This window comes from Benincasa hispida, chromosome 12 (genome assembly GCF_027475165.1).
Source record: "Benincasa hispida cultivar pf3 chromosome 12, pf3_genome.v1.1, whole genome shotgun sequence".
In the NCBI taxonomy this organism is placed as follows: Eukaryota; Viridiplantae; Streptophyta; class Magnoliopsida; order Cucurbitales; family Cucurbitaceae; genus Benincasa; species Benincasa hispida.
This window is the reverse complement of record NC_143489.1, coordinates 34,307,361-34,379,449: the sequence shown is the minus strand read 5'-3', so window position 1 is coordinate 34,379,449 and position 72,089 is coordinate 34,307,361. Positions and strand designations below refer to the sequence as shown.

Below are 72,089 nucleotides of genomic sequence, written 5' to 3'. Positions count from 1 at the left end.
TGGATTGATACTTTACTAACTATTCCCACTGCATAACATATGTCAAGTCATGTACATAACATGACATATTAGACTACCAATTGTTGATGCATAAGGAATCGGTCTCATATCCTCAACTTCTTGGGAGTCTTAGTGTTGAGGTTGATGCCCTAAATCTCAGTTGGTTCTGTACTTTGTAATTGTAATGTACAAACAATTTATATATTTAATAAATTTTGAGGTATTTTATTCGACATTAACCCACAAAACTAATAAACTAAGATCCAAGGTTGTCGTCTGTAACTTGAGCATGTATGTGGAGACATACAGATGGATCATGTTTAAGCAATAATCTAAATGGTTTGTAGTAGATGGATAAGGCAAGGTACCTTATCCTGGTGACACTAATAATATGCTCGCTTTCTAGTTGTTACAATTGTTGTAAAGTGTTACAAATGATTTGATCCTGATCATTCATGTGGAGACATGTGAGTGAGGGTGTTCGATACAAAGTATTTGTATAAGATTGGACCAAGAAATGAATAGTCTTGAAGAGGCTTACATTTCACCAGGATGACCATAGGTGACTTAACCTGAATCTTGAGTGAGTTGTGAACTTCCCATGAAGGCGGTTTTTTTATTTGAATAGGTGAGAGTGGTCAATTCGCCGACTCAATGTGCCTACCATTTTGGGGTTTCGTCTGATTGGGGAGCTAGGAACGCAGTTACAGAAGAAGGAATTCACACCTTTATAGTTAATGAAAGTAAAGAAATTTCTCCTTTAAGGGCTGATTCTGAGGCTTGAACAATGTAGCACCATACCCTCTCCTGGCTTGAGAAGGGTTTGGTCATAGTTGAACTATGACTTATTGTTCATTAGAGGGATCAGAGGTAATTAAAGAGTTAGATGTAACTACAGGAGTAAAACGATAATTTTGGCCCAACTGTACTTACGAGTAATTTTTTAAGGATCCTTATACCGTTGATTGGTTATATCCAATGGACACAGAATTATATCTGTCGTGTGAAGAGTGCAACTGTCGGTCTTTAGTGGAGTGATCGACAGTTAATGGAAATTGAGTAATTTAATTAAAGAGCTTAATTAATTAGCTAAGTACTATTGGAGCTTCAATCTATAGGTCCATAAGGTTCCCTCATTAGCTCAACTAGGATTATTGAGAATCAAAATGTTTTTGGATTAATTTGAATTTTTCAAATTAATTAAGGGAATTAATTATATATGATATAATTAATATAAAGTATTTGATACATTATAATATAAAGTTTATTTTGAGAGAAAATAAATATTTGAATATGATTCAAATATTAATTATATAAATTAGATTTATATAACTATTTAATATTAATTTGATTTATATTAAATACCATAGATTATTGAGAGAATTTCAAACTATAAGTTATATTATATTTGATATAACATAAACTATAGGTTATGTGTTATATTTGATATAACATATAATTATATGTATAATAAGTTAGTTATTGTATATATTTATTATTATTATTCTTATTTATTAAATTAAAATTTGATTTTAATTTGAATTAATGGGAGGGAATTATGAAAATAACTTCCTTCCCATAATATCTCTCAATAAAGTGGGATGTGGGGAGTTGAAGGCAAGGAGTACCATCTTCTTCCCAAAATACACAGTGTCTGTGAGTTGATTAGGGTCTCTCCAAGAAATCACTCTACAAAATAAATAAAAATATCTCATAAATACTATTGTCTCCTTCTCCTAAAAATATTTTACAAAGTTCACAAACTCATGTTGATTCCCAACCCCTCAAGAGAATACCAAGGTTTCTTTTTGGTGGTGTCCAAGTAATTGGGATACTGTTTGGCGTTTTCATGATCCTAAGAGAGACTGAAGAGTTCAATTGAGAGGATTCGTGAAGTCTTTTTTTTTTTTTTTTTTTGTGGCTTCAAGGGTTAGCATTCTAAACCTTATTTTCTCTGCTTCTCTATTTTTTCGAAAGTATGTTGTACATTAATTGTTAGAATGCATATTTCATCTCTGTAATTTTAATATACTGTGAAAATCGAATTTGGGACACGATATCACTTCTGCATCAGTTTTCACAAACCTTCACTTAGGACACTGTTCCTTTGACAAATGAACTCCATGCCTGAAAGGTTACAAACCCCTCTTTGAATTCTGCATCTTATATGTAGACAAGATCCTGTTTATATACGATGCTTGAGACAAGGCTAACATTCTTTTCTTGCGATTTGGATTCCAAGAACATACTAAACCTCTCCCAAATCTTTCATTTAAAATTAGGTTGCTAGTCATTACTTAACGTCAGTCATGAATCCTATATCATTCCCAATGAGTAGAATGTCATCAACATACAACACTAGAAATGCTATAGTGGTTTTGACAATTTTCTCGTAGACACAAGGTTCATCAATATTTTGTTCAAAGCTATAAGATTTGATCGCGGTGTCAAATCTTATATTCCAACATCTAAATGCTTGTTTTAACCCATAAATGGATCGTTTAAGCATGCAAATATTTTTCTCTTGACCCTGTTCAATGAACCCTTCTGGTTGAGCCATATAGATACTCTCTTCAAGATTTTCATTCAAAAAGGTTGTCTGGACATCCATTTGCCAAATTTCATAATCATAAAATGTTGCAATGGACAAGAGTATTATTCTAATCGACTTTAGCATGGCAACTCTTTTTCACTAGTTAAGCCTTAAAGGTCTGTACATTACTGACTTCATCTTGTTTCCTTTTGTAGATCCATTTACAACCAATAGATTTTACCCTATCTATCTGATCTACAAGTTCCCAAATAGAATTAAAGTACATAAACTCCATTTCATTGTCCGTGGCTTTGATCCACTAGTCTCGGTCTACATCATTCATTGCCTGTTCATAGGCCAAAGGATCCTCTATGCCATCATCAGATATGAAGACCTGAGTTTTTGTTAAACCCATGTAATGGTCGGACTGATCTACAACCCTCCCACTACGTCGAGGCACTCTCAACTCTTGACAAGGATGTGACTGACCATATTTACCAGCTTCATCAATAATTCTTGTAGAAGGACCAAACTTATCGACAACTCCTACTGGTTTATCTGTAGCTTCTTTTGAAATTTCACTCAACACTATTTTACTGTAAGGTTGATGATCTCTCATTTGGTCTTGCTCTAAAAATGTATTGTTTATGGACACAAACACTTTTTTATCTTAAGGATCATAAAAGAGACCACTTTTCGTTTCTTTGGGGTATCTTACGAATAGACACAAATTTTGAACAATGATCCAATTTCTTTGGGTTTTGCATTAACACTTATGCAAGGCATCCCCAAATTCTAAAGTGGCGTAAACTACCATTACACCCTCTCCACAACTCATATGGTGTTTCAGAAACACTGTTGGAAGAAATCGTGTTCAAAATGTAAACAACAGTATCTACTCTATACCCCCAAAACGAATCAAGAAATTGAGCGTAACTGACATTGAACGAACCATGTCCAATAGGATTCTATTTCTCCTTTCTGATACACCATTCCGTTGAGGCATACTAGGTATTGAAAGCTAAGATTGGATTCCATTTTCTATCAACTCTTCACTTCAATTTGATCAAAGTGTTTTAATTGTTTTACCTAACAAGTTCTCAACCTCTGCCTTATACTCCTTGATTTTTTCAAGAGCTTCGGACTTATGATGCATTAGGTAAACATAACCATGCCTTGAATAATCATCAATAAAACTGATGAAATATTCATACTCACCTCATGTTTTGACATTAATCGAACCATAAAGATTTGAATGCACGAATTCTAAAGATTTTTTGGCTCTAAGACATTTTCTTGTAAAAGATTTTTTGGTCATCTTACCCTCTAGACATGACTCACATGGAGGTAAAGAGTTGTCTCCTAACTGACTTAGGAGTCCACTTTTGGCAAATTTCCCAATCTTATTGAGATTAATATGGCCAAGTCTCAAGTGTCAAAGATAGGTACTAGGAGAAATTTTTTACCTTTTATTTTGAGTTTCAGCTATTTTAAACATCTCAGTATTTAAAATAGCTTTTGCCTCAGTTGGTCTTAATACATATAAGTTGTTTTCAAGTTTTGCATAATAAATGTGAACACCTCTGGAGCTAACAAACACTTTGTTAACTTCAAAAGATACTTTGTACATTTGTTCTAACAAACAAGAGATAGATATTAGATTCATTCTCATATTAGGAACTAAAAGTACATTTTCTAGTAAAAAAAAGATGTATCTCCAAAAAAACAACTTCAAGTCTCTCACTGCTTTAGATGAGACAACGTCTCACGTTCCAACTTTGAGAATCGTCTCGCCTTCTTCAAGCTGCCGCCAGGAGCTAGTTTCCTGAAAAGAAATATAAATATGGTTAGTGGCCCCCGAATCTAGTATCGAAGTAGAGTTATCATTCTCAACTAAACATGTTTCTTAAATATAATTTTTGTTCAAATTAAATGTGAAAGAATGTGTAAATTGTGATACATTTATGAATTTTTCAGATTTAAATTGATATATTAATGAGTAAATCATATTTACCTTGTTTTGTTTTCTCAGCTTTCTTCTCGGCAAGGTATTTTGGGCAGTTTCGTTTCCAGTGCACATCTTCATTGCAGTGGAAACACTTTCCTTTGTCTGCAACCTTTCCCTTGCTTTTGCAGGTTGAAAGAGCCTTACCTTTCCCTTTTTCCTTCTTTTTCATTTGAATACTCTTATTCTTTGAAGTGGAAGACCCAAATTTAGTTCTTGAGGATGATCCTTTTTGGAACTTCTTTGAGGTAGCAACATTTACTTCCCCTTTTTTGTCCCTTAGACTTCATAAGAGACTGTGTCTAAAGCTCGTTCAAGAGAGTAGTCAGATTGTACTCAATCTTGTTCATCATCACATTTTTGCAGAACTGTAGGAAACTCTTCGGAAGAGATTCCATAATGAAACTAACCTTACTTTTCTTATCAATGACAATATTGCTTACCTCTACTATATTGAAGTGGACCATCATATCTAGAATATTTTCTCTAATATAGATTCATTCCTTCATACGGGTGTTGTAAACATATTTGAGAGCATCATGCCTGCCAGATGAGGACAGTTGTCCATGTTGGGTTTTATGTCCTAAAACTCATGGTTTGTAAACAATAAATTCATTCTGTAAATCAATAAAGTTATTATTGAATATATGAATTGCTTATTTCGTTTTAGAAATAAATACAATAGACTAAAAGATCATGACTATTATAGGAGTACTTGAATATTATGTGGAGACATAAGAGTGGATCAGGTTCAAGTAAATAGTTAAAATGATCTATAGTATACGAATAAGGTTGGGTGTCTTATTCTGGTAACACTATCGGATGCGGCCCACTCTGTAGTTGTTATAAACAGTTGTAAAGTGCTACAAACAAAGTGATCCTGATTTATTCATGTGGTGACATGAAGAGTGGGAGCATCCTATGCAATGAGTTTGCATAAGATCGGACCAAGAAATAAGTCACTCTTACTTTATTACTTTGTTTACTATTTAAGACGGACTATTTCAAAACGATGACCTAGGTAACTTGACATTAATCCTAAGCTAACTATGAACTCCTGTTTATTCGGGATTATCCTTAGATTTGCATGAGTGAGGGTTGGCTCAACAGTGTCGGCTAATAAACCTCCCATTTCAGGGGTAAAACCAGGTAGATAGCTGGGGACATAGGGTGCAAGATGGAATTCCCTCCTACCCGTTTTTAGGGATAGTAGAGAGGTTGTTCCCTTAAGTACTGATTTTGGGTCTTGAACAAGGGGCTCCACCCTCTCATTGGCCCAAGAGGGACTCGGTTTAATGATCGTATCACAAACCAATTGTTCATTAGAGTATCAATGGGACTTAAGGAACAAGAGGTAATCTCGGGGGTAAAACAAAATTTTGAACCAGTAGTTATTACGAACAACTTATGAAAGGTTAACTTACTAATTGTGGTTATATCGAGTGAACACAATATATCTATAGTGAAGGGAGTGCAACTACTGGACTTTAGTGGAGTGACCCAGTAGTCAATGGATGGGGGTTAATTCTATGTAAAAAATTAGCCAATTAATCTTGGATCGGAGCCCATGATCTGTAGGTCCATTAGGTCCCTACTAGCTCACAAACATATTAGCCTTAGAATAGCTTGATAAGTTGATTTGAAATGTTCATATTCGAATTAAGGGAATTAGTAACTATATGTGATATATTTACACATTTAATTTTGGGATTAAACGTAATTGGAAAATTGATTATATATAAATATGATTAAAATATTAACTTCATGAATAAGGATTCATGGTAATGGAATAGGTAAAAAATTAATTTAATATTTGATATTAAATTAATAAAATTAATTAAACTATTTAATTAATTATTAATTTTATTAGAAAATTTGATTATTGAATTAACTTTTGTAAAATTAATAAAATTTCAATTTTAATTAAAGAATTAAAATTGGAAAAAAGTTTTGATATTGAAAATTTATTTTCAAAATCAAAAGGGAATTTGAAAAAAGAGAAAATTCCCAATGTGGGATTTTCCCACTTTCAAGCAAGAAGGTTAGTCACCTTCTTACACACAATTCTACTACCAAATTCAAGGAGTAGCTGGAATCACTTCAAGTGATCAGTTTGCATGAGAGTCATGTAATAAAACCACTCTTTATTGAGTGAAAAATCTGATACAATTATTGAATTGCTGAGTTTTTAAAGCTGAAGAAGCTATTCTTCAACAAGTTGAAAAACCAGAAAACCTCTCCTCCAATTTTCCTAAGTTCAAGCTTGTTTTGAGTCCCATAACCCAATCTAAGACTCCTAAAGAAGAGGAAGCTCTAGTGATGGTCCACAGTAAGAATTGGAGAAGATTGCAAGGATCTTCAAAGGTATGTAATGAAACCCTCTTGATATCTTATGTACATGCTTATTTTGATGTCAAAATTAAGGAATTATAATGCTTAATGATCTTGTTTTCTTCAGCTGCATGTTTATGCATTTCAATAATTGATATCAGAGCATCATTTAAGCATCCAATTGGAGTTAATTTTGGCTTCATGGGTGTTTTTCATAAGTTGTATGAAAATGGTGAACTTATATGGTTTTTCTAAGTGTTGGCATTGTTTTCTCTTTAATTATGTTGTAATTCTTGTAATTGACTCTTAATTGATGGGCCTTAAGGTGTGATTAAGTGTCTATGATTTGATTAAATTCATTAGAGTTACAATTAGGTTGTAATTGAAGAAATAAGTGAAGAAGGTCGAGCAGCAGAAACTGGTTTTTTCAGCCACTGCCAAATACTCGATGATACTTGATGGCATTTAATCGATGGTATTTTGGTAAATACTCGATGCACGATGTCATACTCGATGGTACTCGATAATATTTTGATAAATACTAAATGCACGATGTTATACTCGATGCATGATTCCATACTTGATGCTCATACTCGATGCTCGATGTCATACTCAATGTTCAATGGCATACTTGATGCTCATGCTCGATGGTATACTCGATGCACGATGCCATACTTGATGCTCATACTCGATGCATGATGCCATACTCGATGCTCAATGGCATATTTGATGCTCATTCTCAATGGCATACTCGATGCTCGATGGCATACTTGATGCTTGATGGCATGCTCAATGGTACTCAATGGTTTTTTGCCCGATGCATCCATTTTTTTTAGCATTGGAGGTCCAGATCAAGAGGTTCAAGACCAGTTCAAGATGGTTCGAGCGGTCCAGAAGTGTTTTGGAGCTAGTTTTTGGTTATTATTGTAATAATTAGACCTTTGTTTGCTTGAGAATGCCAAAACTAAACCATATCAGTTTGTGTTTAATTATTTATGCATGTGATGTATGTTATAATTAAATAAATCTTGTATGTGCATATAGTATGCCATGTAGATTTAAAATCCCACCATGGGAAGTATGTTACATGCATTAAAAGTATGTTATAAGATGTTTTAATATATAATATGCATGTTTAGGATTTCGAATGTTTCAATATAAGTGCTATATTAAATCATGAGATATCTAATGTATGTTATGGATGTATACCACGTGTAAAGTTTTATAAGTTGTTATAAAATTGGATTAGACATTAAAATCCGTAACAAAGATAAGTTGCATACTCACATAGGTTAACCACTTGTTTTAATAGTTAAAATAGGTCGTTATCTTATAAAACTTGGGTTACAAACTCAACCGATATATAATCCTGTCTAAGGTTGGAGGTATGTAAGTTGACGGTCTACAGAACACCTCCTACCTGGGGATTATGACTGAATAATTGAGCATTGTTAACTAGTTTTATGAGCAATATGTGAGCGGTTTGAGGTTTTAAAACCGGTTTATCACCTAGACATCATAGGTTAAATCAAAATATAAACATTATACTTGGATAAACACCTAGACTTAGATTGTTTAATTAGCCAGAACATTCCTAAGTAAAGATATACCCAAACAAATGTTAGGACACTTCAGTGGGAGTTTAATAGCATATATGATATGTTATTAGAACACTTCAATGGGAATTTAATAAGGATTCAAGAAGAGATTAATAACATATGTGATATGTTATTTTTAGCTCTCACGTCCCTAAGAGTTCATAATCAAGATTCATGTTTTGTTTCATGTCACCCTGGGAGTGACCTCCATTCGGAAAGTGTTTACATAAATCAAGATTATGGTGAATAGTGGAAGTTGTCCACAGTAAAATCAAAAGTGATGTTTTGATTTTAAATCTCACATCCTAAGATGTTCATATCGTGAGATTCGTGCAACACTTTGTGTCGATTATACCTCGACTGCTCCATTCAAAAAGTGTTTGCATGGGATCAAGATCAAGGTGAATGAAGGGAAGTTGTTCAATGTAAAATCAAATATACGATATATTGATTTCAACTCTCACATCCCTAGAAAATTCACACCGTGAGATTCATACGACGCTATGTGTCACCTTGGGAGTGACCTCCATCTGGAAAGTGTTTGTATGGGTCAAGATCAAGGTGAATGGGGAAAGTAGTTTATAGTAAGTGGGTGAAGAATATATGTCAACACATCCTGCGGTCTCTTCTATTGGTTTGGACCATGAGATTCCTATGTTGCACCCGCTGGTTAGATTTAGGCGGCCCTTGCTAGTCGTTTAAAACGGCTATCCCCTTGGAGGGTTGTAACATAGAATTCAGAACAACTAAAACTCCAAAAAATTTTCCAACTTTGACTTTCCAATTCGATAGCATCGTTGGGGCCGACCTCTGAGGTTTAAAAATGGAAGGTTACACATACAGAATTACTAAATGTTCGTAAGTTCTTAACCGAAAACGATAGCTAAATAACTATCGGAATATGAGTTATTCTAGAGATAGTATTTAGTCAAGAATGTCTTGCTTTAATGAAGAAGTATTTGAATTCCCCTGGGTAGCACTTATTCTGACTCACTATAATATCGTTGCAAAAATAATGAAATTTAGGTACATTATTACTTTGCTAAAACATGATTGGGTTTAAAAGAAATTCACTAATAAAGAATTTGTTTATATTTTTCAGAATGACTAGTTCATTAGTACAATTGTTGGCTTCGGATAAATTAATTAGTGACAATTATGCTACATGGAAATCAAATTTGAACACAATACTGATGATAGATGATTTGAGGTTCATTTTGACAAAGGAGTGTCCTCCCATCTCAAGCTCAAATTCAAACCGAACTATTTGGGAAGCATACGACAGATGGATGAAGGTGAATGAGAAAGCCTGTGCCTACATTCTTGCCTACATTCTTGCCAACATATCTGATGTTCTAGCTTAGAAACACGAAAGCATGTATACTGTCAAAGAGATTATGGAATCTCTACGTCGATGTTTGGACAACCGTCCTTCTCCCTGAGGCATGATGCTATCAAATATGTTTACAATTGTCGAATGAAAGAAGGGACCTCTATTAGAGAACATGTCCTGGACATGATGGTCCATTTCAATGTGGTCGAGGTAAACAGAGCTATCGTAGATGAGAGAAGTCAAGTCGGTTTTATTCTAGAGTCTCTTCCGAAGAGTTCTTGCAATTTAGCACTAATGCGTTAATGAACAAGATAGAATACAACCTGACTACAATTCTCAATGAGCTGTAGGCTTTTCCGTCCATTTTGAAAACAAAAGGACAAGAAGCAGCGGTAAATGTTGTCACTGCTGAGAAAAGAGGATTAGAAAGGAGCTCAATTTACAACTTGTTTTAATAGTTAAAATAGGTCGTTATCTTATAAAATTGTGGTTACAAACTCAACTAGTCTACAATCCTACCTAAGGCTAGAGGTATTTAAGTTGACCGTTTATGGAACACCTCCTACCTGGAGATTATAGCTGAATAACTGAGTGTTTTTAACCTAATTTTATGAGCATGCACGAGCAATATGAGGTTTTAAAACTGGTTTATTACTTAGAGGAGAACCAGGTTGTATCGATAAGTGCAACATTCCTAGAGGAGAACCACATAAAAAATCATCAACCTCATAATAAGCTAGTATTAAGTGAGATGCCTAGAGAAACTACAGATAGGTCAACAAGAGTTATTGATCAAGTTGGTCTTTCAACAAGAGTTGTTAATGAAACTGATACTTCACATCCTTCTCAAGAGTTAAGAATGTCTTGACGTAGTGGGAAGATTGTTCAACAGCATGATCGTTACATGGGTTTAACGGGAACTCAAGTCGTCATACCTAATGATGGCTTAGAGGATCCATTGACTTTTAACCAGGTAATGGAAGATGTGGATAAAGACTAGTGGATAAAATTCATGGATCTCGAAAGGGAGTCAATGTACTTCAATTCAATCTGGGAACTTGTAGATCAACCAAAAGGGGTAAAAGCCTTTTGAAGTTATTGCTAATGCAGTATGATTTGTCTGAGCTACTTCATCAATATTCAGCTCAATATTCTTTTCACGAGCTAACTTTAGAATCAGATCCTTCATCATAAAGCACATTTCAATTGGGTGACTAACGACCCGATGATACTTGCAGTAATTAGGATCGTCTACTCTTCCTACTTGTTTCGGCCGTTTGCATTCCGGCAGCTTAATAACTTGCTTCTCCAGCAGTTATTCTAGCATATCTGCAATATCATAATCAGTAAATGGATAAACCTTCTCATGTCTTTCTTTAAAAGTTGGGCAACGCTTTTTTCTACCATCATGATTTCTTTCAAATTTTGTTTCTCTTCTTTTGGAGGAAAAATTTGACGTGGTCGTATTGACAACCAAAGATTTTGTTATGGCACTATTCACAATCTTTTCAGTGTCTTTTATTTCATTCTTAACTTTCCTCCCTTCAGGGATTAGGAAATCTTTTGTTCCCCTGCTGGCGATGCTCAGCTCCATGTCATGAGTGCGTGTCGCTAACTCATCATATGTACGAGGTTTTATCCCTTGCAGAATATAGAGAAGTTCTCAATGCATGCCTTGGGTGCACATTCCATTGTAAATAATTTAGTGAGTCTACCTTTACGATCCAGACTTAGAGCTTTCCATCGGTTGATGCAGTCGATGACTGGCTCTCCCTTTCATGCTTGGTGCTTGTCAGCTCCATCATGCTGACGATGCGCCTAGTGCTATAAAAGCAGTTGAGGAACTCTCTTTCCAATTGTTCCCAGCTATCAATCACTTCCAGCTCTAGATCAGTACAGCAATCGAATACATTTTCTTTCAAGGTACGAATAAACTGCTTGACTAGCAAGTCTCCTCTAGTCCTTGCATTTTCACAAGTTTCAATGAAGTGAACAACATGTTGTTTCAAATTGCCCTTTCCATCAAACTACTGGAACTTTGGAGGTTGATACCTAGCTAGCATTCTCAAGTTATCGATTTTCTTGGTGTACAGATTGGAATACATAAAAGAATATTGTAACGATCCTCCATGCTAAGCCCTTATGGAGCTTACAATCATATCCTACACCTGTTGAATCAAAAGAGAAGCGACAGAGGTGAATTGTTATGACTGATTTTCCTGTAAGACAATTTTTCCTTTTTCATTGGCTTTGGTAACTGGAGCTTGACTTGTCTCAACAGCTTCTCGAGCCTACATTTGACCTCTTAAGGAAGCAATTTCATGATCTCGCTCCTCAATAGCTTTCATTAGGAGATTTATTTTCATCTCCATATCTACCATTACCTACTCAGTTGTTAGTCAGCCATCATGACAGACACTATAACAAAGTGTGATTCTTTCTCTGATCAATAAGAAGTAGGAGCATAGTTGTCGAACAAGGGATTTTCTTTAATGATGATCCCGCCTTTAGGAAATTCCATCAGTTGTTCCTGGATTTTCTCCGCGATGACAGAGTCTTGTTTTTGCTCATGCAGAAATCCCTTTGAGTGACTCTGGGTGAAAGTCTCGTATAGGAGCCGCTTGTAGCAGTTGCTTTTGATGCAGCTTTCTTAGTGTCATTTGTTAATTTGTTGATAGATGATAAGAGAGAGATGAGAGGTAGAGATATCCCACCGGACGTGCCAATTTTTTTGCACGAGGTTTTCAAAGAACTTGTTTCGTAGAATTGAACTTGATTTTTTGTATTAATTTCAATATAGCAAATACAATATCTAACTTTGATGCTTTCAAAATAAATTTTAATCTTTAAGTTGGTTAATCTTCTTGAATGATTGACCTTTGGACTTGTTGATCTTTTTATATGATTGACTTTTAAGCTTGATGATCTTCTTAGATGATCGGTCTTTGGACTTGATGATCTTTTTGGATAATCGGCCTTTGGACTTGATGATCTTCTTGGAGGATTAGCTTTTAGGCTTGTTGATCTTTTTGGATAATTGATCTTTGGGTTTGATGATCTTCTTGGATGATCGGCTTTTGGGCTTGTTGATCTTTTTGGATGATTGACTTTTGGTCTTGATGATCTTCTTGGTTGATCAGCCTTTGGACTTATTGTCTCTTTGAATGATTGGCTATTGAACTTGATGAACTTCTTGGATGATTGACCCTTAGACTTGATGATCTTCTTGGAGGATCAGTGTTCGCATGAGGCTTCTGGAGAAATATATTTCATGGAGTTGAGCTTGTATTGATGTAGATTTGATGCGGATGTGGTTCAATCTCTAGTACTTGATCCTCTGATTCTCTCTCGATTGAATATGTATGTTTGATGTATGGAAGCGAAACATATGGATGATCTTAAAGTTGGAGTCTTGAAAGAGTGTTTATATCTCCAAAAGACTTCAGTTTTCAAGTATGGTCAGCTTTAGGAGTCAAGGAGTCTTCTGATGGTAGAGAATTCCCTCTAGGCTATCTGGAGTGTGGACTTATTGACCGTATAAATCAGGAAAGCTTTTCTATTTATGGAATTCTCAGGTGAGCTTCGTGGGTTTGGACTTGGTTAGTTCATGGACCTGACCCTTAGGCCCAACTAACTAGATTTGTGCCTTATTTGACATTTGGGTCAAATTAAGCTTTTTTTTTTTTTTGGCTCAGTTGGACTTTTAGCCCAAATAATATAATATCAAACTGGACCGAATTAATTTTATTCAATTCAACGACTATGAAGGAAACATGTGGCATCATCGGAATTCGCCAATTTATGTCTTCAACTTCAATTTAATATGAATTTTATTCACATTAACTTGTAACCTATAGTTTTGATATGAATCTTGAATCATATTCAAATACATCACATCTCCCACATTAGAATTACCTATATATTATAATGTATCTAAATATATTACATTGAGGGCTTCTTGCAGATTGGCAAAATAAGTTTTAAAAATTAGGCTCATAACCCAGACTTATTACTTTTGCAAAAATGAGGGGAAAAAAAAAGTCTAACCCACGAGATACACTTGATACACTTGATATCCTTGATATCTTTGATACACTGCTCATATACAATTGATATCCTTGATACCCTTAATATCCTTGATACACTTGATACACTACTAATATACACTTATACACTACTGATATTCACTATGATACACTTAATACACTAGTGATATACGCTTGATACACCTAATACCCTCCTAATAGATACTTGGTACACTTGATATACCACTGATACACACATTTTATAGTTGATACCATTGATACCATTGATGCACTACTGATGTATTGTTAAAAATGTCAAGATATTTAAGTGTTTTTAATAAGATGACAATTAAGTAAATATGTACAATGGCATTTAAGTAAATAATGAGAATGGAAATTTTGCAATTAAGTTGATCTTCTCAATTCTAGGGCTCCCATCATGAAAGACTTAAGTGTGGGAAACGGAGGGTTCTCGTATAGTGTACAAACACACACATCTAGAGAAAGAGAAAGAGAAATTTGGGTCGTGAGAGAAAGGAAATTAGAACCCATAAGAAAACACTTGCTAGAGTATTAAATGAATAGAAAGTATGAAAAAATGCGATAGGATGACTCGTCACTCAAAATATGAATGTTAAATGGAAAGCACTGATAAGCACTCTAACAAACAAAATACCAACAACAAGAAAATAAGTAAAAGCAACCAGAATTGGTAACCTAGTTCAGCAATAAACCACCTATGTCTAGGGGGCAATATGCCCAAGAAAGATAATCCACTAATATTAAAGAGCCCACCTCACAAGTCACCTAAACTCCCCCTTGATGTGAGACTCCCTCTCAAAAGAACTTAGGCTCCCCTAAGTATGATAATATTAGTGTTGAATACTTCGGCCTCCGACAGTGTGTGAGACCACTTTCCCCTTGATTATCTTCCTTACAACTCAGTGAACTCCTTTCACTAATGAATCTTAGGTTCCCTCTAAAACAAAAAATATTTTCTCTTCAGTGATGCCTTCGACTCCCCCTAAGACAAGTAGTATCTTCAAGTTCTTTAAATGATTTATCCAAAGGATACACACAGCGAAATAAAATAGGCAAAGATCGATAAAACTTACGATGATAAAAACGACCGTCAAGAACAAATCAGTTGCCAAGACAAATCACATTGATGCACTGTTTGATCACAAAGAATTACAATCTTCTGATAATCAATAAATGTGACAACCCTCGAAGAAGATTAGAATTTACATTAAAAAGACCGTGGCCAATTGAGGAAAGAATATCCAAAAAATATTTTTTCCCTTTTTTAAAAGATAAAATGCACCATAAAAAGGAAATTTTCGACCAATAGATTTCTACAGAGATTTCCAGAATTAGGAAAAAAAATATTCTGCCTATAAATTCCAAGTTAGGAAAATAAAAAAACTTGCAGTAATTAGACATGTCTGAGGTAAATGTTTAAGACATCATTTATAACAAGTGCAAAAACCGTCAGAAGTTGCCTTAGAAAAATATAGAGATAATCAGTATATCTCCGACAAAATAGATAAATTCGAGTTATGTAAACAAACATCCAATTTACTATTCAAGTTCTCTAGAGTTTAGAGAGACAAATTGAAGGAAGAAAACATATATCTACAGGGAAAATTCATTGATGGTTGTATCCATAGCAGAAAGAAGAAGAAGACATAGGGAAAAAATAAGGAAATTAGAGAAAAAAAATAGAATTTAGGAAAGAAACACACGATAGCTAGGAAAATATTTTTAAAAAAAGTCATATCTACAAATTGGAAAAGTGTTGACACATCTGCCATATCCTATTCTTAAATAGCCACCCATTACAATTACTCTTATATTAATTGTATCATATGCAATAAACATATATTTCTCTAAATTAATTTGAACATTTAAAATTATTCTTTCAAAACTTTTAGTCCTTGTTAATCTATTGTGAGCTCGCAAGGGGACCTAATGGACATATAAATTATAAGTTCCAATGATCCGAAATTAATTAATTAAACTCTTTAATTGAATTAATCAACATTCATTAAGGACAAACCACTATAGATCCATAGTTGCACTCCTATGCACGATAAGACATGTTGCGTCTATGGATATTATCATTACTCGTAGGTCGATTCTTCACAAGTTGTTCGTAATTACATTTAGATCAAATGTCTGTTTTACTTCTATAATTACCTCTATATCCTTGAGTTCATCCATTAATGAACAATTCTTTTATGGTCATACCATAAACCAAGTCCTTCTGAGCCAATGAGAGGGTGGGACCCTATTGTTCAAATCCCAAAGTCAGCACTTAAGGGAACTACTCATCTACTGACCTAAAACGGGAAGAAGTAAATTTCTTCTTATGAAATTAGGTTCCCAGATCCCTATTCGGCTAAGTTCGTCCTCAAAATGGTAGGCTTATTGAGTCAGTGACTCGGGCCACTCTCACTCATGCAAATCAAAGGATGAGTCTTAATAGGCAGGAGTTCATAACTCACTCAAGATTCAAATCGAGCTACATATGATCATCCAATAAAATATTAATTTATTCAATTAACGAAGTTACAAAGATTGATTAATTATTTTGCAGTCCAGTCTTATACACACTCTTTATATAGGATACCTCACATACATGTCTCCACATTCCACATGAATGATTTGGATCAAATCGTTTGTAACACTTATAAGGTGAGTTGTGTCCATAGTGTCACCAAGATAAGCCACCCAACCTTATCCATATACGATACACCATTTAGGTTATTACTTGAACATGATGGATAATTCAAGCTTCTTATAAATATCTATATGGATAATTCGGTTAAATATCTATATGTCAACTACGTACTATTCAAGTTTCTTATAAATAATGTTGGATTTTTGCTGTAATAGATAATTCATTATTGTATATTTAATAAATAAATTAAATACTATATTAAATAACTAATTAACTACAAAGTTTTATGACATAAATCCCAACAACTAGGTATACAATTGACAGTGTTAGGAAGAAATTATCGGTATACAATGTATAATAATGCAACTATGTGTACAATTGATTGAAAGAATAATTTTGAACTATTTCATGAATTCAAAATGGGAAGATGAAGAGAAGAAAAATTTTATGCGAACTAAGGGAAAATGAAAGGTATAAATTTAAAAATCAAAAAACAAAAAAACAAAAAAAAAGGGGAAATCAAAACCTTGAAACGTGGGGGAAACGTTGAAAAGTGAAAAAATCCAAAAACTAAGGAAAAAAAAGTATAAACGTTTTTTTAAAAAAAAAAAAAGAAAAGAAAAAAGAAAAGAAAAGAAAGAGAAAGAGAATGCAAAACCTTGAAAAGTGGGTGGCGATTGTTAATTATTTTTTTAACTCGTAAGAGACGTCAACTCTAACAAAAAGTATGTTATTAAAAAAATAATAATACATAGACCAATAAATGTGTGACACGTGGTTAGACTGCAAAAATAGCATAGGTGATATTATTAAACAAGGGGATCCACAGCCCGGGATCAAGGCATCAAAGCAACAAGCACAAGCAAAGACAATGCAACAAAACCAAAACAAAACCAACAAGATAAGATCAGAACAAAACCAACATAAAAATGCAAACTCGCAAACCACCATGGAGAAAGCTAGAGAAAAGAACCTAAAACCCCACAAACAAAGGACAATAGCAAAACAAAGAACCACGAAAAGTTTAAAAAGAAAAAACATCCGTAAACACACTAGATAAGAAGATCAACCCGCCAGGAAGCAGCACGAGCACGAACCATAGACACCATAAGGTGAACCGAGCAGACACCGACCTCGGTTGACCTCCATGTAGCCGCCGATTACGCTCCTGCTAGATGTAGTATATGGAAGCACACCAAAACACAAAACAACTTACTGCACACCCTTTTACCCAGCCCCACTCAGCACAACCAACTCAACTCTATATCCCAACCCGCCACCCGATGCGAAGAACCCAACTAACGCAACACACCAAACCACACCTCTCTCCCAAACCCATACTTAAAAAATAAATGATCCCGTGACTCCATACCTCCCCACATAGAAGACAACACACCCCAACTCCTCAACCAATCCTGCCACCCGCGCCCACAAAATACCAGCCTAAGATACCCTAGGACGACGATGACGCAAACTCTCCTACGCACTAGCGATAGAAAACCGACCACTAGCATCTGGTACCCAAACCCAATAATCCTCCCCCCTCACCCTAGGCCCCATCGCCTAATAAGGCCCAGATCTCAAACAGCTCCCAAGATACTATAAGCCACCTCCAACCTCCCTCACCATCCATGAACTCCGACAACTGCGCCTCCAAACTACTCCCTGCATTAGCATCCACCATAGACCCGTATGAATCCAGAATCACGCCCCCCGGCAACCAAGGATCACACCAGACAAAACGAGACCATCTATCACCGATCATCAAACAAACTAGATGCTTGAATCTATATCTATTTCGCAAGATAGCGTTCAAGCACCAAGACCTCCCAACCTCACTCGAAAAAGCCAACAAAGACCGCCCACGCAAAATATACGCCTCCACCCACGCCACTTATAATGATCCTGATTTAATTAAGAGAAGCCAGAACAGCTTCATAATAGCAGCCTGATTCCAAGAGGCCACATATATACTACGTTATATATATTAATTACATGTGGGATTTGATAAAAATATCCTAAATATAAATAATATATTAATATAATTCAATCACATGTATGTCTTGGATCTAAAGTAAAAATGATTGAATGCAAAAAAGAAAAGCTTTCTTTGGGTGCAAAGCCTTTAGTTAATAAACTAGAGTACTAAGCACTCACCTAAAAAAATCAATATCAAAATTACAGACACTTCATTTTTATTATTATAATTTTATACCAGGATTCTTAATATAGAAAGCAAAAAGTATTGACCAAAATATAAAAATCAAAGTTAGTAAAGAAGTTAGTCAATCAATAATGCAAAATAAATAAATAAAATGAAGACTATCTATAATGAAGAGAGAAAATGTCATTATGGAAAAATACCTTTGCTTTGTTTCTCTTGAATTGAGCTCTGTCTATCATATTATTTGGAATAGTTTTCTTTTTCTTTTTCTCTTTTCAGAAGGATCTCCCAAATCTTCATGTTCTTTAGTTTTCTCAGGCCATATATGAGTGGGTCCCCAGGTATCTGCTAACATATAAACATATGGATGAAAGAATTACAGGTAGACATGGCAGCAAGTTGAAGATTTCAACACTTCACAAATCCATACATACAAGCACAAGCAAGGCAAGGGAGAATTTAATCCAAAAATAACAAAAATTTGATGGCCAACAGTAACACAAAATACCATTTTGGATTTACATAATTGAACTTTGAGAACTTCAAATTCACTGCATATTTTAGAAAAGCAAAATGAACCAAGCATATGATAAGGAAACATAACTTTTTAAGGTAAGAAACCGAGCTTTCATTGAATAAAAAGGTCCCAAAACAGAAACTACAAGAAGGAACTCCAAACCAACAAAATCAAACCAATATCACAATTGCAAAAAGGCATAGTGACCGATGCCCACAAGGAGACATTTAACTTCACCACTTCCCAAACCTCATCACACGGCATCTCCGCCCCACTAAAGATTCTATTGTACCCCTCGAGCCAAACAGCCCACAAAATAGCCAAAAAAGAAAAGACATGAAAGAAAAGAAAAGAAAAAAAATGGCATGCCACAAAACTCTTCTCCATTTTATTTTATGAACTATTTATAAACAGTAGGGTTACATATAATAAGAAAGCAGAAATTAGAAACATTGTGTGTATAAGTTGCAACTGTGAAATAATCATAAGTTGCAATTATGAAATAATTATAAGAAAGCAGAAATTATAAACTAGGTCAGAAATGATCATAAGTTGCAATTGTGAAATAATCAAAGTTGAAGCAAACGAAAAGAGTATAAGTGTAATGGAAAACTAACATTTGTGTGTATAAGTTCATGAAATACACTAACCTGTAGAAGCTGCTTCCTAAAATTAGCATCTTGAGTGGCAACAAAGAAATGCCACTTTTTCTTTGCACATGGTTGCATCTAAAACCACAAACCACAGTGTAATTTCAATTTTCAACTCAGAAAAGATTAAAGACAGAATTGAGAAACTATTCAAGTTCAAGGATGGCAAAAAGACATATGTGGCTGACCTCGCAGTGAACAACTAATGAGCTGCTTCAAACGATCGAGAGTATGATTGGCCAAGGACCCTCAATTCTAAGCGTATACACCTGCAAACCAAAACCAAAACCACGAGATAATGACACTAACGAACAAATCAATAAACAGAACAAACCTAGTGGCTAAAAGCGTAACTCTATCTCCAACAATTTCAGCAAAGGCATCATCAGCGGGCATCATCCGATTGGAGATGAGGTAGTGGATAAAATTACCATCACATAATATCTTGAATGGAGGCTGGAATCCACATCAAGTGGTGTAGAAAGTCACAGCTCTCCGTTCACGCTTTTGTTTTTCGATTCCTTTCTACAAGAATCAACAAATAAAACAAAGAACAAAGAAACTTTGAAATTTGAATAAATTTGATTTTAAATCGTGTTTCATTAGAACTTTTTTCCAAATCTTCTTGTTTCATTAAATCTTGCATTTGATTCCTTACTTACTTGCACTGGTATTGGTTCCACAGACTCGATTTGCATTCCCAAATTATCCAACATCGCATGGATATCGGCGATGCTTTTCTTCACTTCTCCCATGGAACCTTCCAGTGCAAGCAACCGACCAGCCAGAGAAAATACTTCAGCCGCGAGATTCTCAGCCATCGAAGATCTTGCTCGATTAGGAAAGAAGTTCTAATATTAACAGAGATAGGTAACTTCGATTGCTCGGAGAGGCGAGAGAGAGTGTGAAAGGGAGGGCGCGATTTGCAATTACCCCGTCGGCGGTAGTCGTCACGATTTCCTTTTCCAAGCTGCGACCCCTAACTGATACTTGACTTGCACATCTCGTAGCCACCTTGGCGCTTACTCATATCCACACAACAGCCCTGTCATTACGGGCTGTTTGGGGGTCTAATAATCTCAATATTTGGAAGTTCATTATCCTATCTCACCAATTTTAATTATTTATGGGCCCATTTTCGAAATATATTTCGTATCTCATCGTCATTTTTCCGTATATCATATGTCACCGTTTCTCTCAATTACACTCGATCATACTCAATTATGCTTGAACATTCTCGATCATACTCGATTATGGTTGATCATACTCGATCGTTCATACTTGATTATGTTTGAATATACTCGATCATACGCGATCATACTCGCGTATTTTGCACGTTTTCAATATTATGCATTATTAGTTACCTCATTTATTAAACTATCCACCAACTTTAGTAATGATTGTTCTGATTGTTTGCTGATTTTATTCCACTTGTGTATTTCCACTATCCATTCAACCACTTTATTAATGACTCAACCAATTTATTAATTGGATTTGAGTTCATTCATGATGTAAACCTGGTCACACTTTATTTTTTAATATATGTTGGGTTGTTATTAATGTTCAACAATCACCCTTGTCCCTTCACTTTTCCTATATAAGTCCTTCTCTATTTGCTGAGAGCCTCACTATCTAAGATTTATTTTGTCAATCCAGTGAGTTGTTTAACTTCGGTTTCTCCTTTTCTACTTTCAAATGTTTAGTTCTGTTATTTTCATATTATTAAGTTTCGAACTTTTGGTTGTTTGGTGGGTAGTAGGATGTCTCCTTGTGCTTTGATCCGGCAACCCGTGGACTCAATCCATATCGTACTTCATAGAAGTAACATAGGTACTTCTCTATTCAAACTAGTTCTCTTCCTACCTTATAAGTATTTCTAGATTTGTTATAACTTCTTTTTATTGTTTTGTTATGCAGCCCAAACTAATACGGACTATTCAATTAGTTTGAGGTTGGTGTATTACTTTTTTTTTTTTGTATTCCCATATATTCCATTTCAGTTGCATTTTTTTTTTATTAATTTTGGTGTGCTACTTATACAATTGATATATTACACAGATTGTTTGACACTTTTTGGTGTTATTAATTTTTAAAAATTTTTTTATGAGTATTTGCATTGTCTTTATTTATTTTTAATGTTTACATGCTTCTTAATATTGAAGTTACCTAAGTTACCTTGCAAAAGTGTGAGTTTTTTATTTTTGGAAGATTGAACAATAAAAATATAACTTAATAATTAATAAATATAAATATATTACTTAGACTTAATAAATTTCAATATTTAATATAATCATTTTTAATTATTTTAATATAAATTATCAATGTAACTATTTTTAATTATTTTAATATAAAATTGAACTGTATACCATATATTGAGATTGGAAAGAATTAAAAAAAATGTAATCAATGTCTTATTCCAAATAGGATGAATACAATAATTTGATTATAAGATTTTTTAAAAAAATAGTGTTCATACAGGCAAATTATTATAGAGTACAAAAACTGAACCAGATAATACTCACATAACAACTCTGCACAGACATATGAACTCAGACATAACAACTCTGCACATCTAAATACAGACATTAGAACTTTCCACATCCTATATCATCTTAGTGTCCCAAACAGTCTCTACATGTCATGAAAATGAAATTGAATCAATATATTAAAAGGAAAAAGAAACATGTCAAATCTATTTGATATATAAGAAACTATCTATCTTGGGAGACTTCTGCATATGAACAGGTAAAGTGAGACTAGTCGTTTGCATATGAATTGTCTCCTGATCTTTTTAAACTTAAAACTTTTGCATGTGTGCAGAACTTTCTTCTTTCTTTACTTCATCTGCATTTGACTTTTGAAGGAGGCAGTGGCGACAAAGAGCCCCCAACAAACCCATCTCGACCTTTAGGTTTTGTTGATGCTCTGCTCCAATTCATTTATGCAGTTCCCCATCTCATCGAGTATATTCAAGTTAAAGAAAGCTTATTTATTATAAGTTATTACAGTAAAGCTATCCTACAAACTACTTATTTTCCAATGAATCTGAAGCCCAAAGTTGTATTAAAAATGGTCTGTAACCTATCTTGTTGCATAAAGAAGATTTTGTTAGACATAAATTTTTCTGTCAGAAACTTGCACTAATTGAAATTATTTTACACTTGGAAAAAAAAGTTAATACCAATTTAAGGATAAACAGTTGTGAAACAATTAAGAAGGTCTTACGAGTCAAATTTTAGACAGAATGAAGTATTCATCAAAACGAAAATGATAGACTTCATTGAATCAACCTTTCAATAAATTAGAGCTGACTATCAAATAGGGAAAAACAAAGAGAATAAACTAAAGAAAATGAACTCGCAAAAATGGTCAGATAAACCTTTCACTTCTCTAATATCACATCATACATAAATCTAAGGATTGTGTAGAAGATGAGGAATGAAAATGAGTTCTATAAAATCTAAAGAACCATTTTAAAATATAGAGTAATTACATACAATTACAAGATAAAAACAACCAAACATATAGTTAAACCCATATTTTTAATAGAATCATATCAATGAAATGAAGCAAAAACAAGACAAAAGAAAATGGCATACCATTAGCAAGAGATCCAACAAAAAAATCTAAAGGGTTCATAAGCATTGGATAATGTAATATAAATTTTTTGTGAGAAAAATTTGGAGCAAGCATTAATACACTAGTATTATGAAAAAAGCAATACAAAACTGCATATGTTTCCAAAAGATTCTAGTAAATGTTTAAATATGTCTAACCAAAGAAGCCTAATCCACGTTCAAATTAGTAATCACGTCAGGCCTAAAAATCATTATGATGCATTTTTACAAATAAGGACTTCTAATTAAAACCTATTTAGCTAGGATAAGATGGTTAATTTTACAAATTAGCCTCACAAATCAATTATAAACCTACATAAACTCCTATCTCTTAATCAAAATTCAAACACAACATATACAAGTCCACGGCTTCCTATTGCATAGACTTCACTAAAATAAAGTGAATTTAAAATTTGTGTTTAGTATGTTTATATCGTAGAAATTTGTTGTGTTTTAAGATTAGGAAAAAAAAATAAAGCATTTTTTAGTGTTAAAAACTTTAGGAAAATATGTGTATAAACTCAAGACAAAATCAATTTCGTTTAGAAAAACTGCACTAGATATCTCAACTCAACTTAATTCATGTATCCCAAATATAGATTTTCTGACTCAACTCAATTCAACTTAGCACCCAAAAACGAACATTTCAACTCAACTTTGCACCTCATACACAAACAATCTAACTCTATAGATAATCTAACTTCCACTATATTAATCACCAACTCAACACTGTGTGCAAACATCCCCTAAATGTTGTTACAATCTGTTGATACCAACTCATCTAATGGATATTATTGATGCAATTACAAAGAAATATTTATCTGATGGACTCCCTCTTCAGTGACTTACAAACAACTTAATTACTCTTCAATTTCAACTTAGACTCCTACTAAAATTGAGCTCACATCACTTCTACAATAAATCTTATCCAAGCTTTGTATGAGATCCTTTTAATACAACATACTTAGACTCTCCCTAAGTCTGATATCCCCTCACCTTCATAAGCAAGACGAGGATGCTGCTACAAAGTTGTCGGGGGGTGCGAACGTCGTGGGTGTTGGTCAGAGCTCGTGGTCACAACATCTGATTCGCATTCAAGGTGGTCGTCTTTGTTATGGTCGTAGTTGTCGAAGGAGGGAAGCGTCATTGTCGCTAGAACTTCAAGTTCGCATGGTAGATGAAGAAGCACGTAGATGAAGACAAGAATGGTATGCCGAAGGGACTAACTGCTTGCTCATGAGTAGCTACTGTCGTCACCAGAAGAGGATGATTTGGCTAAGTTAAGATGCTAAACATAAAATTCTAATTTTTTGAATTAGAAATAGTACCTGAGAAGTCCCAAAAAATTTAAAATTTATAGATTGAAAGAAATTTAACGGCATAATTTATACCAAAATTAGGCTAATTTTATTACGCAAAGTGTTACATTCTATATAGGGCACTCCACTTAAAATATGAAAAAAAGTAGGAAAGATATTAAAAAAAAGGAAAATTACCATAAATAACATATGGAAGTTTTTATCTTACAAAACTAGCACCACTTTTTAAAACTCATTTAAATAATTTTTCAGTCTATCTTGGGCGACCACATACATTTAGATAAAAAATAAAAATAAAATAAAATAAATCTAACTTATTAATTGTTTTGGGTCATCTCGACTAGATTACACCGAGATTCTACTAATTTTTTCAAATATCTCTAATCTTCCCAAATCTTATATATTTTCAAATTTTCTCCAGATTCGTAAATGTTCGCACAGAATATTATTTCGTGGACTTAAACTTTTATTTGTATTAATTTTGTGGAAAGTGAGTTCAATCTGTAATATATAATATTTTGACGCTTTCAAAATAAATTATAATCTTTAAGTTGATATCAATCTTTGGGCTTGTTGATCTTTTTGAACGATCGGTCTTTGGGCTTGTTGATCTTCTTAAACGATCGGTCTTTGGGCTTGTTGATCTTCTTAAACGTTCGGCCTCTGAGCTTATTGATCTTCTTGAATGATCGGCCTTTGGGCTTGTTGATCTTCTTGAACAATCGGCATTTGGGCTTGTTGATCTTGGATACCGGCCTTGATCTTCTTAGATATCGGCCTTTGGGCTTGATGATCTTCTTAGATATCAGCCTTTGAGCTTGTTGATCTTCTTGGACGATCGTTCTTTGGGCTTGATGATCTTCTTGGAGGATTAGTGTTTGCGAGGCTTCCGAAGAAACTTGTTTCGTGAAGTTGAACTTGAGTTGATGTTGATGTTGATTTAACGTGATGTGGTTCGATCTCTAGTACTTGATTCTCTTATTCTCTCCCAATCGAATGTGTACGCTTGATTTGAAGAAGCGAAACGCGTGATGATCTTGGAGTTGAAGTCTTTGAAGAATGCCTAAATCTCCGAAGGACTTCAGTCTTTAGGTGTGGTCAGTTTTAGGAGTCAGGGAATCCTCTAGTTGTTGGGAGAATTCTCTCTATGCTCTCTAGAATGTAGAATTCCTAACCTCTCCAGATGGGGAGAGCTTCTCTATTTATAGAGTTCACAAGTGGACTTAGGCTTGGCCCTGAAGATATAGTCAGTTTGTTGAGCTTCAAATAGTTGTTCTTCTGAATTTGAGAACTTCAATCTTCAAAGCTTAAGAAGCTTCGGTCTTCAGCATTTGAGAGCTCGAGTCTTTGATCTTGGGAGCTTAAATCTTCAAAGCTTTAATATGTATTATGATCTTCAGAGCTTTGATATCATCTGATCTTCAAAACTTTGATATGTCTTCTGATCTTTAGAGCTTTAGTGACTTCTGATCTTCAAATCTTTGGAGGAGTTATGTTCTTCAGATCCTTGCTTCAGAGAGCTTTTGCCTTCAATTCTTCCAACCTCTTCCCAAATAGAGAGATAATGCCTCTATTTATAGAGGTTTCTCATAGGTCTTACATGGGCTTGGGCCTAATTAATTTACTGGATCAAAATTGGGTTTGGGCTAAAGTTGAGTGTGGGCCCATTTGTTGTTGGGCCGAAATACTGGACTTGAACTTAATCTTTAGTTTAGCCCAAAATTTCACAATGGTTTGAATTGGTTTGGGCCCGAGCGACTTTAATTACTCGGCCCAATCCAACTTATAACTTTTTCAATAGGCTCGGGTTTTCATTGATGATGTGGCAACTTGTGATTCGCCGAAATTTCCCATTCAACAATAAGTATTATATCAAAATATTACGTAATTTTTCAAATCTTTAGCCCAATTTCTAACTTCTAAATCAATTTTCCCATTATCCAAATCTTTAGCCAAATTTCTAATTTTCAAATCAATTTACCAATTATCCAAATTATTCTTTTAAGTGATTGCATTTTATTTGTTCAATTTTTTAGAAATATTAAATTTCCCAAAATATATATATATATATATATATATATTAATCTCGAATAGATTAACACCGAGATTGGTGAATTCTCTAGCAGATTAATATAGAGATTTTATATATTTTCTACATCTTACTTCTTTTGACAAAATTTAATATTTTCCAAAATTTAAAAACCAAAATGCAATCATCATCGGAAGGAATCTATTTGGTGAATTCATTTGGAATTTTACCAATTAGTCAAAAAAGACGTCCTTCTAACTTGATAGCCATAAAGGATATCATTGATAGCTAATATCTTTCTGTTGCTATTAATGTCTTATGTAATGTAGTATTTGAGATGAAATGACTCCTCGAGATTGTTTGATTGTGCATAAAAGTTTTAATTGATAGCATAATATCACAGTGTATAAAAATTTTGATACAATAATCAAATTTGATGATTAGCTTGTTGGTGTTAAGTCACATGAGTTAGGCAATCCCATACTTGTAAATATTTTAAAAAGGTACTATACTTTTTTGTTTTTTTTTCTTTATTGTTCTATCTATTACAAATATCTGAAGACAAAAATGTTGCGTCAACCCATTTCTATATTTTCTATAATGTTCGAAAAAATTGTATCTCGACTTCAAATGACTCAAGTAAATATTCTGCCAAATTCAACCCTACAACATTTATCGATTTGGCAATAAGCATTAGAATCTTTATTCTTTACCAATTTCTCCCATTTTTATAATTTATTTCATAAAAGATATTTTAAAAATCTCTCTAAATTTAGTAAATGATCAGTTATCCAAAAATAACAAATAAAAAAAATCATTTGGCCAAAATTGGTCAATTTATGATCCCTTTCAAAGTTTGATCTCCCAACCTAAGGGCCTATTTTGTTGGTGTCTGGTTTTTTTCTATAAATTTCTTTGTTTTATTATTTCAAAATTCTTGATAATTTTGAAAAATAAATAAAATAATTTTAAAAATTTTATTCTTATTTTTAGAATTTGATTAAGAATTCTAGTGTTTCTTCAAAAAAAAATGTCAAAACCATATTATGAAATTTAGGAAAAAATAAGCAAATAAATCTAAGTTATTCTTTAGACCTAGATGATTTTGATCATCATTCTATACTTTCGTTTATTTAAATCGATACATTTGCAAGTTATTACTCTTTCACGGTAGTCCTAAGACTTGGAAATTATGTTGATTTGTTTTGAATAACTATTATTTTATAATTATATGATATTGACATTGTTACTTGGTATTAAAATGTATCTTTTGGGTCGAAAAACTTCATGTCTAACCTAATCCTCAAAAGTTTAAACCGAATCAAATTCGTTAGAATATGGATATAATTTGACATCAAAGCATTCTTTTGGTACCGTATTAAATATTTTTTACATATAACCCAACAAATTAATTGTAGAATATTCAAAAGTTCTCACTAAACTTGAAAAGGAATGTCAACATCGCTCTTTTTCTGATTGGTTTTGTAATAAAAGTTTCAATTTAGATCGGGATTGGTTTCCTAAACTTTTAATGAAATATTAATTTAATAAATTATTATAATTAATAATGAAGAAAAATAGTTGGAATCTGAACCATCAGAAGCCAAACAGTCAAACTATGTAACGTTGTAACGTTGTTCGCAACGTCGCGAGGCTCCGCGCAGCTCATTTACCCGTTCATCCGTAATACTCCATTCTTGCTCCATTTTCCACCAAATCGAAGCCATAACTTGATCACGATCGACATGGACATCAAATACAGACTCGATAGCTTATAAAAAATTGCTCAAAACAACGGGCCCTTTACATATTGAATCTTTAACGAATAGTAAAAAGCTAAAACCAATCTCGAAAACATCTAAATGAGCATAACTCATTCAACATAAAATTATGCAGAATTAATAATTCCACCATTATTCTGTATACATTTGAAATTAAAACTAGGACAAAAACGCACGATCTGATACCAACTGAAAGGATACACGAGTATCCATTGCGAAAAAAGATTGCGTCCTAATTTTAATTTTGTTGGGGTCGATGCCCTAAATCTCGTAGGGTCTTGTAGTTTGTAAATATTTGTATGAACAAATGTATTGTGATTTATAATATGAGATATTTTATTCACTTCAGTCTATGAAATATGAGATATTTTAGTTGCATTAACCACAAACCAATAAACTAAGATCCCTGATTATCGTTGTAACTTAAGCACGTATGTGGAGACATACAAGTGGATCGTGCTTTAAGTGATAATCTAAATGGTTTGTAGTATATGGATAAATGAGGGAAACCTTACCCTGGTGACACTACAGATACGGCCAGCTTTGTAGATGTTACAAGTGTTGTAAAGTGCTACAAATGATCTGATCCTGATCATTCATGTGGAGACATGTGAGCGGGAGTATCCTATACAAAGGAGTTTGTATAAGACCGGACCACGAAATATTTGGTCTCATTATATAACGTCGTTCATGACAGAGACTTTCATTTCACTAGGATAACCATAGGTAACATGACCTTAATCCTGAGTGAGTTAGGAACTCCTGCCTATGAGGGCAGTCCTTTGATTTGCATAGGTGCGAGTGGCCAGATCGCCGACTCAAACCTACTACTTTGGGGATTCGTCTGATTGGGGAGCTGGGAACTCAGCTACACAAGACGGAATTCACTCTTTCCCCGAAGTAGGGGTAAGTAGATAAATTGCTCCCTTAAGGACTGATTCTAGGGCTTGAACAATATAGCGTCACACCTTCTCTTAGCCCGAGAAGAGTTCACTCATAATAGGATTATGATGTATTATTCATTAGAGGAATCAGTGGTACTTAAGGAGTTAAATATAACAACAGGGGCAAAATGGTAAATTGGCCCAACTGTACTTACGAACGATTTGTGAAAGACCATCGTACTGTTGATTGGTTATATCCAATAGACATAAAAATATATTTATAGTGCGAAGAGTGCAGCTATCGGTCTTTAGTGGAGTGCCCGACAGTTAACGGATGGTGGATATCGTGATTAAAGAGTTTAGTCAGTTATTCACGTACCATTGGAGCTTCAAGCTATAGGTTCATAAGGTCTCTTTGGTAGCTCAATGGATTCATGTTGAGAATCAATTTTTGGGTTAATTTGAGGTATTCAAATTAACAAGAGAGAATTTGATTATATATGATATAATTAAATTGATTCAATTACATATGATATAATTGATTTGATGTATTAGATACATTAATTGGAGGAATTAATATAAATATGATTTATATTAAATGCAATAAAGGAGAACTATAGTTTATATGTTGCATATGATATGATATTAAAACTATAGGTTATAATATAATATGATAAATTAGTTATCATATTTATTTATAATTAAATCAATTATAAGATAATTGATTTTTGGTTTTATCTCCTAATAACTGAATAAGTGGAAAGTTATAATCAGTTTTAATAACTTATGGATAAAATGAAAATCGTTTTCATTTTTTCAGAAGACAACGCATTCGTATCGGGTAAAGAGAAAAAGCTATGCAATAGCTTTAAGAGAGAAAATGATCAAGGAACAAGTAACCTATACTCGCTACTAAACGATTGAGTACCCAGTCTAAACGATAGACTTCTCCCTTCTCCTACTTACTCGATCATCCAGTTCCTTCTTCCCTCTACCAAACCCATACAGAGCCCACACCTCCTGGATTCTCACACTGAGAATACCAAGGTAACCGAGTGGTGGTGTCGAGTTTCTTGTTCGAGGGTTGAGGATCGAGTTTTACTCGATTATGTTCGAGGATCTACCGGTTCGAGTTGGCTGGGTTTGTTCGTTGGGTTCGTGCTTGATCGAGTTTGCTTAGACACTAGGCTGATTGATCGATGGTATACTAGAAGAAAAGTTCTTCAAAGTTTGTCTTACTCGATCCTTTTGTATTTAACTTAAAAGCATGTTGTAATTTACTCGATGATGCATAACTGTTGTTATCTGATTGTAAATATTCTTGTTCTTTCATAATGGGATTTGGAACGATCTGCTTCCGCTTAATGGTTCTTTTGTTTAAGAGTTCCTTCAAATTTTGCATAATGCGCAAAGAATATATGTGATGAAAGAAAAATAGACATGATCAATTAAGAATATATATATATACATACATATAAAAAAAGAAGAAGAAAAGATTCGAAAAACATACCCTTAAAAACTAGTCTCTTCACGATTCCCTCTCCAAAAACTTCGAACATGAACAATAAAAAAAAACACAGCAACAAGTGTTCAAAACCAACAGACGCCACCACGTAGAGACCTCGATATTCTTGGGGTAGAGAACCATAGAGAATTTGCGAGCTTCTTTGAATAATTTAGAGAGGGAATAATTTTGTTTGGAGAGAAAAACACTTTTCCAAAACTTCAACAACTTCAATATTTTCAACCCCTTACAACTCCAACACATTTTGGAGTATTTATAATAGTAAAAGTGGAAGATGAAAGAACCTTTCTTTTCATCTTCCACATAATAATGAGAGAATTTATTGAATAAAATGAAAGGTTTATAAATTATTTGAAGAAAATGAAAGGTTTATGTAATTAAAAATACATATAATTAAATAAAACTTATTTTCATTTAATTAATATATACTTTAATTAACAACCTATTTTATGTAATTAAAAAACATACATGTAATTAAATAAAACTAATTTTTATTTAATGTATATATATATATATATATATATTAATTTAATATTATATATGTGTGTGTATAACAAATTCTTTCAAATATTTAATATGTATCAAATTCATATTAAGGTCGCTTTTTTTTCTCTTTCAAATTATATCTCATACAATTTTATTTAAATAATTCCTTTTATTAATTTGAACAATTCAGGTTAATCTGAATTAATCTGATTCTCATGTTATCCCAATTGAGCTAACGAGAGGACCTTATAAACCTATAGTTTGAAGCTCCAATGGTACTCGATTAATTAATCCTATAGTTTGAAGCTCCAATGGTACTCGATTAATTAATCAAACTCTTTGATTAAATTTATCAACTTCTATTAATTGTCGATCACTCCACTAAAGACTGACAGCTACACTTTTCGCACTACAAATATATTTCTATGTCAATTGGATATAACCAATCAACGATGTACTGACCCTTCATAAATTGCTCGTAACTCAGTTGGGCTAAAATTACTGTTTTGCCCATCTAGTTACATCTAATTCCTTAAGTACCAATGATCCCTCTAGTGAACAATAAGTCATAGTCTAACTATGACCAAACCCCTCTCGGGCCAGGAGAGGGTGTGATGTCACATTGTTCAAGCCCCGGAATTAGCTCTTAAGAGAGCAATTTATCTAAAGTCTCTAATTATAGAGAATGAGTGAACTTCTTCTTGTGTAATTGTGTTCCCAACTCCCTAATCAAACTAATCCCCAAAATGGTAGGCATATTGAGTCGGCAAAACCGACCACTCTCACCCATACAAATCAAAGGATCGCCTTCATAGGCAAGAGTTCACAACTTACTCAAGATTCAGATCAAGTCACCTATGGTCATCCTGATGAAATGTAAGTCTCATCTATCAACGGTGTTATATAGAGAGACTATACATTTCGTGGTCAGGTCATACAAACTTTTTGCATAGAACACCCCTACTCACATAGACACACATGAATGATTAAGATCACATCATTTGTAGCACTTTACAACAACTGTAACAACTACAAAGCAAGTCGTATTTGTAGTATCACCAGGATAAGGTACCCAGCTTTATCTATCTACTACAGACTGTTTAGGTTATCACTTAATCATGATTCGCATATATGTCTCTACAAACATGTTTAAGTTTTAGAAAATAACTCTAGACCTTAGTTTATTGGTTTTTATGGATAAATATAACTAAATGATAAATAAGATACCTCTTTATTTTTATTAGATAAATAAATTGTTTGTACAATACAATTACAACTACAAGACCCACGAGATTTAAGGTATCAACCCCAACATTATCTACATCCTTCTTTTAACACTGAGATTGTTTAACATTAGACCCAGAATTACCACCTGTTTTACAATTCCTCAAAGAAAAGATACTTGGTCTCTTTTCAAATCGCTTCAACACATGAGTGAACTGCTTGGACAGCAAGGAGATCGCTTCAACAAGATTATCTTTGGAATCTTTCACATGTTCAGACAATTGATCTTCAATTGAGGATTGCAGTGCAATTCCTTTGTTCTTCTTTTTAGACTTGTAATTCAAATACATTTCAAATGTAAGTAGCAATTTAAAGAGATCATCTACTTTCATGGACGAGATATCTTAAGCTTCTTTGAAAGTAGTGACTTTCATATGAAATTTCTTGAGCAGAGATATGAGGATTTTTCTCACTAGCTTTTCTTCAGAGATCTTCTCTCCAAGAGAAAAATATTCATTTATTATGTCAAGTAATCTCGCATTGAGCTCAACAATAGTTTCATCTTTATTCGCTTTAAGGTCTTCGAATTTATGGCTAATAGTTGAAGTCTTGGCATCTTAACATTCGAGGTTCTTCGTGTGCGACAACAAGAATATTCCAAGTTTCTTTGGTAGACACACACATATTGATCAGGCGAAGGATATTTTTATCAACACCATTTAACATGGCATTAAAAGCTCGAGAGTTTCCAAGAGAGGCTTCATCCTCAACTTCAGTCCATTCAACTTTCGGTTTAAGCACTTTCTCACCCTTTGCATTTGTGACTTGAGGGTGAGACCAACCAACAATATAGATTTTTAGGATTCATTGTCAATAGACTTCAAAAAGGTTGTCATTCTTGCCTTTCGATAGGAGTAATTAGTTGCATCCAACATAGGTGGGCACGTGGTAGATCCTCCTTCTTTTATTCCTTCCATAGGAAACCAACAGGATTGCAACACTAGAGATAATGATGACCCGCTCTGATATCAATTAAAATTAAGATAGGGATACCTATTGCACGTTAAATCTTGTTACAAATAATGTTATAACATTCCACAAAATATTTAAGCAATGATAAACAACTAGTAAAAAGAACACCAGAGGTTGGTAATCCTGTTCGTGAACACCGCCTATATATGGGGGCAGTATGCCCAAGAAAGAGAACTTCACTAATATAAATGACAAGCAATTACAATGTAGTACTATCTATAACTACAACATAATTACAATGACCCCGTAGAGCTTAAACACTCAACCGTCCACCTAGACTCTCCCTAGATGTGAGACTCACTCTCTTGGTGACTTAAGCTCCCACTAAGTATTAATATAAGTATAGAATTACTTAGGTTCCCCTTAAGTTTGAGACTCTCTATCAAAGACTTAAGTTCTCCTTAAGCCGTGAGATTCCCTCTCACTTGAATTTTATCTTTCCCTTTCAAATGAGACCAGTTCATTTGAATAGCTTAGGCTCCCCCTAAGCTTGAGAATCCCTTCTAAAATAGACTACTGATGAAAAGTAATATAACTTGAAGTAAGTCTCCAAACTTGCAACAATACAACCTTCGACCTCTTCAAAGATCAACACAACACTTGTGACAAAATACTTCACAAGACAATGGCACTCAATATTCTTCGTAAAAATGACCAACCCAAAATAACAGACAAAGATCCTTTTAATATGCACATTGGACACACAGAAGAGTAATCTTAGATCCAAAAATAGTCGCACATATGGAAGGCAAGAGATCCATAAAAATATTACAGACAGATTTTTCCACACGAGAAATTTTACAGGATTAGCATTTCCAGAAACAAACATTTATCAAATATAAAGAATGCAGTAACAATCTAAGTGATAGCAACCAAACTTAAACAAATATTGCCAACACACATTTTCTAACCACAAGTTTTTTACTTTAAGTATTTTTTTATATTATTCCTAAGATTTGCAAATTATGTTGATTTGGTCTATTTATATAATATTATTTTATAATTATATGTTATTGACATTGTTATTTGATATTAAAATATTTCGTTTTTGTCAAAAAAAACTTGTTATCTATCTTAAAGTTTCGATTTTCATGTCTAGCTTAATCCTCAAAGTTGAAATAGCAATCTATATAAGTTTTAGTGATGATGAATTAGGAGTTTACATCCCAAAAGTCTCTTTTTTTCCTTCCTAATTGTATGCATATAATTTATTATATTTGTAAATAAGTTGATCATTTTACCATTTAAACGAATTTCTCTAATACTTTTTGGTACAATATTAAATATTATTGACATTAACCCACCATATTAATTGTAAAAGGTTTGAAAAGCTCTCACTAAACTCGAAAGGAAGAGCTCAAAACTAAAATTCAATACCAAAAACAATCTATAAAATAGTATACTTCTCAAAAAAAATAAAATATTAAAATATTAAATAAAAGGACTAAGAAACCCGTGTTTAGTAAGTTATATGATGAAATTGAAGAACACTAAAATTACACTTTGTTTAAAGAATGTCAATGATAATTTGAAGCCATTGACTATCTAACATGCTAGACTGGGGGGAGTTCTTAAGATATGCTTTATTTTCAAGAAAATATATTATGCCAGCAACTAATTAATTATTTTTGGTTTACTAGACTAAAAAAAAAAAAGAAAGAAAGAAAGAAGAAGAAGAAAGAAAAAGAAAAAATGCCACACCAATCTCACCACTTAACTTTCATATGAACAATCAAACAATCATTCATAACATTTACTTTTCATACACATAAAAGAAAAAAATATTGATAAAAAGAATGATTCAGCTGTTTCTTTTTTTTTTTTATACACTTACAACAGCTGATGTGGAGGGGGGGGGGGGGGGGGGGGGGGGGGGGGGGGGGGGGAAGTGAATTGAATATTTAAAAATTAAAAATAAAAAAATAAAAAACCAAAAAGAATCTTATTACACATATACCACACCTTTGGCTAACAACCAAGCCTTTGCTTTCTTTTTTACTTTGTGGTTTTGAACAACTGACTCCCAAGAGTAACCGTTGGGCTTCCTTCTCCCATGACTGTTGTCAAGTTCATCTCTTTCTCCAGTATCCTTTCAAGCTCTGTCACCACATAGCTCATCACCGGGCGCCTCTCGCTCGAATATCCGACACATTGAAGAATCAAATGCATCAGTTCAGCCACACCTTCCTCGGTGAAACTCTTCCCCATTCTCGGATCCGTAATGCTAGCAATATCACTCTTTTTCTGATTGTTTTGTATCTTTCAAATAGGTAAAGAATGGAACAAGGTTTCAGAATCCGATAAATGAACATTCAGAAAAATGGTAAGCTAGAACAAGAATGTCCCATGTGCATCTCAAATGCCAGATACTAGCCCTATGTGAAGTAATATTGCTTTTCCGAGATGGGAGTCGTATCAAGAAAAGTAAACCATGTCCTAAAACAATACCAATAATGAGGTATGACGATATTGAGATAATGTAGAGCAAGACAAGATCAGCTAGTTGCAAATATAGTTTCAATTCTGAAACGTTAGGACTTCGGAGTATAAACAAACTAGACTCAAGAAATTACATTATACATACGAACATATCTATCCCAATTTGTTCCAGGAGATTTCTCAATATGATTGACTATGAGCATTTGGGTAGGAAAAACTACTTACCCAGTCAACCAGACTATAATTTGGATCGGAAACAGGTGCATCGGTGGCTTTTTGACCGCTTACCAACTCCAAAAGGAATACGCCGAAACTATATACGTCACTTTTCTCAGAAAATTGTCGAAACTCTTTTACCCTACAAAAGGAGATGGAAGATGATGAATACCAATAGCATGCAGTGTTGATGGCAATTGTAGAAAGTTTTAGAATCAGTACTCAGGTGCAAGGAATATCTCATCTGCCATTGCTCGAGACGATGATTCTGAAATGTCAAATCTTCGCATGACATTATGAAGTCCAGCATCTGCCACTTTAGCTATAAAATTCTCGTCAACAAGAACATTGGATGTCTTGAAGTTTCTGTGTATCAAACGAGGGCTCATGGAGTGAAGATGTGAAAGACCTACATATGATAATTGGGTCACTTAACCGAGGGACGAGTTTCTTGAAAGCATTCATGGGTAAGAACTTGGTTTCACCATTGATATATTTGATGGTTAGTCAATCTACAAGAGATGCAAATAAATGCTCACTGTTGGCAGAGGTTCACCTTTAGCTGCCCCCAGAGCTATTGAGAGTCTGATCTTGAACTCTAGCCTCTCAGCCGATCGCTGCTCGGTGCCTGCAAATACCCATGCTCTTTAGAGTAAGTTTGGAGTGACTTTTGAGAAATAGTGCTTGTACATATAAGGAAACCGTAATCTCGCAAGCCAGAAGGACGGACCATTACCATATATGTGGCTAGAAACACTTCCGTTGGGTATATAATCGAAGATGAGAAACTGGAGATTGTTTTCCTGGCAGTAGCCCAAAAGAGTTACGAGATTTCGATGCTGAATAGACGAGAGGTAGTGCACCTGATAGTAAATGAAGTAAATTAGATTAAAACATGAATTGAACATAGATGCAGGTAGTTTTCCTTTCCAACAACCCGAAACAAAGTTGATTATTGACTTGTAAGGCAGAATGAGCAACTGAAGAGGATATGTGGTGATATCAAGTAAAACTCATGGTTTAGCATCAATCAATACATGAAAATTTCAAAAGAAAATACAGGTGAAGTGGTATGCAATCCATATGTCAAGTTAAGCTGAGACTTTAACGACCTCATTTGAAATAACGGATCTGCTCAGCTTAATAGATTGTACCTACTTACTCGAAAATTCTAACAGGTGATGGTCCAAAATAATGGCATAACACACAGTAGACTTTCAGTGAGAAACTAGCATACATTATACAATCATTACATTGTTAGCTATACAAATGCAAGTAGAGTTTGAATTTGTTGACTCGAGAACTTCAACAATTGTTTGAAAGCACGCTGAATGGTTAAGGTATTTGTGAGGATTCATGTAATCATCTAACGCTCCCATTTATGCTCAATTATGCGTGTTCATATAGAATATATATCAATTTTGTAGACTTGCTACAGAACCAATTTCATCAAGACAATATATGAATATTACCTCATCTACAAAATCCTGACTAGGTGCTCCATGCCGCTTTTTGATAGCGACAAACATTCCATCATGAAGCATACCCTTATAGACCTCCCCAAATTTCCCTTCTCCAATCAAGTTCTTGTCGCTGAAATCATTGGTGGCTAATGCCAACTCCGCCATCTCAAAACGCCTAGCATCTCGTAGAGTCAATTCAATCCCAACATGCCTTCCCACTACAAGTAATTGAAACCACAACCAGTTGATGATCATCCTTCTGAAAAACAAAATACGCAAGCTAATCTATAACTCTGGCAACGATGATGAAAACAATACCTTGAACAGAAGGATCAGAAGAGCCAGTCTCGGAAGTTCTTGCAGCGTTTCTCGAGCGTGCTAAGAATCTTAAAAGTATGATAATCAATCCCACCAATGCCACGGCTCCTGCAGAACCTCCTAATATTGCTGCAAGGACCTTTGACATCTCATGTGGGTTCTTCCCTTCACCGTTGATGCTTTTTTACAGTATAACAACTACTATACACACTATTATACATTGAATCTGAAAACAAAATTACAACACTCATATTAGGTACAATCATGGGACCAATATTGAACAATCAGCCACGAGTTAAAAGGCCCAAATTGGTTCGTGATTCGTTTTCATTTCCATGTTACTCAAAAACAATGTGTTTGGTATTACTTCTTCTCCAAAACAATTTATAAAACAAGTTAAACAATTGAGAATTCCATCCCTTCATACACAAATTTTCATATCACAAACCAACTCTCAGTGCGTGGCACCTACCCTAAAGTGTTTGATATGATATCAATTCTTACAGTCAACTACAATAATGAAGTTCAATCTATAGATCTTCATCTTTTTCTTTCTAAATTTCTATCTAATGATCATCTAAATTCAGTAAGAAGAGGAAGAACAAATTGAAGACAAATACACATCATCATGAACTTCAAACCTGAAATCGTGAAGAAAGTATGGAGGATGATGCAGATCTTTTGAAGGCGTGGAGTCATTTGACAATCAACAATTGCAGAACTCTTCTCCTTCCAGTAGATGAGTAAAGCAGATGAAACTCAATCCACATTCCAAAAACAAATGAAGAATCTTCTTAACAAAAATGGGGTGTATTATTATTATAATCAAAGAACTCAAAAATCACAAAAATGGAATCCGATCATCACTTCCTGCAAATGCTGAAGCTGAAACCGTATAAAGAAGAAGAAGAAGACGAAATCGGCTAAACAGCAGCAGAAAGAAACAGTGGGAGAGTACTTTTTGGTTAAATTAATACGAAATGCATCATTGGATACAGACAATGCCGACAGAAAGTGACCTCGCGCCGACAACAACTTCTCAGAGTTTTATTGCTTCGTATTCCCCTCCACCAAACCAACCCAATTTCAAAACCATCTGAACCCTCAAAAGAAAAATCAATATAAAACCCACAAACCCACAAAGAAACTCGATTCAAAATGATTCAACACCACCAAAAAACAAAATCAGATTAAAAACCCGCTTACCCTTTTAACAAAACAATCAGATTAACAAAACCCATGTGGAGAAAACTCGAATTGAAGTAAGAAAGGGGTTTAATATCAATAACAACAAAAGAGTAATAATGTAGCTAGACAGAGAGAGAGAGAGAGACGGAATTGAATTTACTCAACTAGACTCAAACTCAAAACCCCAAAACCCCAATTCAAAAAATTCAACACCAATGAAAAAAGAAGATCGAAAACCCTCCTACCCTTTTCACGAAACAATAAAAGGAACAAAACCCATGTGGCCAAAACTCAAATTGAAGGAAGAAAAACCATCAATGATCAATAACAACCAAAAAAGAAAAAGTGTTAACGTATAGAGAGAGAGAGAGAGAGAGAGAGAGAGAGAGAGAAACAAAAAGGGGAAATGAAATTAAACTCAAGGAATTAAAATTTGATATATATATGTGTGTAAATGTGTGGGCTGTAAAGCAGCAAAATATTGTTGTCTGGTACTGCAAGTTGAAAGGAATAGGTGGGTTCATTTTGCTGTGTCCTGTACAGAGCATCTTGGCTGTGTTCAAATTACAGAGCTTCAAAAACAGCAAACAAATTCAACCCCAGAAACCCCAAGAAAGAACCATAAAATTAAAAAGCAAAAGAGAAGAATAATCAAATCACTCAAATCATTACCCATTTTCCAGCTTGCCCTCTTTCATAAGAATTTTTATAATTAAACAAGAACATAAAAAAAAAAAAAAAAAAACAGAGGAGAGAGAAGAAGAAAAAAAAAAAAAAAAAAAAGGAGATTCGAAGCAGTGGCATTGTGGGGTTTGCGATCCCCACCAGCCAGCTATGTTGACATTGCTTCTTCCAACTGACGTTTTTTTATTAAAAAAAAAAAAAAAAAATGGAAACAAAGAAAAAGAAAAAATTAGGGTTCAGAGAAAAAAAACAGGGGAAATTTATATGGGAATAAACAAAAGAGAGAGAAACAATGAAGAGAATATGCAGCACATTAAAACATCCAAATGCTTGGTTTTATTATTATTATTTTATTTTTATTTTGTGGAAATTAAAGAAATTTGTGAATATCAGACTGTTGTTCTTTGGATTCTTGTATTTAACTCTTCAGAAAAGGCGATTTATATTACGAGGATGAGTGGATAATGACACCACAACTGTCCAAATTTTGTTGCAGAGTGAGAGATGAAAACAGAAAGAGAAAGGTATGTGAACACAAAACAAGTTTTCTTTTTTAACATTTTTTTAGTACGCCCATTTTCGGATAGAAATTCATCCTCTGATTTAGAGCAAATGGTGGTTGAATTATGTTTACTTTGACATTCGTTTAAAATTATTCGAAATGTTTTTGAAAGTTTTGTATAAATTTCAATTATGTTGGTATACGTCAACTAATAGTGTTACTAACTTTAAGACCTGAAGTTCGATTGCTCGCCTCATAAAAGTTTAATATTTCTAAACATCGAAAAGTATTATTTTTCCTCTCAAGAATTTTTATTGAAATAATATTATTGAATGTTAATGTTCCAAAAGTTTTTTTTTCTTTTTTATATTAAAATAAAGGATAGAAATGGAAGTGGATGTATAAAACTTTGAAGAGATATATGATATTACTTACAATTACATAGAAGATTAATTATAGTTGTTTTACTTTTATTTTATCTCGAAATATTTAGTTAAAATTATTTGTGTAGTTAATTTTAACTCATCAATTATATTGTTTACGTGATTGATGTTGTAAATGATTATATTGTAGGCTCTTCCAATTTTTATATAATAATTATTTTATAATTTCCATCTTATTTATTAAAAAGAAAAAAAGAAAAAAAAAACTTTTGAAAATTAAGGGCATAACTTAAACTTAACCTAAAGTTTAAGATTATTTTGTACTAAATCCAAAACTCTAGACTTTTTGAGTTCTTGAACTTTAGAAAGTGTCTAAAAGATCTCTCAATTTTCAATCTGTATCTTATAAGTTCTTTTAACTCTAATATGTGTGACAAGTTTCAAAGTTTTCATTTATTTATATGATAAACTTCTAAACTTTCAATTTTATATATATTAAGTAATGATTTATTCAACATCTCTTAAATTTATATCCTATAAATTGAAAATTTAATGTTCCATTCAGACATAGAAAATGAAGTTTGTATCTAATGAATTTATTATTTTTATGTTATGCTTATTGTATAAGGATCTATCACATACACAAAATTAAAAGTTTTAGGATTATTAAATTTTATTTGAAGTATAGGGACATATATCGCATACGAAGATAAAAGTTCAAAGACGTCTCATTTGGTAATCATTTAGTTTTCTTATTCTTCTTCTTATTATTATTATTTTAAATTAAATCTCCTCTCATCTCTAAATTTTTTGATTTGTTGTCTACTTTTTATCAATATTTTAAAAAATAAAGCAGAATTTTGAAAATTAAAACAAATTAGTTTCTAAAAGGTTATTTTTATTTTTAGAATTTGACTAAGAATTCAATTATATTATCTAAGAAAGATGTAAACCATAAAGAGAAAATTGGCATGATTTTTAGAAACTAAAAATTACCAAAAACAAAATGGTTTTTCAACTAGTCCTTAATTGATTTTAAAATGCCTACTTTTCGACGTTCACTTTAACATTTATTTTGAAAATGATGATCAATTTAATCTTATTGTTTTGTTTTCTTTTTTCTTTTATTGGAAAGGAATTTAATTACTCATATTTTCATCAAATCTTTTAACTTTCCTTTATTCATCTTCTTTTAATCATATTGTTTTGATTTTTTGTTTTGAAGTTTTGCAATTTTCTTGCATAAGTAATTTGGAATTTATTCTTAATTTTAAATTTGAAAGAGATTTTTGGTTTAATTGAATCTAACTTTTCTTCTTACATCAATCTCATTTCTTTCCATATGTGCTTGACCATTAATTGTAAAGAGAGATTGTTTTAGAGCCAAAAATCTCATTTATTATCAATTGATCTATCAATGTTCTTGGTGTAATTTTTTTAGACATAATTTTTTGTGTAATTAACAAAAATACGTAATTCTAGTGCTATTTCTTCTATTTATAATAATTTTTCGAGATTTGAGAAAAAAACATATAGTCACCGTTCAAACGAGTACAAGAGACAGTGAAACAAAGAACACAAAGGAAACTTACTTGTGTTTGAAAGGTTCAACAACCGAATGAAAATTTAATCAACTAATGTGGCATTATTTAAGACAATGGTGTTCTTTTATGCACAACTCGCTTTAATTATAACTTATACTCACCTTTGATTGATCAATCTTATTTTATAGATGTAGCATTGTGGAATAGGTTTGAAAACTTGAACACGTTTAAAACTTTTTTTTTGTCATATTATTGTTATAGTTGCACTCTCGTAATTGAATTTTTAACTCACCATTACAATTAATAATGAGCAAATCAAACATTTATTGTCGAGTTTATCTAATACATTTAGAGGGTTTGGAATACATTTTCAAGTGTTTAGTTTAGAAAATAAGTCATTTTGGAGAAAAAAAATGAAGTGTTGAATAACCATTCATAATAGTTTTTGAAATGTATCTTAAATAGTTCTTTTTTTAAAAAAAAATGTGTTTTTTGGAAAAATAATTTTTTTCTCAAGTCAATCCAAACGGTCCTTAATATTTTAGTTCATAGTTAGATATTTTCAATACCATTTCTTTTATCAACTCGAGCATGACTCAACTGAATTTTAGATACATCTTTTTTTATCAAAAGGTTAGAGATTATAGTCCCAACGTCACATGTTGTTCAATATTATATATATATATATATATATATATATATATATATATATATAAAAATCATATGATGGATTTGTATGAAAGGGATTTTGTTGCGTATAAAATTTGTATTGGAGTTTTTCAAACAAGAACAAAAATGGTCCATTCTTAAATGAAATTTTTAAAAGTATAGGAAATAATAAAAAAATGAAAGTATAAAGAACATGGAACAATATAGAACCAACATATATAATATTTAAAAAATAATAATAATAAAACCTTTGTGAGTTTTGGGACATTTGACATTGTAGCTAATAATAATTATTTAGAGAGAGAAATTTTTTGTAGTTTTAATTTATTAAAATTTGAAAATTTGGGTTGAAATATAAGTATAATCATGTGCAATCAAAATCTTTTCAAGATTGAGACACATGAACAAAAGAAACTCCATATTAGAAACATGAGAAAGACATTTCATGAACTTACATTCTTTTCTTTCAGAAAAACAAATGAAATCAACCCCTTTACTATTGTCACCTAATGATTTCAAAACTAATAACTTCTTTTATAATTATTATTATTTGGTCAAAATACCACTTATGGTTAATATACTTCTTTTTTTTTAATTTTAATTCATCTACTTATAAATTTCTAATTTTAGTTTCCGTATTTTCTAAAAATCTTAAATTTTATTTTGTTTATGGTTGATATTTGAAAAAAAAAAAACTTTTGTTATTTATTACTACTCTCACTATAATTCTAAAAATATATTCATATACTATATTTTATAGTATGAAAATTATTGTTATTATTTAGTCAATTTCGATAAAATTATTTTTGAGAGTCTATATTTAAGATTAGACATTTTAAATTAAAATTAAATAAACTCGATCAAATGATATTTTAATCTCCTTCTTCTTTCTATTATTATTATTATTATATAAAATAAAATTATATGTTACTAAAATTGAGATTAATTCCTAAACAAGGAAGCAAAATCAAGGTTAGGTAGGAATTTCAAAAGTAAGAACTTTTGAAGATGATGTCCCTTTTTGGACAAGTTACTTGTATTTTAACAGCATTTGGGATTTTATTTTATTCAAATTAAAATTATAACTTATTTTTAGTGTTTTGTGAAACTTATTATAAATTAATTTAAAAAAAGAAAATTATTTTGAATGATAAAATTGTTGAAAATATTTACAAATAATAGCAAAATATCACTGTTTATTTATGATAGATTACTATCTGTGTCTATCGTGTCATGATGACACATTTATTGCGATTGTGAAATTTTGTTATATTTGTAAATATTTTAGTTTATTTTCCTATATTTGGAAACAACCTTGAAAATATATATTTTTTGGAATCTATTAAACATAGTTGTTGAGATTTTTTTTTCCACACAATAACTTGTGATTAGACAGTTAAGTACAACAGTAAAAACATAGATAAAATTTTAAAAATATCCAAATATTTTATTTTTATTACTATTATTATTATTATTATTATTATTATAATAGTATCTAATTTTAAAAGTACTTTTACTATAAATTATTTTAAGAACTATATCAATCTCAAATTAAGTCGGAATTATGTTAAATAAATTTTAAAAACATAGAAAGAGGGAATTTTTTGAAGGGTAAATTATCTAATATTCTAAGAATTAGAAGATCCCATTAATGATGAACAAATAAAATGTTGTTGAAGCTACCCAAGAAATTGATTGAGACTCAAACTCTTAAATCAAAAGACACTAAGCTTTCAAATCAAATTTTATAATTAAGACAAAAGTCACATCATTATTTTTCAGAGATTATAATTATTATAACCCTTCAGATATAATTAATTTTTAAAAGAAAAAATTGTCTGAGTTTTAAACTTTAGAACAAATTTTAATTTATATTCTTGAATTTTGGAGGTTGTATCAATTTAAAATTTAAACTAATAGTTGTATTAATTTAAATTCTGAACTTTAGGTAGTACAATTTAGATCCCAAACTAATAATTGTATCAATTTAAAACATGAACTTTTATAAGTATATCAATTTAAACCTTAAACTTTCTTTAGTACATCTAAATAAAACATAATGGAAGGTTTAATTGATACACTTGTGAAACTTTAAGGTTTAAATTGATAAACTCATGAAAGTTTAGAGTTAAAATTAATACAATTATTAGTTTGGGATTTAAATCGATACATTTATGAAAGTTTGAGATTTAAATTGATATAATTATTAGTTTAGGGTTTAAATTGATACAACCCCAAAAGTTCAGGGATATAAATTGATATTTTCCCTAAACTTTATCTATCAATTTTAACTTTAAACTATTTTATCAAATTGCATCCCAATTTACATTAATATGATAAAAGATCAAATTTTTTCTTTAAAAAAATAAATAAATAAACTTTAACTCTCTAGTAGATTGTTTAGAAAAATATTTTATATATATATATATTCAACATATGTGCAATATGTCTCCAAAAAAACATATGTACAGTATAAAATTGATAAAACTGGAGAGAAAATAGGTATTAGAATTTTTTTTTTTTTTTAATGTATGAATTTGGCAAAGTTATTCAATAGTTAATATATGTATTGGTAAAACTAATTTGTTTTTTGTGCAAATTTTGTTTTATTGAAATGGATGTATTTGTGAAGATTTTCCATGTTTTCGATTAAAATTAGTGGCAAATTAATGAAAACTTCGTCGAAAGTAAAAGTTATGATGCTTATTTAAGTTTATGATCTAATTTAAATTAAAAATATAGAGTCGAAATTGGCACAATCAAAAGGTTTAAGTTGAAAATAAAATTTTTTTTCTTTTATAATTTATGTTTTTATTGTACAAATTAATTTCATTTTCCATTTTTCATTTTTTAAATTTTTTTAGAAGTGTAGAAGTTAATTTTATCTGTTTGAAAAACCAAAATTTGTATGAACAATGATTACAATGAGAATAATGCAAAGCTAAGGACCCCAATAGGCAGTGGTTATTGCTGGCACACTCCAATAAATGAAATGGATGGAGAGAGACCACCTTCACCTTCTTCATTTTTAACCATCTTTCTTGAATTTCATTCATTTCTATTTAAAACAAAATTAAACATAAGTTTGGTCCTTATATCTTTAAAATAATTTAAATGTTGTCTTTATGATATAGGAATAGTTTTAATTTGTTCCTTAATTTTAAATTTTAGATATTTTTATTGAAGATACCGTGTCTTTAATTGAACTATGTTCAGGTTGTTTAAAAAGTTTAGCAACTTAAACCCGATTTAACCTTCTTTATTTACTGCGTCCTTATCCTAATATTGTCAAGTAACACAATTAGCTTAATAGAAAATATCAATGAGAAATTTCACTCCACAGTTTAGATTTATTACGTATATCCGACATTTTCTTTTTAAATTATATCATAAGTTTTGACTTTTTTAGTGGGTGTTACCTTGCATATGAGATTGACTTTGATTTAAAGTATGACATTTTTGCGAACTTTATGTTATATTTGAAAATATATTGGTATCGGATAAGGATGATTTGTGAGATTTGACAAAAATATGAAAACTAAGTTGAAACTCCAATCTAAATTTTATGAATTAAATTTATAATTTAACTAAATAAATATTGCATGACAAAGAATGATGAATTTCTCTTTTCTTTTTCTTTTTTCTTTTAATAATGTAATGATGCCAGGGTAGAGATTGAAACATCTAACCTTTTGATTAATAATGTTTTGATTATTGTATTTTTTTTACAATACGGAGTGTGGGAGAATTGAGCTTCTGATCTTGATGTCGAAGTCAATAGTACAAATTTTATGTCCATTGAACTATATCTATATCGTCATGTCTTAATTAATTGAACTATATTTATGATGATTATAAATGAGTTGGAAACACTCAAATTTAACCCTAATGATATAATAATTTTGGAAGATTTGAGAAGGAAGTAAAGAAATATATTTGAAATGATTCCATTAAAATTTCTTATATAATTTAGGGTGAAAAGATATATAAAATGTAACAGTCATAACTCTTATTTTGCTAATTGTATTGATTGGAATCTATTCACATAAATATTAACAGAATTATGTCTTTTTTTGTTCGGAGTTCAATTATGCCTTCAATAATGTCCCAATGGCTAATTTTAAAGTAATTAATTCTACACATTCCTGTAATTTATATTAATGTGATGCTATATCTGCAAGTCAACTTATTATAAATAATATTTCATTTTATTAATTAACTTAAATGTATTTCTTTTACTTTTATTTTTTCAATACAACAATTGCGGTGATAGGAGTTCGAGAATATATTTTAAATTTTTTTTACCATACATTCTCTCCCTTGATTAATTTAGGATTGATTTCTTCTAAAAAAAAAAAAATATTATGTGCATAGCATCTTCTCTTCTATAAAAATTCTTAATATCATTTAATCAATTTCAATAAAAATTAATTATAAATTATTAATTATAAAATCTATTAAAAATACAGGGACTAAATTAACGATTTACTGTTTAGTTCTGGAGTCCACAATGTAAGACGTTGACAAATTATGGAATTAAATGTGTTGATAGTCGTGGACTTACAATGAATATAAGAATTTTTTGAGCCAAACATGTTCTAAAATAGAATTATATCATCAATTACATGATCAAAAGTTCGGATTCACACTTTTACACGATTGTTGAAGTCGACATTATGCATATTTGCAGCCAAATATGTCCCAAAATAACACTTTTTGGATTAATTGTATATGTTAAATTAAGTTTCATTAGGTATATAAATATATAGTTATTTTTTTATTTTTTATTTCTTTGACCATATGTGAGATGAAAAATTGATCATCTAATTTTGAAATTGATAGCATATACTTTATGCTAATCGATCTATACTCACTTTTACAAGTATTCGATATTTGATATATAGATATCAAATGAATATTAATACAATTGATATATAAAATATAAACAAACCAATAGATGTATATATTTTAGTAAAGATGTATAAATCAAAGAAAGATGAAACTACCACCATGAGTTTTATTTATTTATTATTATTATTATTGAGAAGACACCAAGATAGGCATGTGACATAAGGGATTTTGCATTAGGAGACATAGAAATGGTCAATTCTATCTTGATTTTCAAATAAGTAATAGTCTACACCTATTTGATCTATGCACTTCTCTTAATGACAAGGTTAAAAACATTTTAAAAAATATTTTTTTAAAAGAAAAAACTCTACAAATAATTTATGATTGAACGCTTGAGTGGACTGTACAAAGATAGGTGTAGTTCGGGATGCACCCAAATATTTTCCTTTTCAAATTAAGACAAATGAAAGATGAGAGTATTTGGTTGTCTTTTTCTTATATAATTTTTTAAATAAAGACAACAAGATTTAAAAAAAATATATGTAAATATGCGAATTCAAGATGATTTTTCTAAACCAATCAATGATCATTATCGATCTAACTATCTTCACATAACATAACTACTTTGCTATTTGCAAGAAAGAAACTCCAATCAAATAATTAAAATAATTTAGGTTATCTAATAAATGCTAAAACTTTCTACAACACAACAAACAAAATTGTGTAGCAACAAAAAACCTAAAAACACATAGATTAGAATAGGGGTGGGGAAGCCATGAGAATGTGTGGTCCTATCTTTCTTTATTTATCATAGGAAAGAAGGCTTAAGGAGTTGATGTAAAGGATGAAAAGGGTAAAGCCATGGTCCATTGGTCCATTATTCAATGGGGATCAAATTAATTTTTTTTAAAACTTGTTGACCTTTTTCTTTCATTTCTTTACTCTTTTTTTAAGTTGAATTTCTTGTTCCCATATGTTATTGACTATCTTGTGCTTAGTTTTGGCATTAATTTTACATGGTTCAAACCCAAATAGCCTTTTGAATCTTCTTTTCATCAAGAAAAATATTCAACAAACACAAAACAAAGCTGCCAATAGCATTTTATCGTAATCAAGATGGTGAAAACTTTTTTTGTCTTTTTTTTTTTAAAAAAAAAATGATTTATGGATAAAGATGTTGGTTTCATTGTCTATCAAAATCTTGAAATTTCGATTAAAATTTCGAGATTTTGATATACTTGAAATTTCGGTAGGGGATTTTTATTTGTCCCCAATTTCTCGAAATTTTCATCGACATTTTGAGTTTTTTTTTAGCAATTAGATATGGTAACCCAATTGAATTTTTTCTCTTTTACCATAAAAATTTTTATTTTTAAGAAACCACAAATTTATTTTTAACTTTATTCATTTTTTTTCATTGAATTTTTATATCACTTCACCTCAAAATTGAATTGACGTGAGTTTTGTTTCTTTTACCATCAAAATTTTTCATTTTCAAGAAATAAAAATTGAGAAAAATAGTATATATTTATTTTTTTAACTTCATTCAAACCTTTTCGATTGAATTTTCATATCATTTCCCCTCAAAATTGAATTCATATAAGTTTTTGTTTCTTTTACCATCTAAGGCTTTCATTTCCAAGAAATGAAAATAAAGAAAAATAACATATATTTATTTTTAACTTTATTTATTTTTTTCACTTATTTTTCACATCATTTCATTTCAAACTTGAATGAATGTGCTTTCCTTACTTTCGAAAGTTTTCGTGTCCAAGAAAAAACTTTGAAAAATAAAATAAAACCCCACAATTTATCATATAAATACCTCTACCAAATCACTCTTTCTACACCACTCTCGAAGCTCAAGTTCTCTGGTATTCCTCTCATTTTCTCCTAAGCTCTATCTACTTTTGGAGTTTCCTTTTTCTACTTTCTTTTCTATTATGTTGTGCTGTGTTTAATAATGTGCTCGTTGTATCTCTTTTTATGTTTAATGCTATGACTTTTATATCCTTATTATGTTATGTAATTTCAATGTTATGATTTTTTTTATCCACTTCGTTTTATAAGAAACAATTTACAATTATTTTGTATGCAAATATTTTATGTCCTTTAATTTTGTAATTAATCACCAATATTTTATATTATTTTGTAATTGTTCTTTTACTTCTTTTTTAAATTTTCCCTCGCATCAATATATATACACATCTAAATGTTGTCTTACTTTTTTGAAATGATAGTTAAAATTGGTCAATTATATTCTAATTTAACCACAATCAAAGTCTATTAATCAATTATAATAATTTATATCAATTTCTATAAAGTTTCCCGAAATTTTGTCGATATTTCTATAAAATCGGGAACTCATATCTCCATCGACATCAATCTTTCAAATCTTGGTGGGGCTTTGTTGACCAGCAAAATTATACAATCCATTTGAAACAGATACAAACTCAAAGATGAATCTTCAAAAATAATTAAGGGTAGTTGCAAATATAGAAATTAGGCCTAAAATATTTGCAGATATAGTACAATGCAAAAGAATTTGTAGATGTAACAAAATTTAGATTTTGCTTTCAAAATATATTAGTGATAGTACCATATCACTAATAAGAGTCTATCAGTGATATAGTCTACCACTAATAGATTTGACTATATTTACAATTTTTTTTAAAATTGTTATACATTCAATTATTGTCTCTAAAATTCTACCCAATATAATTACCCTCAAGTATAACAATTTAATTTTTACCATGAAAATTTGATTACGATGTAACATGCATTAGATAGGATAGTTACATGGCTCTCACACATACAAACTAACAAAAAATGGAAACTATATGTATATATAATAAAACAAAAAATAAAAACTATATAACATGTGAATGTTTGACTGAATCATTAATTCAATGAAAGTACGAAGAATCAAATGTAGATATAAACTATATGTACATATTTAATCCAAAATATGTGCTACAAACTGCGGTTAGAGAGAATCAAAATGAGTATAAGATATAAAATTTCTACCGTCGAAGTCAAATGTCGGAGATTTAATTCTTTCATTTTACATATGGTAAAAAATACCACTTCAAAAAGAAAGAAATAGATATTTAAACTTTTTATGAATAAGATATAATTTAATGTTAAGTTAGATTAGTTATTTCATCTTACCTCTGGACATTTTTAACATCTAGAACTTTATTTGATATCCATATATGTTTTTTAATATTAAATTTTTAAATATTATTTACACTTATAAATCTTTATTTAGTTATTTATTATTTAAACATTTTCAAAATTCATACTGAATTATGACAAATGAAGTGTGTTTGATTTTGGTTTAGAATCAGTTATGAAAAAAAAATTGAGAAAATTATTAAAATAAATAAATTATAAGGAAACAAGGATAATTTTCGAAAACAAAATTATAAATAGAGGTACAAAAGCCAACTCTGAATTCAAATTATAAATAAATAATTTTTTAAAAAAATAAAAAACAAATAATGAAATGATTACCAAATTGAAGCTTAGTTTATTATTTTAACCTGAATTCAAATGATATTCTTTAAAATTATTTTCAGATTTTTCGATTCAAATTATACAGCTTTTTGGAGAGAAAACAACATTTCCAGTTGTGCATATATCCAAATTTACATTCTGAAAAACATAAAATCAAGTTCATCCCTTAACTCTCAAATACTTTATTTCAACCCTTTTACCTTTCGTATATTTTACTCCTAAAAATTCACATAAATAAATATATATATATATATATATATATATATTTGTCCCCATGACTTATTCTTTATAAATAAATGGTAACTCAAATTCATTTCATATCCTCAGCATCTAACCTATTAGGTGCGACTTTAAATTTGTCTTCTACCGAAAATGTGAAAAATAGATCTGAGTTGGTCCAAAAGCTCAATTAGCAAAATATAAATTAAGATTTATTTGTTGAATAATAAGCATAGTAAATTCTCGATTGCCAACATAAACATATCACAAATTGTACCCAAAAAAATCAGATTCAAATCTCCATCCTAAAATTTTATACATGGAAAAACAAAAGTTCGATGGATAGAAATAATATCAAACTATTTATAGAAATAACAAAAAAGAAAAATACTAATAAACACTAAAAATAGAGTATTTTGTGTAAACAATATTTCTTATTTTTTTATTTTTGAAAATCAAATTAAAAAAACTTGAAAAAAGAACAGAGCAGATTCTCTTATAAGAGAATTTCCAAATAAACATTGGGGATATAAAACTCACACTCCATCTACCAAACTCTTATAAGAGCTTTCCCAACAACTCGAAACCAATGAGGAGAAAACCACAATAAATGACTTGTGATTCTATTCAGTGTTCACCATATTACATTACCATGACGGTAAACATCCAAGGGAGTGTTTGGAGCGCAGAGTTGAAATATGATGTCTGAAATTTATATGTCTATATTTGAGGTGTAATGTAATTTTTTAAAACTTTTTTATTTAATAATATGCTTTTGTGATTACTATTTTTATTTTGAAACTTTTTTATTCAATAATTTTATCCATCTTTGTTTGAATAAAATATAGATTGTAATTTATTTTTTTAATTTTTTAATTTTTTAATTTTTTAATTATTTCTTTGTTTCTTTCTTTTTTGGGCAATGAACAACAATTAATTTTATAGAAATATAAATAAAATGAGAAACCAAAGTTGAATCAAAACTTTTGATTCTAGCTATTTTTTAGCCATAAATTTCATTATCATCTTCCCTCCAAATACTACCTTATAAGACTACATCTTGTAGAAGTATATTAGTTACTTGAATACTTAGTTGAAGGTAGTCGATTCTTCATAGCGAAACCAATGGTACCATCAGCATCAAAGAATCCTGCAAACCAATTTGATTGAGCATCTAGTGTAATAGGTAGAATTATAGGGATATCCAGTACTTGACAGACACGATGTAGTTGAAGTAGTCGTGTTAGGCGGCAAGCATACTGTTGATAAAGTAGATCCAGCCTAGGGTTACCCTACACTTGCAAGACGTATCGAAGAAGGAAGCCAAGACGCCAAGTTAAGATTCCAGTGGAGATGAAGACCATCAGACACCGATTCTAAGGATTCAGAACATAATACAAGAGAGAGATGGAGTCTGGTTGCAACACGACTTGTTCTTTTTCTTCTTCTACTCTATATTTTTACTATGTCATGAATTTTTTTTAATTAAATCCCCCGTCATCGTAACAGCTACTAGAATGATGTCACCACATTTCTTTAACAATTTCACTTTCATTTCCTCCAAATTTGGAGGATAATCTGAGATTTTTGCTCGAAAATGTTCCAGAAATTTTCTTTTCATTTTATGATTTTTTTTGTTATATGTTACATACGTTTCGTCTAAATATTCTTAACACTCATTTGATATGTGAATTCAATTTAATAAAAATATTTTTTACAAATTTTTACGTATAAATATTGCACTTAATGTAGACAAAATAATATTTTTATATAATCAACGACCCTACAATATGTTTACAACATGTTTGTCATTAGAGGTAGTTTTCGAAAACCAGAGTTGGTCGGGCGAAAATAGTTATCAAAGTTAATCATCGAAGATGATTTTTGTTGAAAATTGTAGTCAAAGATGACTATCGGAGCGAAAGTTTGTCATCAAAGATGGTTGTCAAAGGTGATCGTCGGAGTTGGTAACGCGAATGTGGTCGTCAGAGTTGGATCACCTTGTTGGAGGCCAAAATTGGTTGTCAAAATTCATCGCCAGAAGAGGGGAGAGTTGGGTATACCAACTCAACTCTACCAACATTTAAAGTTGGTGGGCCAAACAATAAGTGAGTATATTATACCAACCCAACTCAGATTGGTGAGCCAAACACCCCCTAAGTAAAATAAATACCCCACATCTCAATATATCTACTAAACATCAATTTATATCTCCAATATCTCTAATAAAAGCTTGTAAAACATTTTTTAAAAAAAGTCATCCATTTAAATAAAAATATCCCTCTATATACATATATTATTTGATATATCTATAAAATTAAAATCTTAATATCAATATCGATATTGATGTTTTAATCTTCACATACTAATAATAGCTAAAGATTAAAATATTGTTGTTGACATAGATTTTGAATTTTTATTTTATGAACATAACAACAAATATATCGATAAAAATATCAATATTGATGATTATTTCTAAAAGTGAGAAAATTGTAAAAATTGCTTAGATTAACAATTAAATCATTTTTACTCCTAAATTAAATTGTGAATATTGTTATTAGTATTTTAATTCATATTGAACTGAAATAGATGGGTTTTTTTTAATAATTTACGGTAAAGATAGCGGAGATAACTATGGATATTTAATTGCGATGAACAAATCCTTCTATTTACAGATAAATCGACATGTCAAATGGATTCTTAATCCTCGGTAATAGCTGATTGATCATCTTTCGGTGCCCGATTTTTCTTCTCCTCGATACCTGACTGAGAAAGCCTCTCGCGCAATAGTTGAAAAACATCCTCGACGTTTACCTCTTGAGCTGCAAGCAAAACCATGCCATGATACCACAAATCTGCCATTTCTGAGGCCGTGCGATACTTATCCTCGCCCTCTTCCATCGTTCGACACACTTCATCAGATTCTTCCCTGTCAATATTATTGGAACAAACACCGATCATGTCAAAAACTAGAACTACATGGAGCAGAAAGTGAATGTTTGATTTCAAACACAATACCGAATTTTAGAACAGAGCAATCTGTGGTCGAGCAATAGACGTTTCGTCCACGAGGGCTTGCCGGTTTGTTGAGCTGCTAATTCTGCTTTGCGTTGGGAGATTGTGTGCTCTAATATGTACAAACTGGGCAAGGCCAACCTATGCTTTACATTCTAGAAGAATTATCATACAGATAAGTCAGCATGCTTCTTCCCTTCATAAACCAAAAACAAATAAGTTGATATGCAGCAGACCTGTGGATCATCTATCAAATCATATAGTGATGTATAAAAGCATGTCTCAGCTCCAGTATGACAAGCAGGCCCATCAGGCTTCCCAAGATAAATTATCTAACAATCAGTATCAAAACTAAGTTAGCCATGCACAGTAGAGCACAATAAACTTGTGCTTTAGGTCATAGTTGGTTAGAGCCGTACAGAATCACGATCACAGTCGAGGAATATGTCGTGAATGTTTATGAAGTTATTAGAGGTCTCTCCCTTTGTCCACAGTTGAGATCGTGATCGGCTATAGAAAGTAGCCTTACGTTGGGTAGCAGTTCTAACAACAGCCTCCTTATTTGCAAATCCTTGCATTAATATAGCTCCTGTGTCAACATTTTGAGCTGTAGCTACTACCAGACCTTTGTCATCCCATTTTAGGTCATCTAACAGCATCTCAACCTGAAACATATTGTTCAATATTAGTTGTCCTATACATGTTCAAGACATTGTGTCCAACATGTGTCGGAGTGTCTAACACATGTCAGACATGGACACGTCCATATTTCTTAGGAAAACACTTAACAAAATCAATTAAACTGAGTTGAACTAATAGAACCTTGTTCTTTATATGAGGGTCTTGGAACCACCAAAATGTCTATTTTAAAAACAGAAAATTCAGACCAGCAAACACATCATGAGTACATCACACAAAGAAATATGGGTAAACACCAATAAAATCAACTCAAATGAGTTGGACTTGTATAAAATGTGGAGTCCAGATGTAGCTCAAATAATAATAAGCAAGTATTATCGGGCAACGATGAACACCTTTAAGAGATTTTGATCAAATCTTCCAAATTCATCTTCCAGACATATTATGGTCCCTACCAATTGAACAAGATAGATTCCTTATTGAGTCTGGTAAAATTCATCACGCGGTGAATTAAAAAAATATGAATCATGCATTCAAAAGTGTACAACATTCATGGTAACATCCCCATCTGAAAATATCTGTACCTTCATGGCTCATGTCCTGCATATCGAATGGAATCGAAACCCTGTTTGTTAGCATGAGCCCCATGTATCCAGTGCGATATTAATCGCGAATAAGCTGCACTTCTGCAACCTTCTGTACAAAAGTGCAGCCTTCTAGTCAAAAGGCACATACATTGTGAATACATAATGCAAAGAAATGCGAAAATACACCAACACAGTCGATTCAACTGAGTTGGATTCTATAGAATGTGGAGTCCAGATGTAGCTCGCATAACAATAATAAATATTATCGGGCAACGATGAACACCTTGAGGAGATATTGATATATTCTCCCCAATTTTTTTTTCCAGACATATAACGGACCCTACCAAATAAACAAGATAGATTCCTCACTAAGTCTGGTAAAAAAATTTCTTTAAAAGAAGATACCTACAACTTATTATCATATGTATCTAGTGCCTTATAACAACAGTGTTTCATTAGCACAAAGCACGAGGTGCAATGGCAACAGGCTTGCATAACCACACAAGTTTTAATATCAAATTTAATATCATTACTACAATAAGTTTGTCTTACAGTACTAAGTTCTAACCATTCCTGAGTTTTGAAGGAAAACAAAGTAACTAGAACTACATCTCAAAATTCATAAATCAAAATTTATAACAAATCGAGAATGGAAGAGAGCAATTTTTCCAAATTAATGATGACAGGAAGCAGGGGCGGAGCTACAGTAGGCCAAGGAGCCCCCAACTTCAGAGGTTCAGAAGTGTTTTATATTGGTAATACATATATATACACATATATATACACATATATACATACACATATACGCTTCCACAAGCTTGCACACACACACATATCTATGAGTGTTCAGGCCAACTTACGTGTTCCTCGACTAATCTCAAAAAACAACCCACTTAACCCTACAACATTTGTGTGTCAAGGATACTTGTAGAATATAAATCCTAGGTAGATGACCACCATGAAATGAACCCATGAATTCCTAGATCTTTATCAAAGGGATATTTCCTTATTTACAACTGTGCATTCAAAATTTTATTCAAAAATGTCTTTTTCTCTAGTGGCATTCACGCCCTCGGCCCCTCCTGGACACCTGGATTCAAGGCACCCCATGTGTTTTTAAGTACTTTCCTAATATATACATATATATAGCTTGTTTTCTTCTCAATTTGATTTTATGATAACAAATATAAATGAAAATGAATAAAAAAAGATATAAATGTTTAAATTCTTCTATTTAAAAATAATTTCATGAAATTAAACTATATTTATTGCAAGATAGAAAAAAGATCATGGTTTTTTTATTTATATAAAAAAATGTGAATAATTGTTTTAATTAGAAAAATTGGTGAAAATATTTTTAAGTATAATAAAATATCAATATCTATCGATGATAGACACGAAAATAGATTTTTATACATTTTACTATATTTGTAAATGAATTGACTCATTTTCCTTTGTTTGAAAAGAGCGCAAGTATCCCTCTTATTTTTTATTAAATAAAATAGTATCAAAATATGTTTCGAGCCCTCTTACCTAAAGTTTTTAAATCATATTTTCTATTAAAAAATTAAATATCATAAGGAAAAAAAAAACTAATATAAGCAGATCAGATCGGTTTTATAATATATATAATATAAACCGTTCGATTTGGTTTTCATATAATTTCAAACTTAATCGAACCAACACTTCAACACTTCTATAAAAATCGAGTCTTCGGTTCGGTTCAGTCTGATGGATTTTAAGGAACATCCCTAAATATATAGTTTCATCCCCATCCCACACAATTGTTGGAAGGGAAAATTAATATAAAAATAAATAAATTAAAAAATAAGTACCTTGGACTCAAATGAGAGGTCTTTCATGGATTCGTTTGTTGAAACAAAAACAGGATTATTTCTATACTTGTCAGAACTAAAGTTGTTGAGCGCAAAAAAAGGTCTCGAAAATGTCATAGACTTGCATCCAAGGGTCCACATTCTGATATGGGGGGATTTCTTAGAAGAATTACCTCACGATCCAATCTGGGAATGCATCGCCGTCAAAAGATAAGTTAGGGAACTTGAATGCACAAAGAATTTCAAAAACTAGAATATGAACAGAGATAGATCCAAATAATCACGACAAAGACGAATACATATATATGTGAAAAGCAGAGGGTTGAGTGAATGGGAAAAAAAAATACTCACTAAGAACACAAGAGAGGATAATCGAGGAGAGGCAAAGAGAAATGATGGCTTCGACGCAGCTTTAATGATTATTGTGGCATTTGAAGAAGGTGAAAAAGGAAACCCTAAGCAGCCTTGGGCTTGGAATATGGCATGGTGGGCTTATTGGCATCAAAAGCCAAGCCCATGTTTGTCCATAATTTTGAAATAGTTATGGAACCCCTAACTAGAGATGTCCAATTTCTTCGTGGACGGGTCCCACCCCATCGATTAGGACAAAAAATGATCCCACCCGACCCTCGTCCGTTCTCCGTGTCTACCTCGATTAACTTCTATTTATTTATTTAGTACAATTATTTTAATATTATATTATTATTATTAGATAAATATTATATTTAAATTTTAAGTTTGATTGTTTATTGGTTTAGATAATGAATATGTTTAATTGAATATTTATATTTAGATGATGTAAGTGAATAATTTGGTTCATATTTATTTCTTTGAAGTAGTTTTTTTAAGCCAAGTAATTTATCTTTAAATTCAAATTGTCATGTAAAATTAACCATAACAAACAATTTAGTGATATAGTTAATTATTTAATTAAAATTTGTCACAATAGGGATTTAAGTTCATTGGTCTTTTTTAAAAAAAAATAATGGGAAAAGATTTCATGCGATGAACCCGATTCTCGTGAATTCCTATGGAATCATGCTCGATCCCCTACCATGGGTAAACCAATTTGAGGAGTGGGGATGAGAAATGAAATGAGGAGTAGGGATGGGGACGGAGAATGACATCCCCTATCCATCCTGCCTCGTGGACATCTCTAACCCTAATCCATGGGTAAACCAATTAATGGGATTATCTCATTTCTTTAATTCAAAATTGAAAAAAAAATTTGAGTAAATCATCCAACGATTTTGTTTTCAATGTCAAATTAAAATTTGACCATATTCCAAATTTTATTCAAAATCAAATTGTTCAACTTTGAGATTAAATTGCAGATAAAATTTCAAATTAAAAATTGGACATATTCTAAATTATATCCCAAATCTAAATCATCCAAATTCAGACTTTTATCCTCAAGTCAAATTAAATTAAGGATAAAATCTCTAATTGATGTACCATTCAAATTTGGGCATTTTCCAAATTTTATATGAAATTCATCAAAATTTAAGTTTTATCCTTATTTCTAAATCAAATTGCGAGAATGTCTAAAATTCATCTCAAATTAAAATTTGGTCATATTCCAAATTTTATTCCAAATTCAAATGATTCAATTTTGAGTTTTTATCTTAAATCAAAACAAATTGCGGATAAAAAAATATCAATTAATCTCTTATTAAAATATGGTTATATTCCAAATTTTATCTCAAGTTCAAATCAAGTTTAGCCTTTATCCCTAATCCAAATCAAATTGGGTAAAATCTCAAATTAAAATTTGGCTATATTTCAAATTTTATCTCAAGTTCGAGTTAACCTTATATACTAAATTCATAGTTTGATTGACGCATCAATTGAGGTTAAATTCAAGAACAAATATATTTGAATTTCGATTCTGACTTTATATCTTTCAAGATTCATCTACCAATATATGTGCATAAATCTCGAAAAATGGGTATTTGTCGAATAAGAAATTTTGGAATAATCGCAAATTGCCACGTCATTTACTAAATTGATGACGAAATTCCAAATAATTGAATTTGAGATTAATTAGAAGTTGACACGTGTCCCAACTTGAAGTTGAAAATATAAATTAGCGAATTCTGATGATGCCACACGTTTCCTTGGATTGAATAAAATTGATTTAAATTTGATATTATTACCTGGGTTAAAGTCCAATTGAGCCCAAAAATATGCTTAATTTGACCCAAATGTCAAATAAAGCCTAAATCTATTCAGTCGAGCCCAAGGATCAGGTCATGGACCACCCAAGTCTAAGCCCACTTGAAAACTCTATTTATAGAGTTCTCTTCATTTGAGGAGGTCAACAATTCTAAATTCCAAATAGCTTAGAGGGAAGTCCTTCGGATATACAAGCATTATTCCAAGACTCAAACTTCAGGAACATCCACACGCTCTGCTTCCATATATCAAATACGTTTTTTCGAAAGACTGATCATCCAAGAAGATCATCAAACCCAAAGGTCGATCATCCAAGAAGATCATCAAGCCCAAAAGCCGATCATCCAAGAAGATCGTCAACCAAAGATCGATCATCCAAGAAGATCGTCAACCAAAGACCGATCATCCTAAAAGATCATCAAGCCCAAAGGCTGATTATCTTCAGGTTGGGTCGATCATCTAAGAAAATCATCAAGCCCAAAGACCGATCATCCAAGAAGATCAACAGACTCAAAGGCCTATCATCCAAAATGATCAACCAACTTAAAGATTAAAGTTTATTTTGAAAGCATCAAAGGGTTATGCAACAGAGATTATGCTGGTTATATTGAAATTAATATGAATACAAAAGTTCAAATTTTGTGAAACAAGTTTCTCTAAAACCTCGTGCAAATAAGCTTATTTAGATAAAAACTAATTGTGAAGGAGTAAATTTGAGATTTACTAGAAGCAAATAAACTAAAATTAAATATTTAAAAGAAAGATTAAACTTCAACAAAATTTAAATATAATAATAAAATAACAAAAAGTAATTGACCAAAATGAAATAAAAATTTTACTTTTGTTCCCCACTTTAACAATTAGGTTAAATTTCAACAACTAGTCCAACAAGCAGGGGTGAATTTATCAAGGGGCCAGGAGGCACGTGTCTTGTGACGTCCCAAAATTTTAGGTGATTTTAATTGTTTTATCTTGAATATTTTGGGTCGTTTTGGTAATTCATTTTATTGTGGAGATTGGTTTACTTTGGAAATTGGATTTAAAATTTAAGGGATTCAATTAGGAAAAGAAAAAGTTATATATTTATATATATTTGTGTAACGACCCAAATTCAGGAGGGGTACATGAATGAACCGGTATCACATCCGAATGAAAAGGATCTTGGGGACATGAAAGTATGGTTAAGAAAGCCTTAAAAAAATTGAAAGTTTTATTACTTATACCAACAAGGTGCATTTTCCTTTTCGGTGGCTTAATCATAAAAACAACTCTTTATCAAGAGTTATAATGAAATGTGTTGTTTTGAAGATTTACATGATACTCCACCTAAGTCAAAATGATCAAATTTTCTCACCACTTTTTCTATATAGTGAGATCGAGAAAGTATGTATCCACTTGGATTTCTTATTATTCGAACTCCAAGGATAACATTAGCAAGACCAAGGTCTTTCATATCAAAGTTGGATTTCAACATCTTTTTAGTGGAATCAATGACACATTCTTGATCCATAGTTTTAACATAAACACATTTATCATACTCATTTATCTTAAATCCATTTGACAACGTAGACACATTTATTATGCTCAGTTAGATGTTTTATTTGCTTTACCACAAACCAATAAACTAAAATCCATGGTTATCTTTTGTAACTTAAGCATATATGTCAAGACATACAAGTGGATCATGTCTTAAGTGATAACCAAAATGGTCTGTAGTATATGGATATATGAGGGAAAACTTATCCCAGTAACGACACGGATGCAACCCGCTTTGTAGAATAGTTACAAGTGTTGTGACTGGCTGATCCTGATCATTCATGTGGGGACATGCAAGTAGGGGCGTCCTATACAAAGGAATTTGTATAAGATTGGACCACGAAGTGTTATAGTCTTGTTATATAATGTCGTTCATAACAGAGACTTCACTTCACTAAGATGACCATAGGTAACATGACCTTAATCCTAAATGAGTTGGGAACTCCTGCCTTTGAGGGCGATCCTTTGATTTGCATGGGTGCGAGTGGCCAGATCGCCAACTTAAACCTACTACTTTGGGGATTCGTCTGATTTGAGAGTTGAGAACTCAGCTACATAAGATGGAATTCACTTCTTCCCCAAAGCAGGGGTAAGTAGATAGATTGCTCCCTTAACGACTGATCTCGGGGCTTGAACGATATGGAACCATACATCTTCTCATGGCCCAGAGGTGTCCACACATAGTAGAACTACGTTGTATTGTTCATTAGACCGATCAGTGGTACTTAAGGAGTTAGATGTACCTACAGGGGCAAAACGGTAAATTGGTCCAGCTGTACTTACGAGCATCTGTGAAGGGTTATCGTATTGTTGATTGGTTATATCCAATAAACACAGAAATATATCTATAGTAATAAGTGTTCAACTATCGGTCTTTAGTGGAATGTCTAGCAGTTAACGGATGGTGGATCTCGTGGCTAAAAAGTTAGTCAGTTATTCGCGTACCGTTCAAGTTTCGAGCAATAGGTTCATAAGGTCCCCTTAGTAGCTCAATGGATCCAAGTTGAGAATCAGTTTTTGGGTCAGCTTGAAGTGTTCAAATTGATAAGAGGGAGTTCGATTATATATGATATAATTGAACTAGTTAATTATATATGATATGATTGACTTTATATATGAGATACATTATTTGGAGGAAAATGGATATAAATATGATTTATATCTAGTGGAGGAGAAAACACTATGGTTTATATATGATATCAAACCATAGGTTAATGAATATAATATGATTCTTTATTATTTTAATTGGACAATTATAGGATAATTGGACTTTCCCTGCGAGAGCGAGAGGAGCATTCCTTGGAGAGAACGATTTTTTGGTGAAGAAATGTTATTCAACTAGTACGTATTCCGTTCTCTTGTTATTTATTATTCAAAGCATGCCGATAATTTGTAGTATAATGCATATCTGTTCTGTTAGATTGTAAATGTGGTAATTTTGTCACAATGAGTTTGGAACGATCCGCTTCAACTCAGAGGTACTCTTGTATAAGAGTTCCTTCACCTCATTCCCTCTACCAAATCCAACAGAGCCCACACCTCCTGGACTTTCACTATGAGAATACCAAGGTTACTAAGTGGTGGTGTTCGAGAGGCTGCTTGATCGTGGAGAAGACTATTCGTGTGCTAAGTGACAACGATAGATTTGGATAAATGATTGCAGTGACAGCGAGAGGTTGCTGGTCCCAGTTCTTCACGAGAGCGAGAGAAAAACAGAAGAAGAGTTCTTCAAAGGTAAGTCTCTCGTTCCTTTGTATTTAATTTATTAAAGCATGTCGTAATTTGTTCTGAAATGCATGACTTGTTTGTAAGTTTATGAATGCTTGTAATTCTGTCACAATGAATTTGGAACGATCTTGCTTCTGTCGGGGTTTGCGTCCTAAAGTCTTATGTCCAGTAGATTGTAAACAACTTTATACGAATACTTGTGATGTATAATATAAATGATATTTACTTTACTACTTGACTTTGCACATTTAGATTTTACCACAAACCAATAAACATAAAATCCCTAGTTATCTGTATGTGACTCAAGCATGTATGTGTTGACATATAAGTGGATCATGTCTTGAGTGATAATTAAAATGGTCTGTAGTATATGGATATAGAAGGGAAACCTTATCCTGGTAACACTATGGATGCGGCCCGCTTTGTGGAATGGTCACAAGTATTGTGACTTGTCACAGATGGTCTGATCCTGATCATTCGTGTAGGGGACATGCGAGTGAGGGCGCCCTATATAAAGAGTTTGTATAAGACCTGACCACGAAATGTTAACGTCTCGTTACATAACACCATTCATGACTAAGACTTCACTTCACTGGGATGGCCACAGGTAACATGACAAGAGGGAGTTCGGTTATATATGATATAATTGAATGAGTTAATTAAATATGATATAATTAACTTTATTTATAAGATACATTAATTTGGTGGAAATTGGATATAAATATGATTTATATCTAGTAGAGGAAAAATATTATAATTAATATTTGATATTAATTTATAAGTTATGAATGTGATAAGATCACATTCATTGGACGATTATAAAGGAAATGGGAAGGTGCCTCTTTGTTTAAAATAACGTATGAGTGCATTATAAATAGCAAACGGTGTGTTGATCTTGGTGGGTGCGGGTATTGTGAAAAAGATAATACCATCGTTTAGAAAATCAGTGCCTATACGATAGGGACTGCACGATCGCTTATATTTACGATATTGCTAAGCGATCGCATACTGATTACACCGTCGCGCGCTATTACCTAAATGATCGTTTACCTTTTTCCTAAGCGATCATTTAACTCCCGGTATTTACTAAACGATCGTATAGACAATCACTTAGTTTTTCCTACACGATCGTTTTGGACGATCGCTTAGCTTACTTGGTTGCACGCATCGGTTAGACGAAGAGATGCTCACATATCATTTAACGCGCGCGCGCACTGGATGTTCGTTTAGGTCAGCAAGCTTTATCACTTAGTAAATGACTAAATGATCGCTTAGTAACGCAAGGTAAATCGTTTACCTGTTGTCGCGCTACGCGATCGTATAGACGATCAGGCTTCATAGCCTCGTCGTCGTCTACGCGATTTTTTAATTATGCTTCTATCATCTAGTGCGCGCTAAACGATCGTCTACCTCGGACATTTAATACACGGTGGAGTCCTCCTGGCAGTTTAAGACCCGGTTCGCCTGTGAACCGGTTTGCTCGATGAAAAATGTAATAGATAGGGTTATTTCATTCCGATTTTGTAAAGGCTCATCCCGATCCATTAATCCTTTATTTATTACATGCGATGTATGTTTTTTAATATGTCATATGGTATGCACATGTAGATAAATTCCACCTTAGGTCATGCATATTCTCTTTATTATAAGTGTTATAATTTAGAGAAGCGTGTTTTAATTTATGTAAATGCATGTTCATGCATCATATAATATAATGGTTATATTTATGTATGTTTTATTTTTTTAACGTTAATTTATAAGTGTTATAAATACTTCGTTATGTGGGATGATTGTTTTAGTTGTTTATTTTATAAATGGTTATAAAATAAATTAGAACTAAAATAATTAGTAAAAGATTAATATGTAGCAAGTCTATCTATAGTAGACCTTTTGTCGAAGGCGAGTCCTGTCTAGGCTGGGGTATTTAAGATGACGGCAATGGAACACCCCTACCTGGGAACCTACCTGGAAAGGTAATTTTGATAGATTTGATGCATGCAAACTAAGGACGGTCCATTAAAGAGTTTGATGTGACTACTTGGATTTTTTTTCAAAGACAAAAGTTGTTTTTTTTAGCAAACTTTATAAATGACTTAGATCATAATCAGTAGCCAGATTGTCTAGGTTAATAAACCCCTAGGTAGAACATTCAGTGGGAGGATCTTAGGGCATTTGATGCCTCATTTTCACCTTTCACGTTTATCTCTCATAGTCCACACCGTGAGATCTACCCTCGGCCTCGAGGCACCTTTGGTGTCCCTCTAACAGATGGTGTTTGGGTAGGTCAAAATCAAGGTGGATGGAGAGAGTGTTCATAATAAGTGGGAGCGGGAAGTGCGACAGCATATCCCTCGGTCTCCCTCGTTGGATTGAATAAAGTTTTTACGCATCGCCTCGTGGCACCCGATAGGATGGTTGTTTTGCACGTTTCTTTATTTGATCTCCTGTAAGAGGATAAAGTTACTTAGTCTCTTGTTCTAATCTGTCTTTTCCCTACGGTGAGTGCATCAGGGCGAGACTTTGTGGCCGAAAACGAGGGGTTACACTTACGTAAGATTGTTAAGGGTTAACTATTATGGACCGAACAAATGGTGGCTATTAGATTTAGTTCCAAGAGTTGGTTCTGCCTAATGGTTGAGAATGTCTCATCCCAGTGAAGGGCCATTCGATCACCCCACCGGTGACGTTTGTCCTGCCTCACTGGGGCATCATTACAAAATAGAAGGCTTTTCACTTAGGGTACTTGGAATCTGTTTTGCTAAAAAAAAAAAATTAATTGATTAGTTAAAATGTGGTTTTTTCAAAGTCTTATAAAAGGTTATTCGTTTCAGCAACGGTTTTTTAATGGCATCGGCCACTATCAATTTGCTTAGCACCGAAAACTGAATGGCCAAAACTATTCAAGTTGGAAACATATGCTCACGAAGATACTCATCATCGAGGATCTCAAGTTTGTCCTTACGGAGGAATGTCCTCCTATTCCACCTCAGGACGCTACTCGAAATGTTTGGGCGGCGTACGAGCATTGGACACGAGCAAACGATAAGGCCCGAGATTATATTCTGGCCAATCTTAGTGACGTGTTGGCCAAGAAACATGAGTCCATGGTCTTAGCACGTGAGATCATGGAGTCCCTAAGGGGAATATTTGGACAGCCATCAGGACAGCTCAAACATCAGGCTCTGAAACGCATCTTCAGCTTCATAATGGAGGAAGGCACCTCTGTTTATGAACACGTACTGAAAATAATGGTCCACTTTAACGTGGTGGAGATGAATGAGTATAAAATCGATGAGGGCAGTCAGGTTAGCATTATCCTGTATTCATTACCGGAGAGCTTCATCCACTTTGTTGGCAATACGATTCTTAACAAAGTGGACTACTCCTTTACCACTCTATTTCAAAAGTTACAGACTTATAAATCCTTGCTGAAAAGTAAGGAGAAAAAGGGAGGTGAGGCAAATGTTGTCTCGTCTTCTAAAAAGTTTTATCGAGGTTCAACCTCAGGAACATAGTCTGCACCTTCAACTTCTAACTCTGAAAAATGGGAAGAATAAGAAGGGTGGTAAAGGGAAAGGGAATGCACCTACTAACCCGCCACCTATCGCCCAGAATAAGCCAGTTGGAAAAGGAAAATGTTTCCACTGTAACCAGGATGGACACTGGAAGAATAATTGTACTCATTATCTGGAGGAAAATAAGGCTGCCAAGGCAAAAGAAGGGGGATTAGATCCTGGCGACAATTGGAGGCTGGTAAGATGACGTTGCGAGTAGGTACCGGGCACATCATCTCAGTTGTGGCAGTGAGAGACATAAAGTTTACTTTACATAATAGGTTTCTTATATTAAATGATGTCTTTGTAGTTCCTGAACTATACAGGAACCTTATTTCTATAAAGTCTACGTTACAATACAAGTATACTATTTTTTTTTAAAAAAAAATTAATAAAGCGTTTATTCGTAAGGATAGTGTTGAAATTTGTACAACTAAACTAGAAAATAACTTGTATGTGCTAAGATCTTTAGTCGTAAGTTCTCTCCATAACATAGAGATGTTTAAATCTGCTGTAACTCAGTCTAGACGCCAACGAGTTTTTCCATAACCTTGTTGGACATGGTTCGATGATGAGTTACACTTCCTTACTGGACTCGTTTTGGGGTTTCGTAGTGGGGACTGCGGTATACATTCTCAACTGTATTCCTTCTAAGAGGTGCAAAAACACCTCTGGAGTTGTGGAACAGGCGTGAAGCTAGTTTACGTCACTTCCGCATATAGGTTGTCCAACACATGTGCTTAAGACAAATCCCAATAAGTTGGAATCATGATCGAGGTTGTGCCTTTTTGTAGGCTACCCCAAAGGTACATAAGGAGGTTACTTTTATAATCCATCCGAAAACAAGGTGTTTGTTTCCACGAACACTACTTTCCTGGAGGAGGTTCATATTAGGGAGCACAGTCTACGAGTAAAGTCGTGTTAAGTGAGCTTTTCAAAGAAACTACTGAAGCTTCAACAAGAGTTGTTGAAGGACCTGCTTCATCAACCAGAATTATTGATAGTTCATCTGGTAGGTCGGTTCCACCTCAAGAGTTGAGGGAACCTCGATGTAGTAGGAGGGTTACGAACCCGCCTAATCGCTATCTGGGTTTCACGAAAATCCTAGCTATGGTGATAGATGACGATGTTGAGGATCCATTGTCTTATAAAAAGGCAATGAAGGATGTTGACCGGGATGAATGGGTCAAAGCCATGAATCTCGAGATGGAGTCGATGTACTTCAACTCGATATAGGATCTTATAGATTAACCTGATAGGGTAAGACCTATAGGTTGTAAATGGATCTACAAGCGCAAACGGAGTGCTGATGGAAAGGTGCAAACCTTCAAGACTCGATTTGTGGTAAAGGGTTATACCCAGGTGGAGGGAGTCAACTATGAGGAGACTTTCTTACCTGTTGCCATGTTAAAGTCAATCCGCATGATAGTGGATCGAGGTGACGTGATCGACACGAAGGTTTCCTCGGAGAAAAACGTTGCTGATTCGTTTACGAAGGCCCTCACGGCTCCAGTGTTTGAGGGTCACCTTCATAGCATGGGTTTACGGGACCGCCTGTGGTTGGACTAGGGCAAGTGGGAGATTTTGTTGCACTGGGTTTTTATGCCCTAGTTTATTATTTTGTACTTGTTTACTTATACTTCCCACTTCGCTTTAGCACAAATGGAAGATTGTTGGGGTTTGTGCCCTAAAGTCTCGTGTCCAATAGTTTGTAAACAACTTTGTACGAACACTATAATATAAATGATATTTACTTCACTACTTAACTTTGCACATTTAAATTTTACCATAAACCAATAAACATAAAATTCCTGGTTATTTGTATGTGACTCAATCATGTATGTGGTAACATACAAGTGGATCATGTCTTGAGTGATAACCAAAATGGTCTATAGTATATGAATATAGGAGGGAAACCTTATCCTGGTAATGCTACGGATAAAACCCGCTTGTGGAATGGTCACAAGTGTTGTGACTTGTCACAGATAGTTTGATCCTGATCATTCATGTAGAGGACATGCGAGGGGGGGCGTCCTATACAAAGAGTTTGTATAAGACCTGACCACGAAGTGTTAACGTCTCATTATATAACATCGTTCATAACTGAGATTTCACTTCACTAGGATGACCATAGGTAACATGACCTCAATCCTGAGTGAGTTGGAAACTCCTGCCATTGAGGGCAATCCTTTGATTTGCATGGGTGCGAGTGGCCAGAACGCCGACTCAAACCTACCATTTTGAGGATTCGTCTGATTTGGGAGTTGGGAACTCAGCTACACAAGATGGAATTCACTCATTCCCCGAGGCATGGGTAAGTAGATAGATAGCTCCCTTAATGGTTGACTCTAGGACTTGAACGATGTGGCATCACGAATCTTCTCATGGCCCAAGAGGTATTCACACATAGTAGGACTATGTTGTATTGTTTATTAGAGGGGTTAGTGGTACTTAAGGAGGAAGATGTAATTACAGGGGTAAAACGGTAAATTGACCTGCTGTAATTACGAGCATCTGTGAAGGGTCATCATACTGATGATTGGTTATATTCAATGGACAAAGAAATATATCTATGGCAAGAAGAGTTCAACTGCCGGTCTTTAGTGAAATGTTTGGCAGTTAACGAATGGTGGATATCGTGACTAAAGAGTTTAGTGAGTTGTTCACATACCATTGGAGCTTTGAGCCATAGGTCCATCAGGTCCCCTTGGTAGCTTGGATACAAGTTAAGAGTAAGTTTTTAGATCAATTTGAAATGTTCAAATTGACAAGAAGGGGTTCGATTATATATGATATAGTTGAACGAGTTAATTAAATATGATATAATTAACTATATGTATGAGATACATTAATTTGAAGGAAATTGGATATAAATATGATTTATATCTAGTAGAGAAAAAATATTATAATTAATATTGTATAATAATTATAAGTCATGAATGTGATAAGATCACATTCATTGGACGGTTATAAAGGAAATGGGAAGGCGCCTCTTCATTTAAAATAACATATGAGTGCATTATAAAGCAGACGGTGTGTTGATCCTAGTGGGCGCAGGTATTGTGAAAAATATAGTGTCATCGTTTAGAAAATCAGTGCCTATACGATAGGGACTGCACAATTTCTTACATATACGATATTGCTAAGCGATCACATACCAATTACACCGTCGCGCACTACTACTTAAACGATCGTATAGAAGATCGCTTAGTTTTTTCTACGTGATCGTTTTGGACGATCGCTCACCCTTTTCCTACATGATCGTATAGACGATCGCTTACTTTTGCTGTACGATCGTATACTTTACCTAAACGATCAAGCATATTGTCTATGCGATAGACGACTGCATCTCCCATTTGCTTGATCGTTGTGTACGGTTTTTCTTCCTCCTTCCCTCTAGCAAATTCGAACAAAAGCCCATACTTTGGATTTTTACTCCAAGAATACTAAGGACTCTAAGTGTTGTTGTCTTCTCTGATTCCTTTTGTCCGAGTGGTGATTGTTCGGCGTAGACAGTTGGGCTTCAGACTCGCTAAAAAGAAGAAATCTTCATCTGGTATGATTTATTGATCCCTTTTGCATTATAAAAGTATATTTGAATGTACATGCGGTAATTCTGTCACGATGAATTGGAAAGATCCACTTCCGCTCGTAGGTACTCTTGAATAAGAGTTCCTTCAGCTTCCGCTCATAAGTTCTCTTTGATAAGAGTTCCTTCATCTTGAACATTATTTGGTAGACATACAGGTAGATCATGCTCAAGTAATAACGTAATTGGTCTTAGTATATGGATAAAGTTGGGTGCCCTATTCTTGTGACACTATGGATACAATCCACTTAGTAAATATTATAAGAGTAGTAAGTGTTATAAACGATTTGACTTAAATCATTCACGTGGAGACATATGAGTGGAGATATCCTATACAAAAAGTTGGTATAAGACCGGACAATGAAATGATTAATCTCTCTTTATAACACCATTGATTGAAGAAACTACATTTCATAGGAGGACCATATGTAACTCGACCCCAATCCTGAGCGAGTTATGAACTTTTGTCTACGAGGGCAATCCTTTGATTTTTATGGATGATAATGACCAGTTTTGCCTACTCAATATGCCTACCATTTTGGGAATTTGTCAGAGTAGGGACCTGAAAATATAGCTACACAAGATGAAATCCACTCCTTCCCTTCGTTAAGGTAAGTAGATGAATTGCTCCCTTAAGAGCTAATTTCAAGTCCCGAACAATGAGGCCTCACTCTCTCATTGGCCCAATAGGGATTTAGTTTATAGTTGGACTATAAACCAATTGTTTATTAGAGGAATTTGTGGCAATTAAGGAGTTAGATGTAATTACATGGGTAAAATGGTGATTTGACCCAACTGTAATTACGGACAATTCGTGAAGGGTTCACTTACTGTTGATTGGTTATATCTGTGGACATAGAAATATATATATAGCGTGAAAATTGCAGTTATGGGCCTTTAGTGGAACGACTCATAGTTAATGAATGTAGATTAATTTAATTAATTAATCTCTTATCATTGGAGCTTCTAATCTGTAGGTCCATTAAGTTTCACTTCTAGCTCACTAAGGATAAAACAAGAATCATTTAATTTTGGATTAATTTAAATTGTTCAAATTAAAAAAGGGAATATAAATTAATTGTACGAGATGCAATTAATTTAAAAGCTTCTTACAGAGTTGGCAAAATAAGTTTTAAAAATTGGGCTCATAGCCCAGACTTATTGCTCTTGCAAAAATAGCAAAAAAAAAAAAAAAAAAAAAAAAACTCAACTCACGTGATACACTTGATACATTGCTGATATACACTTGATACACTTGTTACACTACTAGTAAACGACTGATATACTTGATACATTTGATATACTATTGATATACGGTTGAAAATGACTAGTTATTTAAGTCTTTAAAAAAAATCATAAAAATGATTTTTTGAAAAATACTTTTTTCTCTATTTATTCCAAACACACCCAAATTATCAAAATGAATATACTAAAATGAGTGTTAGTGAGTTTTAGGTTGAATCTCTTTGGCCTATTATACATTTGTACTTTAGCATGAAAGAAACAACAACCTTTAAAAAGAAAAAACTACCAAATGGATAAAAAAAAATGTAACAAATATAAAATTTAAAGTGAGCAATAACTCGTATTATTGCAAACAAAAAAATACAAAAAGTATACAAATCAATGAAAAAAGTACACAACTGATATACTTTAAATGTGGTACATTAGTTGACTGATATACCAAAAAACATAGGTTC

At 32.6% G+C, this 72,089-nt stretch overlaps 2 protein-coding genes and 1 pseudogene across 8 annotated transcripts; all 3 read right to left on the bottom strand.

Moving 5' to 3' along the window:
- Positions 1-13,855: 13,855 nt before the first annotated feature.
- On the bottom strand, positions 13,856-20,660 carry LOC120067486 (uncharacterized; annotated as a pseudogene). The gene is made up of 4 exons (XR_016525317.1): positions 20,502-20,660; positions 20,098-20,364; positions 19,840-19,917; positions 13,856-19,017 (listed from the first exon to the last, which is right to left on the bottom strand). The product of XR_016525317.1 is annotated as an uncharacterized LOC120067486 (transcript).
- Positions 20,661-35,429: 14,769 nt separating this feature from the next.
- Positions 35,430-40,458, bottom strand: LOC120068418 (Protein kinase superfamily protein). Its single transcript, XM_039020178.2, has 8 exons — positions 38,814-40,458; positions 38,173-38,398; positions 37,864-38,072; positions 37,128-37,254; positions 36,948-37,019; positions 36,614-36,800; positions 36,401-36,533; positions 35,430-35,995 (listed from the first exon to the last, which is right to left on the bottom strand). Exons 2-8 carry the CDS (start codon positions 38,318-38,320, stop codon positions 35,732-35,734), a joined length of 1,140 nt encoding a protein of 379 aa, XP_038876106.2. The 5' UTR covers positions 38,321-38,398; positions 38,814-40,458; the 3' UTR covers positions 35,430-35,731.
- A 13,796-nt stretch (positions 40,459-54,254) lies between these two features.
- Positions 54,255-58,323, bottom strand: AT-IE (histidine biosynthesis bifunctional protein (HISIE)). 6 transcript variants are annotated; one of them, XM_039020106.2, is made up of 8 exons: positions 58,159-58,231; positions 57,808-57,993; positions 55,970-56,081; positions 55,781-55,836; positions 55,166-55,411; positions 54,983-55,078; positions 54,750-54,901; positions 54,255-54,660 (listed from the first exon to the last, which is right to left on the bottom strand). In XM_039020106.2, the coding sequence occupies exons 3-8, from the start codon at positions 56,031-56,033 to the stop codon at positions 54,432-54,434; spliced, it is 843 nt and encodes a 280-aa protein (XP_038876034.2). In that variant the 5' UTR covers positions 56,034-56,081; positions 57,808-57,993; positions 58,159-58,231; the 3' UTR covers positions 54,255-54,431. The 6 variants fall into 6 exon arrangements, with proteins under 6 accessions (XP_038876034.2, XP_038876035.2, XP_090164082.1 ...); XM_039020107.2 differs by having other exon boundaries at positions 55,970-56,078; XM_090307956.1 differs by lacking the exon at positions 55,781-55,836 and having other exon boundaries at positions 58,159-58,317.
- Positions 58,324-72,089: the final 13,766 nt, after the last annotated feature.

What these genes read in the sequence shown, in the direction of transcription:
- AT-IE (XM_039020105.2), bottom strand. Translation starts at nt 57,948, where the DNA reads ATGTGGACCCTTGGATGCAAGTCTATGACATTTTCGAGACCTTTTTTT. An exon ending in TCGACTGTGATCGTGATTCT is followed by an intron (nt 55,079 to 55,165) that starts GTACGGCTCTAA and finishes ACTGATTGTTAG; the next exon opens with ATAATTTATCTTGGGAAGCC. An exon ending in TTGCTCTGTTCTAAAATTCG is followed by an intron (nt 54,661 to 54,749) that starts GTATTGTGTTTG and finishes TAATATTGACAG; the next exon opens with GGAAGAATCTGATGAAGTGT.
- LOC120068418 (XM_039020178.2), bottom strand. Translation starts at nt 38,320, where the DNA reads ATGTCAAAGGTCCTTGCAGCAATATTAGGAGGTTCTGCAGGAGCCGTG. An exon ending in GTCAGGATTTTGTAGATGAG is followed by an intron (nt 37,255 to 37,863) that starts GTAATATTCATA and finishes ATTTACTATCAG; the next exon opens with GTGCACTACCTCTCGTCTAT. An exon ending in ATTATAGTCTGGTTGACTGG is followed by an intron (nt 35,996 to 36,400) that starts GTAAGTAGTTTT and finishes CCTATTTGAAAG; the next exon opens with ATACAAAACAATCAGAAAAA.